This window comes from Pinus tabuliformis, chromosome 4_1 (genome assembly GCF_031772625.1).
Source record: "Pinus tabuliformis cultivar Carrire ecotype Pingquan chromosome 4_1, CPIR1, whole genome shotgun sequence".
Taxonomy (NCBI): Eukaryota; Viridiplantae; Streptophyta; class Pinopsida; order Pinales; family Pinaceae; genus Pinus; species Pinus tabuliformis.
The window spans coordinates 171138510-171210598 of NC_142303.1; the positions used below are offsets into that span (position 1 = coordinate 171138510).

Sequence of the window (72089 nt, forward strand, 5' to 3'; positions counted from 1 at the left end):
AGAGGAACTCTGTTCCAGGTTTAATTGGAACCCTCTCTGCAATTAAAAATCACAAAAGGAACAATTTATAATCTTTATGATGTTAGATCCGCATATAATGAACTTCTCTCAGACCAATCGAGCTAGAGTCGTTGGAACTTACCCGGTAATCCGCGTCGGGCGTGAGCAACCCCGGTAGCCATGGCCATTTCTCCATGCAAATCTGGCAAACTCGACTGCATCCATCCATCATTTATTCGGAACCCTATGACACCAGAAGGAAGATTGTTAGGGTTGGGCCAGGTATAGCCAGCATAAAAGAAAACATAAAAAAAACAGAGATAAGGACGAGTAAAAAGCGATAGGGAATTTACAGAACAACACCTGAAAAGCCCAGAAGCTGAGCCAACAAGCTCCGGCACTCGAACCCTGGTTGCGAACATGGATTCCCGCACAAGCTTACCACAGTAGAAAGCAGGTAGAGCGGAAACGAGCGCCAGAATGGAATGGGATGAATGAGCTACACCATCCAGATAAACGAGCACAAAACCCCAGAGTAACGTTTGACCCTTGGATTCCCCATCCGAGATCCTGACCGTCGATAGCTGGAGGAACCCGAGATGCACGTCTGCCAATGGTACCCTGTTCCCGCCACGCCTCCATGACAGAGCAGGGAATGAATATCAGGCCAGGTGGAAAGTGCAGGTGGATCTGGCTGTTGATGGAGTACCAGCGTACAGTGACGATGGTACCATAAACATAAATGTGAGGGACAGTTCAAATGACGGAGAGATAAATACATTGTCAGTCTCACTGCCGGGAAGATTTTTCTGACTGCCGACTCTGGCAGCTTATTAAACAAATTACCGTGTGTATATATATAACAATGCACCAATACATTAACACCTAGGATGAGGAACCTTATAGTAGGTTAATTCGGTAAAAAAATTTCTTATGTTAAGTTAAAGGGGATGTGACAATTGGTATCAGAGCCCAGTTACAAAATTGAGGCCTCTGGGAGTTGAAATTGAAAAAGAAATTGAAATTGAAAAAGAAATTGAAATTGAAATTGAAAGTTGAAATTGCAAATTGAATACAACAAACAGCTCATACAATTTATTTTTGTCCTTGTTTGAGTAATTCCAAAGAAAAAAGGAGTTAATGTGTTGATTTACTTTTCTCATGTTAAAGACAGGAAACCAAATTACCAACGACATGAGAAGAGGGGACAGTGCATCACGTAGGTATGCAATGGGTCAAGGGCCTGTACTTGGCCCTGAGAGTAATCCTGAGCTATGGGTACAGCTCGGGGAGGAGGCTCGTAACACAAATCAGGCTATTTTGGAGATAGTGCAGGAATTGAAAAACGAAATGGCCCAGTTACGTGAAGATAACGCACATCTAACTATGGAGCAAGAGAGGATTATAAAAAGCCTGTCCGACAGACAGAACCAACCGCCAGCTAATCCCAGTGCGGAGCAGCCAAGAATGTCGGAGGAGCAGAACCACCACACAGAACCTGAAGGGTCAGAAGAGAGGGAGGAACGATCTGATAATGCATCAGAACAACAGACTTCAAAGAGGCAACGAATAGAGTTGCAAGGGGAATTCCGGAAGATTAAACTGCCACACTTCGACGGGGAACAGGAGGAAGCAGTTGAGGCATGGTTGATAAATATGAACAAATACTTCCAGCTGTATGAATACGATCATAACCTGAAGGCACGATTGGCCATCTTCCAATTACAGGGAAAAGCGACCCTGTGGTGGGAAGAAGTCAAGATCGTAAAGGGAGTAAGCGAACAGACCATAACTTGGGAGAAATTTCAAAGGTACTTCAAAGAAAGATACCTGACCGAGCGTTTTTACGACGAAAAGGAAAGGGAATTCCATGACTTGCGGTTGGGGCAGCAGACCATGGACGAATTTATCACCCATTTTACTTCCTTGCTTCACTATGTGCCTTATATTTGAGAAGAAAAAGCTAAGGTACAAAGATTTGTTAGTAGTTTACCCCTATACATGCGGGAAAGGATTGAGTTTGACAATCCAAGGACAATGGACGAAGCTATTCGTAAAGCCAAGATTTGTTACTAGCAGGGTAAACATAAAGGAGAAGTTTCAGGCAAAAGATGGAATGAGAAAAGAGGTAATAAGTCAGCTAGAAATAGTAAAGGAAATCGCAGTGGTGGAAGAAAGGGAATTGGCAAGGGGTAGAACAGCAGAACTATTCAGAAAAATTCATACAAATCCAAGCCAACTAGTGAGTCCAGAGTCGACGAACAGCCTACAATATTGGACAGTGAAGGGGCAGCCAGACCCCCATTATAGTGTTGGGGTTGTGGAGGGCCTCACTATGTCAAAAATTGTCCGCAGCGAAAGGGAACTGAATAGTTATCCCAAATCCATGAAGCATCGACAGTTGGTGATGTAGGACGTAGCATACCAAGGATTAATGCAACCCTGGACGATCATCAGGTGGAGTACCAGCCGACCATGGTGGAATTTGAAGGTAAAATTTCAGACCTTACTGTAGCTGTTTTAATTGACCCTGGAGCCACATTAAGTTATATTAGTCCAAAGGTAGTAGAACATTGTAAACTGCAACCTGTTAAATTCAAGAATCCGTGGCTAGTACAACTGGCTACAGGGGCCAAGAGGCGAGTGCTGGCAAAAGTCAATAACTGCCCTTTAACAATAGCAGGGCAGCCAGTAATGGCAGATTTAAATGTGCTCCCCCTTGGTTCATATGATGTTCTGATCGGTATGGACTGGTTAGAAAAGCACTGGTCATTGGTTGACTGCAAAACAAAGATTATTTATTATAGGGATGAACTTGGAGCTAGGCAAGAGATGCAAGGAATTAAGCGGCCAGTGCAGGTTTGGCCAATAACTGCATCCCAGTTAGCAAAATGCATTAGGAAGGGGTGTCAGATTTACGCCATCCAAGTGGGCTATGCTGACTCGAAGGATAAAACAGCCACATTGGATAACATCCCTGTAATACAAGAGTTTGTGGATGTGTTTCCAGAAGAGATTCCCGGACTGCCGCCTAAGAGGGATATAGACTTTACCATCGAATTGATACCGGGGGCAGCACCGGTATCTCGAGCACCCTATAGAATGAGTGTACCTGAGTTGACAGAGTTAAAAATGCAGCTACAAGAACTATTAGACAAAAACTATATCCGCCCCAGTGTGTCTCCATGGGGAGCTCCAATGTTATTCGTTAAGAAAAAGGACGGGACCCTCCGCATGTGTATAGATTACCATCAGTTGAACAAAATGAGCATCAAAAACAAGTATCCTCTACCACGGATTGATGAACTTTTTGATCAAGTGAAGGGTGCAACAGTATTCTCCAAGATCGATTTGCGATCAGGTTACCACCAGATCAGGATTAAGGAGGAAGACAGCTAAAACAAATTTTAGAAAAAGGTGTGGGCATTATGAGTTTGTGGTGCTACCCTTTGGGTTAACTAACGCCCCTGCAACTTTCATGTGCTTAATGAACAACGTATTTCATCGATACTTGGACAGATTTGTGCTGATATTTATCGATGATATACTGATATACTCCCGTACCATGGAAGAGCACAAGGAGCACCTTAGATTGGTGCTACAAACCCTCTAAGAACACCAGTTATATGCTAAGTTCAGCAAGTGCGATTTCTTCAAGGAAGAAATACAGTATTTAGGGCATATAATCACAAAGGAAGGGATCGCAATGGACCCTGAAAAGATAAGGACCATAATGGAATGGCCCGTACCGAAAGATGTAGCAGACATCAAGTCCTTTATGGGGTTAGCCGGGTATTATAGACGCTTTGTAGAAGGCTTCTCAAGGGTAGCGTATCCTATCACCTCCCTCTAGAAAAAGGGAAGAGCATTCAAATGGACCCCGGAATGTCAAAGAAGTTTTGAATAGCTTAAGCATCTGCTCGCCACCGCACCCATTTTGAGCATAGTCGATCCTAATAAGGAATATGTGGTGTGCACTGACACAAGCAAGGAGGGTGTGGGAGGTGTGTTGATGCAAGAAGGGAAAGTAATAGCTTATGAGTCAAGGAAATTAAAAGAGCATGAGCAGAAATATTTTGCCTATGACTTAGAGCTGGTAGCTGTCATACACGCCTTGAAGATGTGGCGACACTACCTCATGGGGAGGAAATTTTTTATTACTGACAAACCACCACAGTCTGACCAATTATTTTAGCCAGCCCACTTTAAACACGAGACAAGCACGGTGGGTAGATTTCCTAAGTGGTTTTGACTTCAATATCAAGCACTTGAAGGGGAAAGAAAACTGGGTGGCTGACGCCTTAAGTCGGAAAGTACAATGTTTGTACGAAATTTCCTTCAGCGAATGGAAAAGTCCCTTCGAGGAAATGATAAAAAAGGCAGCAGAACAAGATGCTGAATACCAGCAAATAAAACAGCAAGTACAGCAGTCTACCAGCGAGAAGAATCAGCAAGGATATGAGGTAGATGATGCTGGAATGTTGTATTATAAAAAGAGGCTATATGTACCTAGTCAAAACAGTCTTAAAAATCTGATTTTGGATGAATTTCACATCATTCATTATGCGCGACACCTAGGATATCAGAAAATGATCACTGCACTTTGAAAAGAGTACTATTGGCCGGGAATGAAGAAGAATGTGGCTGAGTATCTAGCATGGTGCTTGGAGTGCCAACAAATTAAAGCAGAGCATCAACATCCAGCAGGGTTATTGCAAAAACTACCCATTCGGGAATAAAAGTGGGAAACCATTTCCATGGATTTTATAACAGGGCTACCTAAGACAAAGAAGAATAACGATTCTATTATGGTGGTGGTAGATAAGTTGAGTAAAGCAGCACATTTTATACCTGTACAATCCACCTACCAAGTTGTACAAATTGCCCATATCTTCATGCAGAATGTGTTTAAATTGCATGGACTCCTGAAGATGATAATTTCAAACCGTGACGTGAAATTCACGTCGGCCTTTTGGAAGACATTATTTGTAGAAATGGGGACACAGTTGATATCACCCCCAGACCGACGGACAAACAGAGCGGGTGAACCAGGTGGTAGAAGACATGTTAAGAGCATATGTAATGCAGTAACCGGTGTAGTGGGAGGAGTATTTGCACTTGGTTGAATTCACATACAACAACGGGTATCATACCTCGTTACAAATGAGCCCCTTTGAGGTCCTGTATGGGCAAAAATGCCGCACACCCTCAAGCTAGGGTGGACTTGAAGACAAATTAAGGTTAGGAATGGAAATGCTTAAGGAAATGGAGGATATGGTGAAAAGGGTACGCTCTAATATAAAAGATGCTCAGGATAGGCAAAAGAGCTTTGCTGATTGGAAGAGGAGGTTCAAAGAATACCAAGTTGGTGACCATGTTTATGTGAGGATCCAAGCCAGAAAAAGTACACTGCAGTGGAGCGGGTGTGCCAAGTTGGCACCCCGATATTGTGGACCATTCCAAGTCTTGGCAAGAATTGGGCCGGTGGCTTACCATCTCACCCTACCAAGTCACATTCGGGTCCACAATGTCTTCCATGTCTCTGTGTTAAAAAAATATGTTTATGACCCTAAACATGTGATCAGATGGCAAGATATACAGGTGAGGATTATTTTCCGTAGAGCAATCTAATAGTTTTCTTTAAAAGAAACTGATTTGGAATATTGCATGTTGCAGGTCGAACCGGAAGGAGAAGTCTTGGTCGAACCGCTGAGCATCCTCGACCGGAGAGAAGTACAGCTGCAGAAGCGAGCTATTACCCAAGTTAAAGTGCAATGGCAGCACTTTGGGCCTGATGAGGCCACTTGGGAAGATGAAGAGCTCATGAAAAAGACTTATCCAGAGCTGTTCTTGGTCAACGGACATCGGGACGATGTCCAATTTCAGGAGGGGGAGATGTAATGCCCCGGAAAAATGTAAATATTTAATTTTTACTATGGTAAAAGACAGAACTAAATATGACACTGTTATTTATTTGAATTTAATAATCTGGTTACTAATTGTTTTAAAAGAACATAAAGAAATGTTTCTTGGAATACGGACAACTTCTGAGGAGGAAGTTGTGTAAAAGAAATAGTTGTTGAGATGGCAACCCTAACTGCCTCCTCTAAATGAAAAGGCTTCTGAAGAAAAGGAAGTGGGGGGAGGCAAAAATTTGCCCTATAGTGACAGGCAGAGAAAGCTAAGTCTGGTGAGGACCAGATAGCCAAGCACAGTGTGCAAGTGTTCTTGCTGCGGATAGTGATCCTGCAAGACAACTAGGGGGGAGATTCTGGTCCTGAAGGACGAATCTCGTGGTTGGGTGGTTAAGAAACAACAGTGTACTAGGTGAATTTCTGTGGAGTCCTTACCGCTGGGAAGACCAGGTAAGTAAAGCAACTCTCCCGGAAAAGTTGTTGGTTAATCTTTCTGTGAACTGTTTGGGAATGAAGAATAGCACTACTATTATTTCTCTGTTTGGAAATGAAGAGTAGGGCTACTGTTATTTCTCTGTTATTAGTAGTGACAGTGCATTTTCTTCCTTATCTGTTAATACAAGATGAGATATTAGAGAAAGTGATTGTTAGAGAGGAAAACGAATTTAGTGGCAGGGGTGAAAGTCTGCAGTCTGAGCTCAATGAAACATGTGAATAAACAACATAGTAAAGGTTAACTGTTTACGAAACTGCATTTACAAACAACAAAAAATAGACCCATCTGAGGAAACCGAAAACCATAGTGTTAAACTGTTAACGCCTGAGATGTAGGCAGAACCTGGGGAATTTTAAGTTTCTATACGTAGTGTGTTCTAATAAAGGAAAGAAAGTGGAACGGCCATACTTGTGAAGGATGTATTAAACCCTGGAGACCAATGTGAGTTGGGCCGAGTTATCAAATCCTGGAGTCCCAAACAGGTTGTACATAATGAATAAACTTAAGACAAACCGCTCAAACTATAGATTCATCGTGGAGGTATATGCTATTCGAACGGCAGTGCTCCAGCAAGGGAGGTCGTGGTTTTGGAGCATTGCCACCATAGTGTAAGAAGAAACCCTGAGAGGGTTTGTTGAACAGTAAACATAATCAATCCACAGACAGACATAGGGTGACTGGTCGTAACCCTGAGTGACTCGTAGGAATCTTGCTATAAAAGAAAATATTCAGAAGATTCATATAACCAGCGACTTTCTAACGGAAAATTTATTAGCATATAGGCCATAGAAAACCTGTCGGTCTCAACATAGACATGTATAATAGAACTCTGCATTTTGGAAATAAACATGAGTGCGAAAATATAAACAGTTAAGCATCATGGAGCTATCGCTTAAACAATAAATTCGCCTGTTCATTATTTGAGGAAATTATACAAAATTTAGAAGTCAAGTTCCAAGAAACCAAACTGGAAATCATCGTGAACTCGGTTGTTGCCGAGAAGAACTTGTCAAGGAAAATACAGTCCAGACAGTTGTATTCATATAAACTGGAAACAAAAAGAGAATATAAATTCAGATATACATCAGGGCATTGTACAGGGGGCTCGACCCCGCTTAATTTATAATAAAATTACAAAAGCAGACTCCAGCAGATGATCACACCCTTACAATGGATTTTCAACCAAGGCAAATTACGCCTGGATATACTACAATATAGTCAAGCCTCAGGCCACGAGAGCCTGTGGCCTCAAACTTCTGAAAATAAGAAAAGCCGTAGAGGAACTCTGTTCCAGGTTTAACTGGAACCCTCTCTGCAGTTAAAAATCACAAAAGGAACAATTTATAATCTTTAGGATGTTAGACCCGCGTACAATGAACTTCTCTCAGACCAATCGAGCTAGAGTCGTTGGAACTTACCCGGTAATCCGCGCCGGACGTGAGCAACCCCGGTAGCCATGGCCATTTCTCCATGCAAATCTGGCAAACTCCGACTGCATCCATCCATCGTTTATTCGGAACCCTATGACACCAGAGGGAAGATTGTTAGGGTTGGGCCAGGTATAGCCAGCATAAAACAAAACGTTAAAAAAACAAAGATAAGGACGAGTAAAAATCCATAGGGCATTTACATAACAGCACCTCAAAAGCCCAAAAGCTGAGCCAGCAAGCCCCGACACTCGAACCCTGGTTGCAAACATGGATTCACGCACAAGTTGGGCGCGGTAGAAAGCAGGCAGAGCGGAAACGAGCGCTAGAATGGAATGGGATGAATGAGCTACACCATCCGGATAAACGAGCACAAAACCCCAGAGTGGCGCTTGACCCTTGGATTCCCCATCCGAGATCCTGACCGTCGATAACTAGAGGAACCCGAGATGCACGTCTGCCAATGGTACCCTATTCCCGCCACGCCTTCGTGACAGAGCAGGGAATGAATATCAGGCCAGGTGGATCTGGCTATTGATGGGTACCAGCGTACAGTGACGATGGTACCATAAACATAAATGTGAGGGACAGTTCAAATGACAGAGAGATAAATACATTGTCAGTCTCACTGCCGGGAAGATTTTTCTGACTACCGACTCTAGCAGCTTATTAAACAAATTACCGTGTGTATATATATAACAGTGCACCAATACATAACACCTAGGACGAGGAACCTTACAGTAGGTTAATCCGGTAAACAAATTTCATATGTTAAGTTAAAGAGGATGTGACAGATTTTAATGAAGGACAAATGGTTTGGGTGCATCTTTATGGGAGAATAAATGAAGCCTCTCTGGATCTCTGAGCAAATGGTTGCATTTGGGGTAAATGATAGATTTTAGTTTTACCAAAAATATGTGGTCCAAAAGTAACCATGTTGGCCTTTAGAGTAATAGACTTTACTAGTCATTTTTCCGTTTTAGGTGGGTTCATCCAAATGTAATGTTACGTGACAAGATCTCTTCATACTAGGTTGTAGAACACATAATTGTTAAAAAAAATTAATAATTATAATTATAATAAAATCTATTTAAATATGAAACAATTTGTTAACTTGATTTGAATATGTAAGAAGATTTAATTCCATCAAATTTTGATTTTTACTTCACTAATAGGATCTTTATTACACTTGATTTGAACAATTTGTTAACTTTTTTCTCATAGGAAAATCTAGGCAGATCAATCCCGTAGGGATTTTTTAAAGCCCCTAGGCTAGACTCTTAGGGCCTAACCTAACCTCAAGGGTGTCGAGGAGTAGGGCCCAACCTAACCTAACCTCAAGGGCATCTAGAAGAACTAACCCTGTCGAGGAGAAGAAGTACTTAACAACAGAAACTCGACCAATTGAGCTAACCTTTGGAGCAACAATTTGTTAACTTAATTTGAATATTTAAAAATATTTAATTTAATCAAATTTTAATCATAGTCTAATTTACAATTTACTAGTTAGATTTCTACTTTGTAACCCTTGAAGCAACAATTTGTTAACTTAATTTGAATATTTAAAAATACTTAATTTAATCAAATTTTGATCCTAATTCATAATTTAGGAGAAACCAATTTACTAGTTGGATTTCTACTTTGTTAGTCATTAAAAGGTACAATCCATTTTTATTTTTGAAATGGTTAATTTTGATGACTTATTTAAATATATAAATATATATTTATCTTATTTATTTGAAGTTGGATAATGAATTTTATTTATTTGAAGTTGGGTAGTGAATGATTATAAGTTAGATGGTTATGTTAATTGATTATTGTAAATCATTAAAACAAATAAAATTAAATATGTGAATGAAAGTGTTGTAAAATTAGTTTGTTAAGTCACATTATAATTATAATTTTAATATTTGAAAACTAGGGAAATAGATTATGTATAGAGAATGTAAGTGTGTAGCTATCCTAATGAGTGTAAAGTCATATAAATTTAAATGCAAAATTTAAAATTTAAATAATTAAATGAATCGTGCAAAAAGGAAATGGTTAGGCGATTGAGACACTAAAGATACCATTTATTAACTATGAAATAAAATTTTCATTGTGGCACTTTGTATGCTATGTCTAAGATGGTTGTGAGAAGTATAGCCAATTGAAACTCTTATCTATATTGTCATAATGAAAGAGTAGAGTGGTTAATTAATATATAATAGTCTGTTTTTTTTCATTTGGGGGATTTTATAGTTTTTACATCACTTATGATTTTATGATAATCACTCTTAAACCATAACTAAGTGTATATGATTTGTTTCGAAGAATATTAAATTTATTATTGTAATATTTTTTATAATTAAAATTATGTAAATAAAGATCAATTTAATATTTAATAATGTAAAAAAAAATTATAATTTTATTATTATTAATTATAAAAAAAATTAATAATTAAATTATAATTATATATATATATATATATATATATATATATATATATATATATATATATATAACAAACAAACAAACAGGGAACAAGATTCTTAATCATGGAGATTGGAGATTTAACTCTACTTTATCATGGAGATTCTTAATCCATAAATACAAATGTATTTTGTTACAATATTATGGCATATCAATACCACATGCTCAAAAAACCAAAATTCACTTCTTATAACACTTGTTCACACACATTTTTTTCTAATTAATCACTTTAATTAAGAAGACAAAAATGACATAATTATTTTATCAATAAATATCAACATTTGATTTGTGTATATTACTAATAATATTCTAGAATATACTATGGGAATTGAATATCTACCTTTCATCTAATAATTATTGATAAAAATTACTATAGGCCAATATCATGACCTATCAATACCAGATGCCCAAAAAACCATAACTCACTTCATATAATACTTGTTTACAAAACATTTTTTTTCTAATTGATCAATTTAATTAAAAAGACAAAAATGAAGTAATTACATTATAAATATCTCAACATTTGATTTGTGTATACTATTAAAACTATTCTAGAATATGCTATGCATGTAAACTACCTACCTTCTATCTAATAATTATTAATAATTAAAGTAAAATTTTGACAATTCTATTTTAAACTAAACATATTTATAAAATTAATTCTTTTATTAATATTTTATAATAAAAGTAATATTTTTTAAATTAAATTATTTTTTTATTAATCAAAATTCTAAATATGGTGAACACTTTATAATTATAATTTTATTTCTTTTAATTAATGGTTTTAAAATAGATGTAGAGCTTTTTTAAGTTAATTTTTTTTTTATAAATTTAAATTTGAAATAATTTTTATATTAATAATTAGTTTTTAATTTCAATGTCAGTGTTAAATTATTTTATGTTTTTAAAATTTGATTTTTAATTGAGTGTGGTTAAACTATTTTATTTTTGGTTGGAAAATATTAAATATATTTTCTTCGTATTGAAATTTTTTTAAAATAATAAAACATCTGGATTCACATATCAAAATTATAATTCCCACTAGTTCTTACCAAAATTCAAATAAATTTAATTGAAAAATAATATATCTAAAAATCCAGACACAAAATTAGTTAGAACACTGCTCAAGTATTTTTTTTTCAAAAGATGGTGAATCAGTAACTGGTAGTCTTAATCTATGGAAGACTCAGGATCAATCCTGGTAGTTGCCTCTATAACACCAGAGATACATCCAACTACCTACAAATCAGATATCTACTCTTTAGCTACCACCACAGCAGATCACTGTACTTCCTGAAATTTGAACTTAGCTCCCCGGCTTCGCCAATAGACCTACCAACAAACCGCACATCACTGTACCGCTAAAGTTAAAGTTATTGCGACATTTTGATGTTTCAGATGACAGTTGAGAAGCCAAACTCTATACAAATTCACTAGCAAAAAGAATAATATCATAAATTGCCCCTTTTACTGATTTGTGGAACAACTACTTTCACAGTCCAGCTTATTTCTATGACCATAACCACAATACATAGTCTTAAAAATTAACGCCACACCTGTTTCAGGAATTCTTCTATGGGAGAAGTATTTTATGGCCAAGCCCCACGGTCACATGGAAGGATGCCGGCTTCCCCTGCCTCCTATAAAATTATTGTTATCGCTGTTGAACGGTGTCGGACTTCAACGAATTTATCATGGTACACCAGACGACAATTAACCCATCAATTTTTTTTGCAGAGAGCGATTAGCAAAAGAGAGACGAAGCGAAAACAGCCTGTAAATTTTATTTCATTTTTACCTGGTCGAGAGAGGGATGAATTATATTGTTGAGCTTAGGAGAGCGCGCAGGGAATTCAGGCAACCGGTTTCCCTTATCATCGTAAATAATAAGACCCGAGAAGTCCGGGGGCTGGCAGCGCTCACCCATCAGAATGTTCCTCTGCCACAGGAACTCTCCTCCGCCTTCCTCTTCCATAGCGGCGCGGTCATATGCCTTCAGATCATCTTCCCTTTCTCTGCGGCCCCATTTCATAGAAATCAGCAGCTTTTTGCTGCTGTTGATAAGCCCCCGACCTGACAACTTGAGCGGAAACTTGAAACCGGCGAAACCACGGGCTGGAGAATGATCCTTGGAACTAGAGCTGGAAGTGGTAGTTTTGTCCACTCGAACCCACTTCGCCATGGGATTCGATCCCCTCACCTCAACAGACAGCGCAAATGGGTCTGTGAAATATCCGATGGATGTTGCCTCTTTGTCCTCCTTTGGAGATCCGAGCTGAAGAAGTATATCTATATATATTGTTAATGTGGCTTCTGGAATTTGCTGGTTAATGAAAATTATGTATAATGCTGCTGGGTGTATATTGTTTGCAAATGCACGTGATTCACAACAAACAATCGCAGGCCCCATGGCATTATAATTTGTATTTTATTTAAGTCGTTCGGTTTGTTCATAAACTTTACGTGAATATTTCTGTTTGCCCATACTTTTGATTATTTTAAGGATTTTTTTTTGGGGATAGTTAGCATTTAAAACAGAAAAGCAAGAAGATTGGCCATTGGTGTGGGCCCTAGTTTGTTTCAGGGTCGTGTTCCATCCAATGGTACCCTGCGTGAAGAGCTAGCGAACAACAATCATGACTATTGGGGCCACTAGGGTGTGGCCCTTGTTTGACACAAGTGTCATTATATTATTATGACGAGAGGGGAGTGACCATGTTTTTCACATTGTGTGTTTGAAACTTAATTTTTGAGATTAGGTTTGTGTTGGGGTGAATGGTTATTAGAGTCATTAGAGTCTAATAATCGATAAATGCAGTTGAACGTTACAAAATAAAGGATACTTTACATAATGTCTAGCATCATATACATTTGGGTTAATGATGATAATGCTTTTGATTAGCTTTGGAGAAAGGAGAGCATACATAGGGTTTTAAATATTACGATGTGTAGTGGAAGTTGAAGCCTCCAACTAGAGCAATTATGTGGGAATGGATTGCTTAATTAGAGGATTTCGTTGTATCCTCTCTTCTTGCACCACCACCAATTTCCTTTTCTACAACACAATGAATACACATAGGAATTGAAAATAGGAAACATGTAACTAAGAGAGTTATAATTATCACTATAGACTACCAAATAGATAATATGACAGACAAACAACAAAGTATACACAATTTCATCATCCATGATCCTTGACAAAATCTCAAGTGACTCCATAAATTTTTTTAATTGAGATGTTTTGTAGTCTCCATTGATTTTAGGCAAGGAGTATGGAGGATTGGGTGGTTTTGGGTGGTGCTGCTACTTTAGGACTACCTCTAGAGTTAGTTTTATTAGACAAAGAAACAATTGGGGAGGAAGAAATTGCAATGTCATTATTATGACTTAAACTACTATTATTGTTTTGGATGTCTCTTGGACTACATTCCCATCCATGTTCAGCAACACCATTCATAAATTTATGGTGAAGTTCTAAAGAAGCATTCTCGCACTTGCGAGTAGATTGAAGAACCTATGCTAACGGGCCACCTACTAGAATCTGCCATGTAATGGGTATCCAATTGTTGTGGCAATGCCTCTCCTCCGTATTCATTATGTTTCATACTCCAAAACACATATGAGTATCATCACCATCATCATCATGGTCTCTACACAGAGATAATTTTAGACGGGAAAGGGATAGCTTGCCACGACGGGTGCTTGAATTTGTTGCAAAAAAACTAAGGATGCCATTGGAACAAAAATGGAGAGTTTGGTGGTTAATGAGCTTCTATTTGATCGATATTCCTCAACATCTGACCATGGAAGTGTCGATGCATTATGTAATCGAGGTAAATCATCAAAAAAATGTCTTAGGGGTTGACCTTGTCCTTCACTCTCATGACCCAATTTTCCTAACTCTACAACGCTGAAGCCTGAGTTTCTGAATGAATGTTGTTTCCACATCTGTTGACTTACATCCGACATGAGACTGAAGTCTTGGCCCAAAAGTGTTCTTAATTGTGGGGAATTGTACTGCATAAACGAACCATTTTGTTCTTTCTTAACCTGTAAGACTTTAGATGTCATACTTGAACGCCAACCATTGTTGTTCATTGATGAAAGTATGGAATCCTAACCAAGCCCTCTTGTGCTTCGAGAAACATCAAAGAAAATATTTGTTGGTCAATGTCTCCCCCTTGCATCCCATTCATATATTGACACAAAGTGTTTGAAATGGAGCATGGTCGGTTTTTGTACACAATCTCACTTTATGGATTGCAAAAGAAAGTCCCAAAATGTAGCTTTACAACAAATATGATATGGTTATGAATACATTTAAGGATAACAATACGGTGTTATGTAATTTTCTAGAAGATCTAAGCACATTGGTTCTGATATGATAAGAAGCTTAAGTTGATATAGAGAAATGATTTCTTTCCTTGCAAGTATGAGAGTGCAATATAAGAAAAAGGACAAAATTACTTTCTTTGCAACAACAAATCATCTACTTTTCTTCACTAACTACAAAGTAGTCAAGGTTGGGATATATCATGTCAGAAATTCTAGTGAAATTAGAATTGAACTCCCATAAAACATATAAGATGACAAGAATGTCAATGTAGAGGGACTAAATAATGCAAATATTTAATTTAGATACATGATATAAATGCAAACCATATTTGTAGAATTCAACCCAAAACATCAATCTGTAGCATTCCACCAAGTTCTCTATAAAATGAAAATGATATAATTCCAAGAAAAAAATAATTTTCCAAATCCCCATAAGGAATGTTCATAGTAGGCTTTATTGAGGAGTGGATCTCTAGTTCATTACCTGTATTCTTTGTCAGAGCCCATTGAAAAAGCCAATCCACAAGCAATTTGAAGGAGGAGGTTAGAATTCATTCCAAGAGGATATTGTTGTTGCTAATGGTGATGATGGTGACTATTATCAAATGGTGACTATTAACGGTAAGTGGGGGATGAAGATTGCTAGTGTGAATGTTCGTTTTATGAGAAGTTGCCATACTGATAGAAGGGGATGCACCATTGGAAGTATTGGTGTTTTTGGTGGCTGGGGTGGTGATGGTGGGTGTCGGTCCTCCCAGCTGTGACTGAGAATTAGGAGTTGTAGTCAAGCCTTCCATAGGCTTTCGTGAACGATAATAGCCCTTGTGCATGTGTCGTTCGCAATACTTTTGGTATGGAACCATGTATTTGGAGCAATGCCATTTCTTGCCATCAATGTTTCAGCATCTTTCAGGCTCTGGGTTTATATTTCTAGAAAAACCCAACTCAAAGGGACTCCATGCCACTGCATTACACACACACACACATATATCAGTTTTTCAAATTTCAAAAATATGGTTTCATGAGTTTCAACATTCCAAGTTTGGTTCAGCCTTCAAATAATGTATGGTTTTTGTGGGATATATAAAATAGCCTTTGTCCTCCAACATCGCGACCGATACCAAGTTCTTATTCAGTCCAGGGACATACTTCACATCTATCAAGGTGATAGAAGCTCCATGCTCCCTCTGAAAAGCAACTGTGCCCACTCCTGAAACGCTATACCTTTCATCATCACCCATCTCTATGCGCATCTTGAGGTCTTTCTCCTCCAAGGTACTGAATAAACTTTTATCACCGGTCATGTGGAATGAGGCTCCGTTGTCAAGATACCAGACACAACCCATCATTGATGACACCATGCATGCGATGAGGGTAAAGTCCATTTCGAACTTAGAGGCCAATGCCTCACCTTCCGATCCTTTTGAGGATCCCTTCTCAGACTTCTTCAATGGACAATTAGTCTCATAATGTCCCATCTTGTTTTTTTTTTAAAGTATGATATGAATTCGATTTTCACCTACAACATCGAACTTCAAACTTCGAATTCTCTTCTTCGTATATTGTTCACAGCTCCGATAAACTTGGCTCTGATACCATGTAGAAATTCTGCAAATTCTCTACAAATCTCGCTCAGAGACCTATGTAGGAAATCTCATTGTAGATTAACGCGATAATGCAATATACCAAAGAAAAATACTATCATCTACTTCTACTATCAAACTTGCGGAAGCTTAAAGATGGAGCTGAACCAGAGCTGAACACATATAACCATAAGAAGAAGAATCAATTCACATGAAACGCGGAAAATACTCAAGGGAAAGCCACAACTAAAAACCCCACTATCTGTATTATCATACAAGGTGGAAATACATTAGAATTATATAAAGCCTTAGCTCTCACAGCTAGCCAGCTCTCAGTACAATCCTCCTGGATGCTCACAGGCAATCAAAGCTTCTCACAAGCCTTCTCCTCTGCCCTCCAAGCTCCTATTTCCTTGCGCAGTTACCTTGGGATGATCTCCTTCACCCAGTGTAACACCGCTCTCACACACTTCTCTAACACATTGTCAGAACTGCGCAATCCTCAAGGAACCTTACCTTGACTGCATGGATGAGTTTTCTTTATAGGAAAACACATGCAATTGATAGTAACTTGTCCTTGACATTTAGCTCAACTGGGTCTTTCTCGAAATAGTTATTTAATAGTGTTTAAGAAAAATTATAACTTTATTATTATTATTATTATATATATATATATAATAAACAAACAAACAGGGAACAAGATTCTTAATCATGGAGATTTAACTCTACTTTATCATGGAGATTCTTAATCCATAAATACAAATATATTTTGTTACAATATTATGGCATATCAATACCACATGCTCAAAAAACCAAAACTCACTTCTTATAACACTTGTTCACACACATTTTTTTCTAATTAATCACTTTAATTAAGAAGACAAAAATGACATAATTACTTTATCAATAAATATCAACATTTGATTTGTGTATATTACTAATAATATTCTAGAATATACTAAGGGAATTGAATATCTACCTTTCATCTAATAATTATTGATAAAAATTACTATAGGCAATTATCATGACCTATCAATACCAGATGCCCAAAAAACCATAACTCACTTCATATAATACTTGTTTACAAAACATTTTTTTCTAATTGATCAATTTAATTAAAAAGACAAAAATGACGTAATTACATTATAAATATCTCAGCATTTGATTTGTGTATACTATTAAAAATATTCTAGAATATGCTATGCATGTAAACTACCTACCTTCTATCTAATAATTATTAATAACTAAAGTAAAATTTTGACAATTCTATTTTAAACCAAACATATTTATAAAATTAATTCTTTTATTAATATTTTTATTTATTAATATTTTTATAATAAAAGTAATATTTTTTAAATTAAATTATTTTTTTATTAATCAAAATTCTAAACTATATTCATTATTGGGAACACTTTATAATTATATTTTTATTTCTTTTAATTAATGGTTTTAAAATAGATGTAGAGCTTTTTTAAGTTAATTTTTTTTTCATAAATTTAAAATTTGAAATAATTTTTATATTAATAATTAGTTTTTAATTTCAATGTCAGTGTCAAATTATTTTATGTTTTTAAAATTTGATTTTTAATTGAGTGTGGTTAAACTATTTTATTTTTGGTTGGAAAATATAAGTTTAAATATATTTTTTTTTGTTGTTGTTGAAAATTCTTTAAATGTAAAAAGAATTTAGTTTTTAAAAAAATAATAAAACATTTGGATTCACATATCAAAATTATAATTTCCACCCATTCTTACTAAAATTGAAATAAATTTAATTGGAAAATAATATATTTAAAAACCCAGACATAAAAGTAGTTAGAATATTGTTAAAGTATTTTTTTAGAATACTGTTAAAGTATTTTTTTTTTAAAAGATGGTGAATCCGTAACTGTCAATCCTAATCTATGGGAGATCCAGGATCAATTGCCAGTCCTAATCTATGGGAGACCCAGGATCAATCCTCATCGGATATACTAAGATCCTATGACTTTAGCGAGAACAAGACTTACGGGAAAGGGGAATCTACTCCTTTAGCTACCACCACAGCAGGTCACTGTTACTCCATGAGATTTGAACTTCGGTCTCCCAGACTTCACCCAAATAGACCTACCAACAAACCGCACATCACTATCCCACTAAAGTTATTGCAACATTTTGACATTTTAGATGACAGTTGAGAAGCCAAACTCTATACAAATTCACTAGCAAAATGAATAATATCATAAATTGCCCCTTTACTGATTTGTGGAACAACTACTTTCACACTCCAGCTTATTTCTATGACCATAACCACAATACATAGTCTTAAAAATTAACGCCACACCTGTTTCAGGAATTCTTCTATGGGAGAAGTATTTTGTTAAACACACATGGACAGTAAGAGAGATATGAAAGATAATCAGGAGAGTACGATTTTTATTAACAATTGATTTACATTTATAGTACAATATCTAACCGTTGGGTTCCACATCCCAAGGTCTCTTGGACTCCTTTTGTCCATTCGGCTTCCACACTAACCCATTGAGGATTAGGTGTCCAACATTCCCCCCCTTAATCCGAAGGGTTATGTATGAGTCCAAGAAGAGAGCTGTAATACAAAATGTGCAAAAATGCATGGCAGCACTAAGCTGAATGTGCTCTATGAAATGTTGGTATAAAGGGCGGTGGTTTAAGGATGACCACCAACACTGGAACGCTTAGTGCAATTCCCGGAACTCTTCCAAAACTGGCAAGAAGCTGAAGTCTTCTGCTAGAGGAAGTGATCCTATTGTTTTAAAGAGGGAAACCTTCAACCATGAAAGGGAAGTCTCACCCCGCATAAAAGGGAGAACTTCAACCTGAAAAGGGAAGTCTCAACCTGTGATGGTTTAAGGATGACCAACAACTCTGGAATGCTTAATGCAATTCCTAGAACTCTTCCAAAACTGGCAAGAAGCCGGAGTCTTCTGCTAGAGGAAGTGTTCTCAATTTTGTTCCTGGAATTCTTCCAAAACTGGCAAGAAGCTGAAGTCTTCTACTAGAGGAAGTGTCCCAGATTGCCAACTGAAGGCATGTTTATGGGCATCTTTGTTTCTAGCTACAACTCTGAAACTGGTATGGCAGGTTGTGGCTCAGGTTGTGACTTTGAAGCTTGTAGATGACCATCATTTCCCCCCCTGTCAGATACAAGGTGAGATGATGGAGAAAACTCAACTGCAAGATTGTTCAATACTCTGGAACAAGTTCTGACATGTGTTTGGAATATCTTCTTGGTTGTTGATGCCCATTGCCAAGAAGCGATCCATCCAAGATGAATATTTGTTCTTGCAGGACGTTTGTTTTTGAAGCATCTGTTTGAAGAATGACTAGTTTTATGACAGTGCTTACATGGATGAAGATCAAAACAGTGATCTTTCAGATGGCCAACTCGGTCACAGTGTTGGCATTTTACGATCTGTTGTTGTTGTTGCGGTGGAAGAGGAGTAGAATCTGGAACAGCTGGAGGTGAACTGTCATGAGGAGCAGGTGAACTGTCATGAATAAATCCAGCACTCTGAAATTGAATGGGCTTTGAGTAGTCTGGAATATGAAAGGACAAGTCCTTGTCATATCCAAGACCAGTTCTGTGCTTGTTGTGGACAAGCTGTTCCCAAGGTCTGATGATGGGCTTGGGAAGTGCAGACTGAGTTTCTGCATCTGCATTTACAACTGCTGCTTTATTTGAATGAACTGTAACATTATTAACTTGTTGTTGATGGGTGGTTGTCTCAATGTTCTGAACAAAAACAGGTTCAGAATGATGTCTATTTTGATGTAGCTCTTCTTGCTGTAGCTGTGATTCAAGCTGCAAAAAATCAATCTTTTCCTGTGCATTTTGTAGACAGACCTGAATATCTGTGAGAAAAACTTTGCTGACTTTTAATGTGTTATGAGTAGTAGACGACATTAGAGTTTTGAGGAACTCTAATACTTCATTGATTCTAGCCATTTTTTTTTCTTCAATGTCAGATTTACACCTTACAACTACTACTCAGTGCAGAAAAGTAATACCTACTCACAGTACACAACAATATCCTTTATACATGTGCAGCAAATGATCAGAGTTCAACCAGAAAGCACCGATTACAATCCATTACATGAAAATAAGATTTTACTCATGACTAGCATTATGTTCTGACAAAACAACCGACAAAACTTTTCTTCATAAAAGATTACAATCAACCCACCAAACTCTTTATGCAGCAGTTGAAGCAAGGAATTAATGCACTATAATGAATTTTAAATACAAAGCCACACTGGGGCAACAGCAACTGCAAACTTTCTTGAATCCTTCAAATACTCCTTCACTTTCTCGGCCAGTGGAAAAGAATAGTCAAGTTCAATAGCGACTATAACCATTCATGATAACATGTGGAACAACTACAATTGTGGGATTACAGATTCCCAGAGAAAGAATTGTACATAATCTCATAATCTTATGTGGAACAATGCAGATATATAAACTAAGTCAACATTGCAATTTCAAGGGTTTCATAATAGCACATGCATATGAACATGCATCTCGGCCTATGCTCAATCAGTATCTCAATGTCTGGAAAATTTCTACCACTGGCAATCTCAATTAACATGTGGAAGCTTACCTTTCAATTCCTGGCAAATTTTATCATTTGCATGCGGAAGCTTATCAAACACCTGTTCAGTTGATGAGCGTGAAGTGTATGATGGAGTAATATTGAAGACAACGTTCATTACACCAAAACAGTGTCAATGGTCCCTGCAGAACTTACATTTCTTGGGTACACACTTCAAAGAATTGCCAGGTGCCATTGGAAATCTCATGGATTTAGAATTTCTCGTTATAAAATGCCCTTTCCTGGAAATACTACCGTCTTTGTTGGGTAACCTTACGAACTTGAAGGAATTGATGCTCCGGCATTGCAAAGCTTATTAATCAGAGAGCAAATGTGTATATGTCAGGAGCAAAGCGTATTAATCAGGATACCAAACGACAACAATATTTGAACAGTTTCAAAATTTCTAAGTCTCCACACTTTTCTTTATGATTCTCAACAAGCTGAGATTATTTCCCCTCTTTACATTTCCAAAGGCAAATTCGAAACCTTGTATTTCATGTACCTACGACTATAGTGGTGCAACGCTTCATAATTTACATCAGACTGAATTTAATCCATTTTATTTGGATGGAGAAAACCCAGATTAGTTTGAAACGTGTTGGCATTCATATTTGATAAGGCTGGCAATCTTGTTCACCTTGGGTTTCCCACACATGGGCAGCGTTCAACATATGGGTGGACAAAACTATGTAATAAGTGTAAATGGCGGTAAAGATAAACAGTGGTAAATGGCAGTAGTGGTAATGGCGGTATTACGTATTACAACCCAGCAACATCATAAACAATGGTATTGTGTATTACAACCCAGCAACATCATAAACCAAACACTTTTTCCTCCAGCGCAGAGCGTATTCATACCAGATAGCTCGGTCTCACATTTGAGTAATCTTACCAACTGGAAATTGCATTCGTTCGCTGTTTCAGATCCGGAACAGCACCACGGTGATCAGCAAAAACGTTTTGCTTCAAATTCTGCGTCGACATGCAGCAAGGGAAGAGCAAATGCACCAGCAGCAAAACGAATCGAAACCCAGCAATGCCATCGGTTTCATCTTGTTCTTAATTCAGGCCATCGTCCAATGCTCAGATGCAGTTGGACAGTCAAAGCACGCAGAGCGCAGAAGACGCAGATAATGCAGTGTTTAGACAGTGGCAGCGACTGTGGAGGGGGCAAGTCGGAATATATGGAATATTGCAGACAGAGAGCGGAGTAGAGAGACTCCACAGGAGCAGCTAAAGGGTGGATGCGGCAACGGAATGTGGTAATTAGAGGATTGTCCAATGTTCTTCAGAAACGGGCGCCATTTCTGGCATCAAACACTCAAAGCTCATCAGAATCTCTGATAGAACCAGCCACGGGCACAAATGCCATGAATAGCCCTTATAATGCCAAGCGCTCAAGGCAACCTAAATGATAGGTCAGTATTCGCAGGAAAATAATGAGCCTGATAGGTCAGTATTCGCAGGAAAATAATGGCTCATTATAGTGACTCAAAATGGAGCAGGACCAGCAATCGCCTGCTCTGATACCATGTTAAACACACATGGACAGTAAGAGAGATATGAAAGATAATCAAGAGAGTACGATTTTTATTAACAATTGATTTACATTTATAGTACAATATCTGACCGTTGGGTTCCACATCCCAAGATCTCTTGGACTCCTTTTGTCCATTCGGCTTCCACACTAACCCATTGAGGATTAGGTGTCCAACATATTTTATGGCCAAGCCCCACGGTCACATGCAAGGATGCCGGCTTCCCCGGTCTCCTATAAAATTATTGTTATCGCTGTTAAACGGTGTCGGACTTCAACGAATTTATCACGGTACACCAGACGACAATTAACCCATCAATTTTTTTTACAGAGAGCGATTAACAAAAGAGAGACGAAGCGAAAAAGTTTCAAAAGCAAACAGCCTGTTAATTTTATTTCATTTTTACCTGGTCGAGAGAGGGATGAATTATATTGTTGAGCTTAGGGGAGCGCGCAGGGAATTCAGGCAGCCGGTTTCCCTTATCATCGTAAATAATAAGACCCGAGAATTCCGGGGGCTGGCAGCACTCACCCATCAGAATGCTCCTCTACCACAGGAACTCTCCTCCGCCTTCCTCTTCCATAGCGGCGCGGTCATATGCCTTCAGATCATCTTCCCTTTCTCTTCGGCCCCATTTCATAGAAATCAGCAGCTTTTTGCTGCTGTTGATAAGCCCCCGACTTGACAACTTGAGCGGAAACTTGAAACCGGCAAAACCACGGGCTGAAGAATGATCCTTGGAACTAGAGCTGGAAGTGGTAGTTTTGTCCACTCGAACCCATTTCGCCATGGGATTCGATCCCCTCACCTCAACAGACAGCGCAAATGGGTCTGTGAAATATCTGATGGATGTTGCCTCTTTGTCCTCCTTTGGAGATCCGAGCTGAAGAAGTATATATATATATATATATATATATATATATATATATATATATATATATATATATATATATATATATATATATATATATATATATATATATATATATATATATATATATATAGATTGTTAATGGCAGTTGTCTATAACGCGACTTTTTGAAAGCCTTTCTGGCGGGTTTTTCTGGTGAAAAGCCGGCAGTAATTTATTGGAATCGCAAGTTTGATAGCTAGTTTCTGCACAATCAAAGCGTCCCAGGGGTTTTTTAGGGTGCTGAATCCGAATATGTAGTTAAAAAACCATTTTAACTGCAAAAAATCATGATTTAATCTCAATTTCTTCCGCCGGATTCCGTCACCGGAATCTCCAAAAAGTCGCATTATAGACAACTCCTTGTTAATGTGGCTTCTGGAATTTGCTGGTTAATGAAAATTATGTATAATGCTGCTGGGTGTATATTGTTTGCAAATGCACGTGATTCACAACAAAAAAATCACAGGCCCCATGGGCATTATAATTTGTATTTTATTTAAGTCGTTCGGTTTGTTCATAAACTTTACGTGAAGATTTCTGTTTGCCCATACTTTTAATTATTTTAAGAATTTTTTTTTGGGGATTGTTAGCATTTAAAACAGAAAAGCAAGAAGATTGGCCATTGGTGTGGGCCCTAGTTTGTTTCAGGGTCGTGTTCCATCCAATGGTACCCTGCGTGAAGAGTTAGCTAACAACAATCATGACTATTGGGGCCACTAGGGTGTGGCCCTTGTTTGACACAAGTGTCATTATATTATTATGACGAGAAGGGAGTGACCATGTTTTTCACATTGTGTGTTTGAAACTTAATTTTCGAGATTAGGTTTGTGTTACGGTGAATGGTTATTAGAGTCATTAGAGTCTAATAACCGATAAATGCAGTTGAAAGTTACAAATAAAAAAATTGATAAAGTGGATACTTTACATAATGTCTAGCATCATATACATTTGGGTTAATGATGATAATGCTTTTGGTTAGCTTTGGAGAAAAGAGAGCGTACATGGGGTTTTAAATATTACGATAAATGTGTAGTGGAAGTTGAAGCCTCCAACTAGAGCAATCCTGTGGGAATGGATTGCTTAATTAGAGGATTTCGTTGTATCCTCTCTTCTTGCACCACCACCAACTTCTTTTTCTACAACACAATTAATACACATAGGAATTGAAAATAGGAAACATGCAACTAAGAGAGTTATAATTACCACTATAGACTACCAAATAGATACAATGACAGACAAACAACAAAGTATACACAATTTCATCATCCATGATCCTTGACAAAATCTCAAGTGACTCCATAATTTTTTTTAATTGAGATGTTTTGTGGTCTCCATTAATTTTAGGCAAGGAGTATGGAGGATTGGGTGGTTTTGGGTGGTGCTGCTACTTTAAGACTACCTCTAGAGTTAGTTTTATTAGACAGAGAAACGATTGGGGAGGAAGAAATTGCAATGTCATTATTATGACTTAAACTACTGTTATTGTTTTGGATGTCTCTTGGACTACATTCCCATCCATGTTCAGCAACACCATTCATAAATTTATGGTGAAGTTCTAAAGAAGCATTCTCACACTTGCGAGTAGATTGAAGAACCTATGCTAACGGGCCACCTACTAGAATCTGCCATGTAATGGGTATCCAATTGTTGTGGCGATGCCTCTCCTCCGTATTCATTATGTTTCATACTCCAAAACACATATGAGTATCATCACCATCATCATCATGGTCTCTACACAGAGATAATTTTAGAGGGGAAAGGGATAGCTTGCCACGAGGGGTGCTTGAATTTGTTGCAAAAAAAACTAAGGATGCCATTGGAACAAAAATGGAGATTTTGGTGGTTAATGAGCTTCTATTTGATCGATCTTCCTCAACATCTGACCATGGAAGTGTGGATGGATTATGTAATCGAGGTAAATCATCAAAAAATGTCTTAGGGGTTGACCTTGTCCTTCACTCTCATGACCCAATTTTCCTAACTCTACAACGCTGAAGCCTAAGTTTCTGAATGAATGTTGTTTCTACATCTGTTGACTTACATCTGACATGAGACTGAAGTCTTGGCCCAAAAGTGTTCTTAATTGTGGGGAATTGTACTGCATAAACGAACCATTTTTTTCTTTCTTAACCTGTAAGACTTTAGATGTCATACTTGAACGCCAACCATTGTTGTTCACTGATGAAAGTATGGAATCCTAACGAAGTCCTCTTGTGCTTCGAGAAACATCAAAGAAAATATTTTCTGGTCAATGTCTCCCCCTTGCATCCCATTCATATATTGACACAAAGTGTTTAAAATGGAGCATGGTCAGTTTTTGTACACAATCTCACTTTATGGATTGCAAAAGGAAGTCCCAAAATGTAGCTTTACAACAAATATGATATGGTTATGAATACATTTAAGGATAACAATATGGTGTTATGTAATTTTCTAGAAGATCTAAGCACATTGGTTTTGGTATGATAAGAAGCTTAAGTTGATATAGAGAAATGATTTCTTTCCTTGCAAGTATGAGAGTGCAATATAAGAAAAAGGACAAAATTACTTTCTTTGCAACAACAAATCATCTACTTTTCTTCACTAACTACAAAGTAGTCAAGGCTGGGATATATCATGTCAGAAATTCTAGTGAAATTAGAATTGAACTCCCATAAAACATATAAGATGACAAGAATGTCACTGTATAGGGACTAAATAATGCAAATATTTAATTTAGATACATGATATAAATGCAAACCATATTTGTAGAATTCAACCCAAAACATCAATATGTAGCATTCCACCAAATTCTCTATAAAATGAAAATGATATAATTCCAAGAAAAAAATAATTTTCCAAATCCCCATAAGGAATGTTCATAATAGGCTTCATTGAGGAGTGGATCTCTAGTTCATTACCTGTATTCTTTGTTAGACCCCATTGAAAAAGACAATCCACAAGCAATTTGAAGGAGTAGGTTAGAATTCATTCCAAGAGGATATTGTTGTTGCTAATGGTGATGATGGTGACTATTATCAAATGGTGACTATTAACGGTAAGTGGGGGATGAAGATTGCTAGTGTGAATGTTTGTTTTATGAGAAGTTGCCATACTGATAGAAGAAGGGGATGGACCATTGGAAGTATTGGTGTTTTTGGTGGTTGGGGTGGTGATGGTGGGTGTCGGTCCTCCCAGCTGTGATTGAGAATTAGGAGTTGTAGTCAAGCCTTCCATAGGCTTTCGTGAACGATAATAGCCCTTGTGCATGTGTCGTTCGCAATACTTTTGGTATGGAACCATGTATTTGGAGCAATGCCATTTCTTGCCATCAATGTTTTGGCATCTTTCAGGCTCTGGGTCTATATTTCTAGAAAAACCCAACTGAAATGGACTCCATGCCACTGCATTACACACACACACACATATATCAGTTTTTCAAATTTCAAAAATATGGTTTCATGAGTTTCAACATTCAAAGTTTGGTTCAGCCTTCAAAAATGTATGGTTTTTGTGGGATATATAAAATATTACTGCTAGGATGATAAGATCCAATGAAAAAAACAGACAAGGCAGCCACTCTCTGCCTTATGGGGAAAATGAGGTTTGGAGGCACAGGAACACTAGCCATCACGTATTTGAAAATCAAGGTCCTGGTTTTCCATCTCCTACCATTTTGACTATGTAAAAGGCAAGCATGTTCCTGCTATACTCCCATGCATTCCTCCCATGTGACTTGCACCATTTTCCCTTGACATGCCCAGAGGAAGCCCTGCAAATAAATACATAAAAAATGATGATTAATATATGATTATTTATGAAACTCTATTATAGATATAGTGCAAGAAATCAGTAACAGAGGAATAAACAATATTAAAATTTAACAAGGCTTATGGAACTAAGCAATGTGGTAAAACAAAAACCCAAGAGAAATCCATACTCACATTGGCCTAGGCAATAGTTTAGGAAGTGCAGAGAGAACCAATTCCAGCAGGCTTATCATAATCTCTATATTTGAGAAGGTGATCCAAGTGGATGTTGGTGGCCACCCACCTATCCCATTTGGACCCCCACAACTATCTCTTTCAGTTTTTTCAGTTTCCTAAATTGTAGCACAGTTTACTATTTTTAGCAGTTTTTTGGGTGCTGAACTTCCGGAGCCGTTTTGAGGCCCTAAACGACGGTTTTTGGGAAATCTGGGGGCAACATGGGTCCACATACAAATGTTGCCTTTCGCAAAGTGGTAGTGCTCGGATAGATCTTTCTAACGAGCTATTGTACGCGTCAAACGGAGATCATATGCCAAAGTTACAATCCCGGGAAATTGATGTACCAATTTACCCACACAAGGCCGACAATTTGGCACTTCATCTTCTAGGGTTAGGTTTTGGGATGTTAAGGGTTTTCCATTGTTTCTAAACAATAAATAGGCCTTCAAGCCTCATTGTAACACAGTTCAGAGGCATGTAGCCACCACATCTCTTCTCAGAGATAAGCTACCATCGCCCTAGCTGTTTATTTCCATTTTTTGTTTTTTAGCATATCTCAGTATTTTACATTAATGAAATGAAGTATTATTTCCACTGCATCATTCTGTTTATGGTTATCTTTGTATTTTTTGTGTTCCTGTTTAAATCTGGATCAGTGGTATCATAGTGGTCTACTTTTTCTTTGTTTTTCTTTGCATGTCTCCAACGAGGTCGGGATATAAGGAGTTAGGGCTTGAACTGGTCGAACCTTTGCAAGACCAGCCTCACAAATCCCGACGGCCTCCCATGGCGGATGAGAAGAAAGATGAGGGGGCAGGAGATCCTATCAAAATCTTGCTCGAAGAAGCCCTCGAGTGACAAAGGAACGCGATGATGGACAACTTTGCCCAGATCCTTCAGCGACTACCCAAATGTGATGCATCGGCTTCCAACAACTAGTCTGGAAATGCCACGCCCTTCAAGGTACAAGTTAATTTTGAAATCCCCATATTCGAGGGTCAGATAGACGCAGATGCTGTAGATAAATGGTTAAATCTGCTAGAGGGTTATTTTTCTATTCATGAATTTTTGAGTCAGGAAAAGATTGTTTTCGCTCTTCTTAAAGCAGCGCCCCACGTCAAGGACTGGTGGGAAACCTACTGCGAGCAAAAGAATGAAAGCACAGGCTCACTATTTTCAGCTGCACCCACTCGGGATTCATTCTGGATGCCATCAAGGAGCAGTACTACCCTATCAAAAGCTACGAGGAAAAATACATAAAGTGGACCACGCTGCGGCAAGGAAGGGACCAAGTTGGGTATCAAAGATTATGATCTGCATCTGGTACTCAAATATTGTGGCTGCCTACACAGATACATCCAAGAAGAGATGGAGTTCCTGAACATCTCCTCACTTGGCACGGCATACCGATGCGCTGTCAAAATCGAGCAAAAGTTCAAACAGAAGAAGCGAGACTTTGGATCTGCGAATCCGAAGACCAAAGGACAAATCCAAGGCGGGGTGACCAAAGACAACTCGTCGAAGCCGCAAGAAAAGAATAACACCATGAATCCAAAGAAGGATAAAGGAAAGTGGTGTGAGTTCCACAAGAGTCCCACTCATAACACAAGTGAGTGTCGGACCAAGCAGTCGCTGGTGGTCGAGTTGAAGACTTCCGAATCAGATGCATGTTCCAACCCTGAGTCAGAATCTGACAAGGGGAATGGCAAAGGGAAGCAGATCATTGATGCGGATCCCAGCGCCACTGTTGCCACCGCCAAGATCTAGAAGAATGAACCGGAAGATCCAGAGGAGGGGTGTTACCGGGAAAAGTATCTATTTAGAACTGCTCTATCCCACTAAGGTGTGACAGCTGCCTTAGAAACAAATAGAGAAAAACTACTATTGTATTTCCTTTATGAACTATAGACAGAGAGGAACAGAAAGAACCAACCTGTGTCTTGCGCTAATCCTTTGATCCAATGCCTCTCTTCTTTGACAGCTTCCAGTTACCTGCTCCCTTACTTGCCCAGCTTCACCAAGTACCTGTAAGATCACAGAAGAAGAAAACTATACAAAGACATGGATCTATATTCATAAACAACTTAGGATCAGATTTAAGTTAACCATACAAATGTAACAAGCATCAATGATACACAAGCATGGAGGAAAGACTCAAATAGTTTTTATTGATAAACAAGAAGATCTAGGAGGAGTTACAACCGATGATTCCTGACCCAGCATCAACCTCCCAGCAAAGAAGCCCCTCTTCACCTCCAACAAAGCATAAATCACCCAATACTCTGATATTTGTCTCAAAACCAACAACAATTCCTTACAATGTGCAAAATTCCAGCCCCTGGATCTCTGGGATGAGGGATCCATATATAGATGTATGCAAGGAGGATGAGTCAGCTTGTGATTTGATTAGTGTATTCTCTGTGTCAGTTCTTGCTTCCACTTGGAGACTGAAGGCCTCTTACTCATCCTTGGTCGAATTCAGTGAGGCAAGTGTCATAGGAGAAGATTCTGGAAGCTTCCATTGTCTCTCCACCTCGCGGAATGACACTGCCATTTGTCATTTCTCACCCAACACACCCTCATAGTGCATTTAGGTGTGTTGCAACGCACCCAGCTATTGTGTTTAGGTGCTATGCAATGCAACTAGCCAGTGGAGTAGCTGAAATGATCCTGTTTTGACTTATTCTGAGCAGTTTCTGGTGGAGAACTTCTGGGAGAAGCTGTAATTTGTTGACCTTGTTCCTTTAGGGGTTAGAACAACACTTTTAGGGACTTAGGAGCCCTTGGTTTATGGAAATTTCATGCTTGGATCTGCAAGGCACAAAAATGTCTATAACAGTTTCCCCTTAAAGTATGAGGCCGTTAATCGGGTGAAATGCTTTATTATGAGGATCTGAAGTTCTTTCAATGCTGGGAGGAGACCTGTAATAAGATACAATACAATACATTATCTTCATACTGTTTTTCATGATCTAGCTGAGGTGGGCATTCCCATGCTCAGCTTTATAAATTCATTTTCATGTACATAGGACAGACAATCGTCTGATTGTAGACTGATGATTCTGATAGAGCCATCATCCTTTTGGTAGGATAATTATCTGTGCTGCAATGCTGTACATTTTAATGTCTTTATTTCCCTGAATATATATCGCAGCCCAGATGGATGAAACTAGATCCGGGGTCTTCAATCTCGTCCGATCTTCACTCGAAGTACAAGTCGATCCATGTGAGAAATGTTTTGAAGTCGAACATGGAAAGACATCGCTTGATTACCAGTCAATGATGTAAACTGTTAACAAGCGCAAGAGGAATCACCGATAATGATAATGACCCTCAAGGTACTACAGTACAAGGACTTGGCATCGAACACCACGCAAAATCTTTCGGTCGAAGGCCATTGATGTAAACCTGTCGCCGGAAGTGAGAAACTTGCCATTAAGGCATGCAAGCTTCAAAGTACTGAATGGGGTGTTCTTAGACCAACTTCTTGGATAATGAGCTGATGTCGACAAGAAGTGATCCGTCACAGGAGGGCCTTAATGAATCCCACATCAATGACACGGAACGGAGCAAATAATTTTGATGGAGGTGAAAACGATCTGATGATATACGGTTCAGGGAGGCGGTCATGAAAGAATGGAGTATAATGTATGGTAGTGGGTGGGACACAGGTGACTTCTCTGGATGACTTCTCTTGAACATGTCGACGACACTGATGTGATGGATTGGTAGCATTAACCCCAAATGTGGATGGTATGGTGTGACCATGGCGATGTGACCGGTGAATGAAACAACCCAACCCGACTCAGACACGGAGTGGAAGTGTCATGTTTAAGAGCGACTTGCTACCAATAAAGATTCTTTGAGTTTTCTTCCCAATTTTTCCCAGTCATTGCTGACCAGTACCTCTTTATTTTTGTCAAGCTTGAGGAGGATAACCTATGCTTGTTCTATAATTTTCCCTTCGGGCAAACCCATGTTTATGTTTTAACGAGCCTAGCGATAGTGAAACTTGTTCTCGTCTAAAGACAAGTTTGTCGCTATTAATCCTTTTAACGAGTTTAACGACAAGGATAACAAGGTCCTTTTCATGTTTAGAGAGTCTGAAAAAGTACGTAAAGGTAACTCCAAAATTCCTTTTTCATCATCTAATCCCTTAAGTCCGAAAAAGTATAAAACAATACAAAAGGGATGAATTTTCGATAGTTTTAACGAGCCGAACAAAACAAGCGCTCGATCTTTTTGTGCAATAATCCCTCAGGTCCAAAAAGATTAAAATCTAGAGGAGGGATAGCACTTCCTGTCCCTTTAACGAGCTGGAAGGCCAAGGACTCGGCAATCTTTTCATATTTTACGAGTCAGTTGAAAAGAGCTTAAAGAAGACTCGTCTTTTGAGGAACGAGTGATATAACGGGTAGCAGCTGATTCCAGGTAAGGTTTGGAATTTTCCAATCACGGCAGTGTCACAAGGATGGCTAGTGAAATCACTCTTTGCAGCTGTTCCTCAAATTGGGTAAACAATCAAATGGAGGTGAATGATCGGCCAATGTAAAAGTGGAGGTGACAGTGCAAACGCGACCAAGGCTTTAATGGCTGAAGTACTACATTCACGGTGGTTATTTACCGGGGAATAGTTCATTTTTTAACGGGCTTAAACGCGGGTGGAAACATTTGCTTGGTGCGGGTTTATTTTTTAACGAGCTTGAACCTTGCGGTAACACTGCTCGATATAAGTTTGCATGCCCCCAGCATAATAATGCAAATCGAGGTGCATGCCCCCCAAGCTTCATTGCATTCAACTCGGTGGTTGGAATGAAGGTTTACCTTTGAGATTTGGAAAGGGGATTTGTTTCATTTTTTAATGAGGTTGACACAGTAAAAGAACTATCCTCACGACTCCTTGTTTCATTTTTTAACGAGGTCGACACGAGATAAGAACCGTCCTCAGAATCCAAATCCATTAGATATAGAAGATTTCATATTCCACTGTGGCCACTTCTGCCAAATTACTCGGAGGCGGTAGGGCAAAAGTACCCATTAAGGCAGGGTCTTTTAGGAGACCTACTTCGATATTTTGGAGCGAATGATTGCTTCCATGGATCATTGGAATGCTTCCCGTAACTTGTGAACTGTTGGGGAGGAATGTTTGTTGGTCGACGATTGTAATTCCTCCTTGGAAGGGAAATGCAATCTTCCTGAAGTAGGTCGACACAACTGCGGCCATGGCATATATCCAGGGCCTTCCCAATAGGATGTTGTAATCGAGGTTTCCGTCGATTACTTCAACATCAATTTCTACTGTTTTACCCCCCAGTTCAATTTGCAAGTTACTTAAAATCCTGTATGGAGTGTATGATCGTCCATCAAATCCTTTTAACATTGTTGACGATCGCGACAAGGGTGGTGAGCCTAAATTTTTCCAGCAACGCATCGACATAATACATGTGGATGCCCCCTCATCAATAATTGTTCGATGAACAGTTTTGTTGAGGGCTTTCACTTGAATAAAGAAAGCTTGTTGAGCTGGTAATTAAGGGTCATATCCTTTATGATCAAAGGCCACAAGATTGGAATCCATTGGGTCAATCCCACCTATTGCTGATAATAAAGCTTGCTCTTGGGAGAGGCAATTTCGCAGTACCGCAAGTGTCGACATAGCGGACGACGATTGGGCCAGGTCCTCTATTATATTATAATTCTGTGCTATTTTTGCACGAGGATTAAATGTCAATTTGTGTACTACTCCCTTTGGTGACTTTATCATTTGTTCAGGAATGATGGGTGGCACAACTTCGGTCAAAGTTGTTGTCGAACTACTAGGTTGTTCATTAGCCTTGTTATTCGACAGCTGTGGATTCCCGTAATCTTTATTCCTTGTCAAAGCATCATTTTCCTGCTTTGATATAGACAACATAAGCACTTGGGATCGGGAAGCATTTTGATTAGCAACCAGTTTGGTTCCCGGGTTTGGAAACGGATCAGTCAATACTGCTGAGGTTTTTGAACTCTTAAAGAGTTTCTTAACTTCAGCTATATGTGGACAATCTCTCGTCCGATGATCCTCATCGCATATATGACACCCTGCAGGGCGTTTCCTTTTCCCATAAGGGTTTGCAGAAGGTTTTTCAGGAGATGACTCATCATGTTTCTTCTTCTTCCCTTTCTTTTTCTTCTTGCCCCCTGGTTGCTTCAGTCGTTTGCCCTTGTTGGTCGACATGACATTTACCTCCGAGGCAAGAAGTTCCTCTTTTTCATTTTGACCAGAAATCTTACAGGCCTTTTTATATGTAACCTTTGTCGATTTCATGTCTGTTGCGCCAATCACGCCATCGCCGGCATGAGAGTCATTGTTTGATTTAGGAGGGGGAGGGACTGAGAATTCTGGTCTAGGAGCGTCAGGTATTTTATCGTAGTGCGTGCCAGACTGAGTGTAAATCAAGTCCAAATATTGCACGAGCGATAACCTGCTCTTCGGTGATGACTCCTCCTTTTGCCACATCTTTCGTGATGGAAGGCAATAATGACTTAATAAACCATTCAGCTAAAAGCTGATCAGGAACATACGTTTTTACCATTCTACAACGACGTCGCCACTCATGTATATGATCGGATATGTGAGTGGCCGTTGTTTGCTTGAAATTGGTAAGGAGTTCTATTCCCGTTTCGTACCTTATCAGTAATTGAAAATGGGTTAAAAAGGTTGTGGCTAGGTTACTGAAGTTGTCAAACAAAGCTCTGGGTAATTCAATATACCATTTTTCTTCCGGACCAGTTAACGTCCTCTGGAAAAGGCGAAGCCTAATCGAATCATCGTTTAGGGTGTTTGATGAACACCACAGATGAAATGTCATCACATGATTCGACGGGTCTTCACCCGAATTTCCATTAAATTTAGGAATATCTGACGGAAGTTTATGCGAAATCGTTGGCCACCAAGGGGCATAAGCAATTGGATCATTCGTCAGCCGGTTTAGATCTGGTAATTCTAGAGTTGCTACAAAGGGAAACTGTTGATTCAGGTTAGGCGACGCATACCCAGGATAAGATGGAATCACCTGAGCAGTGGGTCTTTGCATACCAGCATAATGTATTTGATGCTGGCAACTTTGACAAGGTTGATGGGCATAACCATTATAATATGGTTGTTGATAACCGCTTTGGAAATGCGATTGCCCATTACTTACAAAGACTTGTTGCTCAGGTCCTTGATATGATTGCTGGAATGGGGGTTGTTGAGTTTGAACCAGCTCTGGTTGTTGGACCATTTGCTGTTGACCAATACTGGATGATTGACCAAGATGAGGAGTCATAGTACTTGTTTGAGCCTGAGTCGCTCCAGATAAGGAGGCACTAACCTGAGGTTGTGATTGAGTCGTTGAGACAAGAGGCTGTTGTATTGCAACCTGAGAAACTTGGGGTTGACATACAACAGGTAGCGCTTGTACTTGCGACGTAGTCACCATAGCAGGTATAGTGGGAATATTCGACACATGGTGGACTGGTTGCATTGAATATACAACCCTTGGTTGATGAGGCAGTATTGGTACCCAACCGCTGGATGTAATTCCAGTTTGACCTAAACTTTGTTGTAAACTCCCATATGGTTGTTCTCTGGGAGGGAACAATGAAAAGGCATATTGCCCTCCATATGGTGGAAATCTAGTACTTAAATGGTAGATTGGCCTTTGAAGACACATTGGATCAATTTGCTGAGTTTCAACATAAGAAATAGCAGATGATAATCCGGATGAAGAAATAGGAACTGACCATGTCGTTGAAACAGTCCCTGATTGGACTCCGGCTTGTTGTTGATAACTTGCCGGGACAGATGGTATACCATCGAACATCGTTGGAGTAGCAGCAGGAGGCTCTGCCACTGCTACGTCGGATGACACAGTCCTGGATGTCGACGATTGTTCAGACATATCTAGTCTATCCAAAAGATTTTCTAGCGATTCTACAAGAACTTTGCGATGAAGGGAGACTAACTTCTAAGACCAACGAGGGAACAGTGACGTTATTCCGATTAAAATAAATTTTAGACGCTTTGACACAACTTTTTTTTTCAATTTTAAGAGTCGAGAAAAAACGAAAGATGACTCTAGTCTCCTTCGATTTTTAATGAGCCTGAAGTGACAAGTGCTCAGATGGACCTTTTCCGTTAAGGAGTCTGAAAAGGAATGAAAGGGACTGCTCTGGAAGTCTAGGTAGAGGGAGTACCAAACCAATCGCAAAACTGCAGAATACTTTTTACGGTACGACAGTCAATCTTCTCGAATGCTGTGTTCAGTGCATTGCGATCGATAGGGCGGCAGACACGACTTCCTATGGATAAAGGATTTAAGCCTATAGGGGTCTCCCAAAATCTACTCGACGGTACGTGGGAGCACAAGTCCATATTGGCACTTATCGTCTCAAAGTGGAGGAATCACCCAACCATCAGTGAGGACAACAGTTACCAGGCTTTACGACGCCGGAATACGTCTCTAGCCTAGACCTCTAAATGTTGTGCGTTAAGTTCCAAAGCGTTGTTAGATTCATTGAATTTATTTTAAGTTGATCTTGCTTATGAAGTTTGCCTTTTGGGTTCACCACGAGATGTAGATGTAATTCCTAAAATGCAATCTAAAGATGATAAACAAACTTTTATCTCTTTTGTGCAATGAAAATCCTAGCTACTAGAGGAAAAGAAAGACACAATCTTTTCACAAAGAGCAAAGAGCACACTGTAAATGCACTTTCCTAAATCAAGCCAAACAACTGTCTATATGCAAATGCACATGTGCATGTATTTGTTTTTGACTTTCTTAGTATTGATGCTAAAAAGAAAGTTGATGTACAAATCTGAATTTGCTTTCAAGCGACAAACACAAACAAGCTTTTTTTTAGAAATCAAAAGATAAAGACGATTACGACACTTTAATATTTTGAAATAAATACTCGTTTTTGACACTAGAAAGTCACAAATTCAGACCAAAGGCAATAGTAAAAGTATAATCGACCATCAACAACAATAAAACTTTCTCCTATGATCGAAATCGACACTTGCGACAGATCTAAATCAAAGGACGACAGTAAGACTATTTTACTTTTGCAATGGAAAACTGTAAACGACTCAACAAACACACAAAAACACCTACAGTTCTTTCGTACAAAGGAGGCAGAATAATAGTAAGGAAAAGGGGTTTTAAACAGACATATACTGATCACGGGCAGCAAAATTCAGAGACAAAACTGGAAAGAATGAAGCACAAGAACCTCAGCTGCACAGGGCTAGTCTGATCAGCGCACATGTAACACAGAGAAACTGGATTGCAGCGCAGGTTGCCCTTTCGGGAAGTGCGCTGAAATGCAGGAACTCTTAACAGTACCTGCGCTGGGCCAGAAAAGAGAATCTGTCCGGGTTCTGGGTCACGGTTTGCAGTTCAGTCTTTGGTTTTTGGCCGAGTAAAAGCAATTAGTAATGCACAATCAGGGATAGATCTAAGGAGGGTCTAAGAGCTATCACAAGGGCAATCAGATAGTCTGTGAACCAGCTGTTCAAATCATAAACAGATCCAGTGAATGGATTGAAGCAGCAGATGTCTACTTTGCATTTGTTATGGCAAATGTAGTTCAAATGCTACTTATAAGTTTATGAAACAAACAACAAAGAGATACACAAACAAACTAATTAGACATTCTTCCCTAGCGGAGTCGCCATTTTGTTACCGGGAAAAGTGTCTATTTAGAACTGCTCTATCCCACTAAGGTGTGACAGCTGCCTTAGAAACAAACAGAGAAAAACTACTATTGTATTTCCTTTATGAACTATAGACAGAGAGGAATAGAAAGAACCAACCTGTGTCTTGCGCTAATCCTTTGATCCAATCCCTCTCTTCTTTGACAGCTTCCAGCTACCTGCTCCCTTACTTGCCCAACTTCACCAAGTACCTGTAAGATCACAAAAGAAGAAAACTATACAAAGACATGGATCTATATTCATAGACAACTTAGGATCAGATTTAAGTTAACCATACAAATGTAACAAGCATCAATGATACACAAGCATGGAGGAAAGACTCAAATAGTTTTTATTGATAAACAAGAAGATCCAGGAGGAGTTACAACCGATGATTCCTGACCCAGCATCAACCTCCCAGCAAAGAAGCCCCTCTTCACCTCCAACAAAGCATAAATCACCCAATACTCTGATATTTGTCTCAAAACCAACAACAATTCCTTACAATGTGCAAAATTCCAGCCCCTGGATCTCTGGGATGAGGGATCCATATATAGATGTATGCAAGGAGGATGAGTCAGCTTGTAATTTGATTAGTGTCTTCTCTCTGTCAGTTCTTGCTTCCACTTGGAGACTGAAGGCCTCTTACTCATCCTTGGTCGAATTCAGTGAGGAAAGTGTCATAGGAGAAGATTCTGGAAGCTTCCATTGTCTCTCCACCTCGCGGAATGACACTGCCATTTGTCATTTCTCGCCCAACGCACCCTCATAGTGCATTTAGGTGCATCGCAACGCACCCAACTAGTGTGTTTAGGTGCTATGCAACGCAGCTAGCCAGTGGAGCAGCTGAAATGATCCTGTTTTGACTTATTCTGAGCAGTTTCTGGTGGAGAACTTCTGGAGAAGCTGTAATTTGTTGACCTTGTTCCTTGAGGGGTTAGAACAACACTTTTAGGGACTTAGGAGCCCTTGGTTTATGGACATTTCATGCTTGGATCTGCAAGGCACAAAAATGTCTATAACAAGGGGGAACGTCTTTTCCACTCATAGATGTGGGTGAAGGGTTCACCGCTGCAATTCATTGTCGATAGTGGAAACCAAAAGAACCTCATTTCAGTAGAGGTCGTGAAGTGGTTGGTCCTATCGATTATACCACACCCGCAGTCGTACAGTATTAGGTGGCTTCATGAAGGACGAGATCTCAAAGTTCGCCAACAGTGTTGCCTTCCCTATAGCATCAAGCCCTTCACAGACGAGGTATTGTGTGATGTTACACCTTTGGATGTTTGCGATGTACTATTAGGCCAGCCATACTTGTGGAGGCGACATGCTATGTATGAGTCAAGGCCTCACGCTATCATTATTTCTTTGGATAATTCATTATACAGGATACCGGAGGTAGCTCCACCTACCGCCACCTCTTTGATCACTACCAAGAAGGGCGGCAAGCTCATCTCCTAGACTAGGAAATTCATTTTCTATCTAGTTCACTCCCAAAGTAAGGGGAAGATCATTGCTACATCCATGACCCCCGCAAAGGGTTCCTCCACATAGCAGCAACAACAAACGGATACGGTCATGACAGAACACGGGAAAAAATTCTCCTCACCCATAAGGGTACCACACAAGTTTCAGGTGGGTGACAAAGTTTGGTTACATCTGCAGAGAGAACACCTTACCAGAACCCATCAAAAACTCAGACCACTCCGACATGGTCCTTACACCAGTACCAAGGCTATGAGCAACAATGATTTGAAGCACAACATTCCTCCATTCCTTCGCTTGCACTGAGTTTTCAATATGGTCCATTGTTGACCATGCTTCCCACCATTTCTGGACACATCAGAGATTGTAGAACAGCTCACCAAAGACCCAACTCAACAGAAGTTTCCTCATCTCATGGAGGAACTCAACGCAATTGGGACCATTGCTTCCTGGGGGAGGAATGATCCAAGTGGATGTTGATGGCCACCCCCCTATCCCATTTGGACCCCCACAGCTTTCTCTTTCAGTTTTTTCAATTTCCTAAATTGTATCACAGTTTACTATTTTTAGCAGTTTTTTGGGTCCTGAACTTCTGGAGTTGTTTTGAGGCCTACGACGTTTTTTTGGAAAATCTAGGGGCAACATGGGTCCATGGACTGATGTTTCTCTTCCCAAAGTGGTAGTGCTCGGATAGATCTTTCTAATGAGCTATTGTACGCGTCAAATGGAGATCGTATGCCAAAGTTACGACCCCGGGAAATTGATATACCAATTTACCCACACGGGGCCCACAATTTGGAGTTTCATCTTCTAGGGTTAGGTTTTGGGATGTTAAGGGTTTTCCATTGTTTCTCAAGATTAAATAGGCATTCGATCTTCATTGTAACATAGCTCAGAGGCATGTAGCCACCACATCTCTTATCAGAGATAAGCTACCATCGCCCTAGCTGTTTATTTCCATTTTCTGTTTGTAAGCATATCTCAGTATTTTACATTAATGAAGTGAAGTATTATTTCCGCTGGATGTTTGTGTTTATGGTTATCTCTGTAATTTGTTGTGCTCCTGTTTAAATCCGGATCACAACAACAAATCCATAGTGATACTAGCAATGACCCAAAGAAGAGAAACAAAAATCACTTCTTGGCATCAAGGTTTGTCCTTGATCTAGTTTTGAGTGCAACTATGCTCTGTATTCTAGATGACTACTATGCCTTTGTACACCATGATGAAATTCTTAATGCAAGTTCCTCTGCAGCCTTCTTTGTTCATTGTCCTTTAGTGAGCATGTGATGATGTTATGATTATTGGCTCCAAGGCTTGAATGTATGGTTGTCTCATGCAAATACCTCCTATGTTTAAATAGCTTTAAGGCCTTGAGTTACTAAGTGTAGCACAGAAATGACTACTAGTTGATAATGTCAATCAATAGACCCATTGTTTCTTAGTTAGAAATATAACATTGATGATAGACCTTGAAAAGAATGATTTATAAGCACAGTGAATGAGGTTGTTTTTAGAATCATAGATCTTTATGTAATTAGAGTAATATGGAGTAGGCTGATAGGCCTTTGAACTTCCATTCATAGTGTACTCAGTTGTATTATATTTGCATATTCTTCACCAACTTCGACATTTTCAGCATTATTTTTCATCTAAGCATTCTAGGGAGTTACACATGAACCCCATCATTATGATTGCAAGCTTACACCTTAGTACTATAAATAATTTGTGTTGTTGTTAACAAATACTTATTTGTTGCATGATGGGTCTTCACTAGAGCCATCACAAACTTTTTCAATGTCATATCTTATACTACCCACTTCAAGATTGTAAAGTCACACCTCTCATGGGATATGTTGGTATGTTTATTGAGGAAGATAAGCGTAATTGGCTTTAGAAAAATTGTATCGCTATGACAAATATTTAAAAAATTTAGATAATCTATAATATAAGACCAAAAAGTATTAATGCATGTTATATCTTGTAAAATTGAAAGGATATGGAATTCCTTCCAGCCTTAAAGAGAAAATTGCCATCCATTTTCCATTTTCCTATAACACTTCCTCCCACCCACTTGATTTTTCTAGGGTTGTGGGAGGTGTTACCTATTTGTTTTGACCCAACCTTCAAGGTTTTTTATGGTGGGGTAGCACAACCTCATTTTTTAAGGTTTGTTGAACTTAAAACTAATACCACCATTTCGTTTAGCTCATCAAGAGCTTTTCAATGATATAAAATTTACCTAAATTTGAGTTATGAATCAAATGTTATGCCCATTAAAAGTTTTAGATAAATGCTCATTAGAAGTTTTGAATCAAAATTTATTCCCATTAGAATTTTTAGAGCCCTTTGAAAAATTGGTGCTTGAATTTGTAGGGCCAAATAATCCTCCATCAAAATAGAAAGCGTACATTTTGGTATGTACTGACTATGTCACTAAGTAGGTGGATGCTAAAGCTTTTCCTAAGGCAACCAAGTAGGTAATGGTTTATTTTCTGTATGAAGAAATTTTTTCTTGTTTTGGCATTCCACAAGAGATTGTTACATATCAAGGAACTCAATTTACTCATAATCTCATCTAATCCATTATTGAGAAGTTCAGAGGCAAGCACTAGGTGTCCACCCCATATCATCCACAAGAAAAATGAAAAGTATAGGTCATCGACAAGGTTTTAGAAACTATCTTGACCAAGATAGTACAACAACATCATAAGGATTAGGCCAAGAACCTTATGGAGGCCTTGTGGGATTACTGAATCAAACTTGGAAAAATGCCACTAGAATTACTCCTTAAAAGCTCATGTATAGGAAGCAGGTTGTCCATCCTATCGAGATCAAAATCAAGACATTAAGGACAACCTTACAAGCAAGGATTGACCTTTCAGAGGCACAGCAACACCGATTAGATTAACTCTATGAACTTGATGAAAATCATCGAGATCTCATACAAAAGATGATTGTGGTCCAACAATAATGAGAAAGATGACATGAAAAATTCATTAAGAATAAGTTCAAAGAAGGAGACTAGGCTCTCTTGTTCTATTCTAGATACAAGGAATTCGAAGGGAAATTTTATACTTGATGGTTAGGACCATATGAGATTGACACTGTATTTGATAATGGATCCATGAGGTTTCGTACTATTGACGAAGCATGTACACCATTAATGGCTAATGGACATCGATTGAGTTTATATCAAAAGCCTTAATCTAAATAAGAGTTTATCCACTGGGGCTTCACTCAATGAACCTTTGACATATCATGTGCATTCATGGCATACTAAAAAATACCCTTAATTTGACTACATATTGGAAAATACCTCTAAAAATCACATTATTTAACCCCCTACCAATATGAACCCAATACACTTTCCCAATTTAAAAAATCATTACTTTCATTATATATTGTAGGTATCCATTTTTTCGTTGACATTTTTTATACCCCTTTATATTTTTCATTAAATTTGAGCTCCATTTTTTATACCTACCAATATAAAAACCCTTTACCCCATTATATACTCAATATATTATTTAATTTTTTCCTCAATATATATCACCCCAATATGAATGCATGTGATATGGTATTTCTCCCCTAGTGAAGCCCATGTAAATTTATCAAGGGGTTAACAAAGTAATCACACATAGAATTCATTAAACGGGTGGATGTCCCCCCTGATTCGAACTTAAATGGGAACACAACAACTTACAAACATGATCATAAATACAAAGATGCATCATAAAAACACTTCATTTCATTAATAGAAAAATACTAAATTATGCTTACAAATAGAATGGAAATAAGATAGCTCAGGCAATGGTAGCTCATCTCTGAGAAGAGATGTTTCAGCTACATGCCTCTCAACTGTCACTGTTACAATGAGGCTCAAAGGCTTATTTATTATTGAGAAACAATGGAAAACCATAAACATCCAAAAACCTAACCCTTGGAGATTAAGCGCCAAAACTGTGGGCCCGTCTTGGGTAAATTGGTACATCAACTTCCCGAGATCATAACTTTTGCATATGATCTCCGTTTGGCTATCATAATACCTCATTTCGAAGATCTCAAAGAGAAGGTTGAAAAAATACAACACATTATTTGATGATGTTTTTGATCTCTCCGTTTCCCCTAAAAACATTGTTTAGGGCCTCAAAACAACTCTAGAAGTTCAGGACCCGAAAAACTGCCAAAAATAGTAAATTGTGCTATAATTAAGGAAATCGAAAAACTGAAAGAGACGTTGTTGGGGGTCCAAGTCGAATAGGCGGGTGGCCACCAATATCCACCTGGATCACCACCCCACTCGCGGCCCCCCTGTGCGCCCCATCCCCCCCCCCCCTTCAATGACCTCTTTATTTTTAGTTTGTTAAATTTAAAAAAATATATATATATATATCTAGCAGTGAAAAACTGGTTTCCATGCAATACCAAAACTTAGTGATGTTAGAAAACTAGGTATTGACTAATATCATTAAGGATGAAAAAGAATTCCAGTTGTGAAAACCATTCGAAGCACAACTAGATGAGCTTGTGCTAGAAAATCGAGATTTTGATTATCAAAGTTTAAAAAAAGAGCATATCTACTTTTTTCTTTTTTAGCATGATCTTTATAACAGCTTATGATATAGACATGTTTGGATATGATTTCACATGAATGATTATAATTCCAATAACATCTCTAAGGCTATCGTTTGGAACCATGCCATATGAGGTGAACAAAAGAATGAGAGAACTATATATAAAATGTTCTCTACCAGGAGCCAAGTGTTGTTTGAGCATATCTTTAGTTTCTTGTAACTTAGAAATCAGAGAACCCACAGTAAAAACCATTTTTCTGTCAACGTTTCAAATCCCAACAAGGATCCATCATCAGGACTAGTCCTGATGATGGATCCCTGTTGGGATTTGAAACGTTGACGGAAAAATGATTTTTACTGTGGGTTCTCCGATTTCTAAGTTATAAGATATTAACTACAGAGGTATTAAATCTTTAGTTTCTTTTCTAAAAAAAATTAGAAGCTAATAACATGTTAATATTATCATAAGCTTCGCTAATTTATTAACCTCTCGTTCCATTGAACCCATATATTCTACTCACCCTATGTGTCTTTGCTATTTTTCATATTCCCTCCTTACCTTCTACATCTTACCTTTTTATTAACCTAATCCTTATCTCACCTTGATCAGGCCTATGCATGGCTTACAAACCTATTAATATGTGTCTACTTTATTATGCCATTGTTTTACATGCTATTCTTAATCAATAAATAAACAACTTCCACCTAACAAAATGATGTCACATGACCATTTTGTAGCCCATGCTACATTTTGTATCTTAAGGAAATGCTTTGCAACACCCCCCCCTTCACATGGTTGGAAATAAGTTTGGGCTGAAAAATATCATGGAATGAGCAGAGAAGGTGTCAAATCATAGCCATTTAGTTAGGAAATAAGCTCGAGTTATTAATAGAAGGTGATTATTCTTAAGCCTCACCAACCCATAGGCATATTACTGATCTGAAATTAAAAACTTGAAGGTTTCTTGAAAAATTTTGCAAGCTAGTTTAGGTCTTGTGGGCAATGAATCAATTTGCAAAAGCGCATAAACTTAGTGTTTTTAGTTAATTTTTGCAGAGATGAATAGAGAAAAATTTCAAATATGCAACATTGCATAAACAACAATTTGATGACAGAGTTCACCCCTCCTTGGCTACATCTCTGGGTCCAACTTCCAATGTTGGCCCTTTCCATTATATGTTCCAAATGTAAATTACATCAACATACAATGCTAAAATCACCAAAATAATGTTTCCATTGTGTTACAGGTCTATTTGGGCACATCACTCCCACCATTCAGATCAATACAATTAGGGCTCATCAAACCCTAATTCAGTTGCTACATACCCTAAACAAGTCATCAAATTGAATGCTTTCATCCATGGAAGTTTCCTAGATTGAAACCCTGCTGAAATGCCTCCTTGGGACACTAACGCAGCCTTGGTCAGGGGTAACTACGTTGCAGAGTAGGTAGGCCCATTCAGGCCTACACTGCAGTGCACTTAGGCCCTATTTGACTTGCACTAGGCGAGAATGAGCGAAATTGACATTGGATTTTGGGAATATTCTCTGGTTCTAGAGCATTTTAGAAGGATACCTAGCTCTTATCTCATCCTATGAGGTCGACTTTGGATAGGCTATGGATCAATTAAACCTCTATCCTCTCATCCCTTTATCCATGGAAATTAAATCTTTTGGAAAGCCATTCAATGCCCAATTTATGACATAACCACCTGCATTTCCCTATAAATTGACCACTCATAATAGTGATAAGGAGGCTGGAATTTGAAGATTTTAGAGAAATAATGTTGGTTTGAGATTTGAGTTCATGTCAAGTAATGTTATGCTGCTGGATTGGTGTGCTTTTGGTGTGACAAGGGTTGGATTGAAGCTAGATGAGTGACACGGGATCGAACTGCATTGGATGTAACTCTTCCTTCTAGATTAATAAAGTTGCTTGTTCCTTTTCTCATATTCTTGTTCATATCTATGATGAATATGTGTTTCAATGTTGTCAATTCCATTGGTTTATAGTAGATAGATAATGTATGCTTTGATCGTTGTCATTTTCTGTTTCTGTTGACAAGTACCAATTGAGCGGATTTAGTTCAAGTGGGAGCGATGGGAGAAATTCAAAGGAGATCAAGGAAGTGAAAGATCACAAGTAAGTTCCTTCATTTCATCTATCTATTATAGGAAAAGATTAAACCACTTTCTTTCTGTTGTTCTAAGTGTAGCTACCCACTTAGGGAAAATGTGTTTATCTGTAGATACAAATTCCATATAACAAATTAGCGACCATACTGGGGAATGACTGTCATTCCGGGTAGTTTATCCTCATCATATTACATCCTAGTAGAATTTACTTGACTTCATTGATCTCTTTTTAGTCATTTTGAAGTGTTTTTTGGTCAAAAAGTGTGCTTGAATGTATCCTGATTGGACTCTCTAGCACCAACGCAATGTTGGTCTTCACATAATGCACTACAGAGCAGCCTTAGCTTAGAGATAGTGCACTAGAGTGCACTATCTACTACTCTGGGCTACACTGATCCTTGTTAAGCTAAAAAACCCACATTTGGCTTGGTTTTTTCCAAATTTGCTTCCGATGTTGTTTGCTGAAAGATCAATGTTTTCTATGGTTCAGAAATCAATTTGTATTTCTTCTCCTAGCCCTACTTTGGCCTTGATTATTTAGTGTTTCTTAATTGATTTCTTTACCATTGTCAATTCTTTGTCAAAGTTAGCTTACATTGGTTAGTCTTTTCTGAAAAAGAAGTGTTGTAAAGTCTTCATTTCTTTGAAAAGGAAATTGTCGTAAAGTCTTTGTTTCTTGTGAAAAGTGTTGATTGATTGTTTGTGCATTTAGTTTCCTTTTGTTCATCTAAACATTAAAGGAAATGAAAAGAAAAACATGCATTATGCATTTAGAATTTTATGTGTGGTTGTAGGAATAGTATAGGGAAAGTTGCATTAGATGTGCTCTATGATCTTTGTTTAAATATTTTGATTGCTCTATCCCTTTTAGTTACGGTTTTCATTGTTCAAATCAAATGAAAAGAATGTTTCTCATCGTAGTTGCATTCTAGGAGCTTCAGAAACATCACGTGGTGAACGTAAAAGGAAAACTTTTAAAAAATATCAACTAAAATTTATCTCAATTAACCTAATGGAGCATTGTAACTTAATGCATAACATTTAGAGGTCTAGGCTCGAGATGTGTTATGACATCGTTAAACATAGCCGCTGTCGCTAATTATCTGTGATACATTTCGAGTGTGATACCTCATTCCACGTACGTAAGTATATCGTAGCTCGTCCACGTACCTTCGGGTATATAGGGTGGTGTTATAGTATGAAAAGTATAAAGGAATGTTCTCACTGTGTGGTTTCACATTAGACAACACTAATAGGATTGGGCCTCCACGTACTTTGGGGTTTATATGGGAGGACTACATTAGGTTGTTATCCATCCTTAGTTAACCGAGTTGGTGGCCTTGTACACTGTGATACACCGAACACAACATTCGGGAAGATTTCCTGAACGTACGTTAAGTCCTTCGTTTACTAAGGCAGTATATTGCAATTCATAGTTGCTTGGTAATCCTTTTGCCTAGATTACCCTCTTTTTGTAATAAAATCAATTAGCAATCGTGGAGGAACATCAACCTTTACTCCTTTTCTCACGGAGGACAGCGAGTAAACTGCCTTTCCCCCTTGAAGCTACACCTAGTCGGTAAAAGCGATCTCATTTAACTAAGTCTAGTACATCACAAAATTCTGGTTCTTCATCTAATTTACTAGAGTCACCTGTACTGGTAAGTACTGTGACCTCAGTTACTCCGGAAATTACTGGTTCATTTGTTACTAAAGTGGAACCTTTACAATTACCCGAGGACACTAAAAGTGAACTTAGTGAAATGATAACTGAATTTGTCCAACAAGAAGTTGATTCTCAAACCAAAGTTGTTCAACAAGAAATTACTTCTGAACTTGAATCTGTTCAACTGGAAATTAATTTTGAACTAGAAGTTGTTCAAGAAACTCATTCTAAACCCGTTGTTATTTTACCAGAACACTTAGATCTTGAAGTTGAACAATCAGAGGTTGCTCCCGTACCAGAAGATGATCAAACAATTTATCCTCAGACATCTGTAATTGTAGAGACTTCCCCTTTACCGCAGAGTCAAACACCGGAAATTTATTATGGACCTGATGGTGAAATCCTTCCACCTGGTTTGATTTCTATTGAAGAGGAATTTGAAGAAGAAACATCGAGAACTCCAACTTGTTTTGGACCAGGGCTTTATCTTTATCCTTATTCTCCTCAGTTTATTGCTCCTTTTGATCCTGTTTACTTTCAAATTCCTGTAGATTCATTAGGACATTTATTGGGTCATTTGACTATGGCTGAAACAACATCCTAGACTGTATCATCTGTTATAGATGTGACAACATCTACTGTTGCTACTTCTTCGATGTTTACCACAACACCCGATTCACATCTATATGGTGTTTCGTCCATCCCATCAGGTTACCAATCGTTATCAGGAACTCACTCCAGTGTTGCTTCTAGTCCATGGTCTTCACCCATGTCATCCACAGGAAATTTACTTGGTTCTTCACTTACAGATACTGAATAGTTTGATCCATCTAGTCAATATCAAGCTGGTCTATTTCACCCTGCTCAAGGAATCATCCCCTATCTAGACTTCTTCCCATATCTATATTCCCTTCCCCCAGGAACATATGAGAAACTGTTTTTTTTAATTGTTTCTCTTAACTTGTTTCAAAAAAACTTTTGTAAAAATACCTTAACTCCTAATTTATCCATTAGTTAGGTAACAAAGGAAAATATCCAGGCCTTCCAGTGTCATTCATTTATCACTTTAACAGTATAAAGTAAGAAAATTAATGCAATAAAAGGTAAAATGAAACTTAGTAACCACAGTAATTGTTTATGTAGCTTGGGGTGTTACATCTCCCCCCCCATAAGAGGAACATCATCCCTAGTGTTCTTTTTAATTTAAGAAAATAATGTCAGATAGGCTTCCCACATGAATCCCTCTTCTTCCCAGTTGGCCTCATACAGGCCAAAGTGATTCCACTGCACTTTAAACTCGATGATGGCTCACTTCTCCAAGGTGGTTTCTCTCCGATCGAGAATATGAAAAGGTTACTGCCATAAATTCTCCTTCCCGTTTGACTTGCACATAAACAATCCACAATCACCACTTCCTCAAAATATTTTGTCAAAAGTTATGTATTATACATAACTAATTACCTAAATATTTTTTGAGCTAATTATATGTTTAGGATTATACACATATTTGTTTAGCAATGAAACATGGAAAACATTGTGGACTCGGATATGGCTTGGTAATGTGATCTTGTACGCTACAGGTCGAATCCGTTCCAAGATTTGGAAGGGTCCATAGTACCGGGGTGCTAACTTGGCACAACCCCTCCATTGTAAGGAACTTTTCTGGGGCTTTAGTCTTAGGTATACATGATCCCCTATTTGAAATTCTCGGTATGTCCTCTTTTTATCTGTGTACATCTTCTGCCTGTCTTGGGCTGCCTTTAGATTTTTTCGGACCTTCTTAACCATCTCTTCCATTTCTGCAAGCATGTCAGGACCCAAAGCCATTTTATTGACTGGGCTATTCCAATCTATGGGAACCGTGCACCTTCTCCCATATAACACCTCGAAGGGGCTCATGCCTAGTCACTCATGACGTCGATTATTTTAAGCAAATTCCACTAGGTGGAGATAGCCCTCCCACTTATGTGGTTGTTTCATCACAAACATATGTAACATGTCCTCCAGCACTTGATTCACTTGTTCGGTTTGTCCGTCCATTTGAGGAAGGTAAGCTGTACCAAATTGGATCTGGGTACCTAATCCGGAAAAGAGGGTTTTCCAGAATGCAGATGTAAATTTTACATCCCTATCAAAAATTAGCACCCTGGGTATTCTATGCAAGCGAAAAACTTCGCTCATAAATATGTTTGCAATTTCCACAGTTTCGTAAGTGGATTTCACAAGTATAAAGTGAGCAGTTTTGATCAATTTTTCCACCACCACCATAATTGAGTCGTGCTGCTTTTTGGTATGAGGTAAGCCGGTGATGAAGTCCAGAGATATTGTCTCCCATTTCCACTCGGGATGGGCAATGGTTGCAACAAACCAGTGAGATGTTGATGTTCCGCCTTTACCAACTGACATTCCAAACATTTGGACAAGTACTTAGTGACATAGTTCTTTAACTTGGCCCAAAAATAACCCTTCTTGATGGCTGAAAAAAACTTTTGGTACCCTGGGTGGCCAACACATGGTTTTCTGTGGAACTCATCCAATATCAATTGTTTAACAGAATTTTGGTTAGGAACATATATTATGTTTTTGAAGGTGAGGAGTTGATCTGAATTTATTTCAAAATTTGATATTTCCCTTTTCAACTGAGCTTCCCTTGCCTGTTGCCAAAGAAAAGTGTATTATGGGTCCTTGATGGATGCTTGCTTTATGATTTTTGGGATATTTGAGCATACCTGACTGATTTGGACCTCATAAATACAATGTAATTTCCTGCTCAATGCATCGGCCATTTAATTCTCCTTACCTTTTAGATGTTTCATTTTGAAATCGAAGTCACTCAAAAATGTTGTACATCTGGCCTGTTGAGCATTTAAGCTAGACTTGTTAAAGAAATTGGTAAGGATGTTATGATCTATTAATAGCATAAATTTCTTCCCCAATAGGTAGTGTCACCACATTTTAAGTGCATGCACTACTGCTGTTAATACAAGGTCATAATCAGAATATCACTGCTCATAATCCTTCAATTTCTATGATTCATAAGCAATAACTTTTCCTTCTTGTGTCAGCACTCCGCCAACACCTTCTTTATTAGCATCGGTGCAAACCATGAAAGACTTTTCTGGATCTACTACCTTTAACATGGGTGTCATGGTAAGTAGGTTTTTTAGCCTTTCAAAGCTTTGTTGACATTCAACTGTCCATCAGAAAATACGTCCCTTTTTCTTCAATAAAGTCATTGGAAAAGCAATTTTTTTAAATCTTTTGATGAACCGACGATAGTACCTGGCTAAACCTAGGAATGACCTGATATCTGCAACATTCTTTGGAACGGTCCATTCCATAATGGTTTTTATCTTTTCTGGGTCCATTGCTATTGCATCTACTGATATAACATGACCCAAGTACTGAATCTAACTTTTGAAAAAGTCACACTTGTTATATTTAGCATATAACTAATTTTCCACAGAGTTTGCAATACTATCCTCAGATGTTGTTCATGCTCCTCCTAATTCTTGGAGTATATTAAAATGTCATCAATAAAAATCAGTACAAATTTATCAAGATAGGGCTGGAAAATACCATGCATCAAACTCATAAACGCGGCTGGGGCATTTGTAAGGCCAAACGACAACACCACGAACTCATAATGACCATAACGAATTCGGAATGTAGTTTTGCAAATGTCTTCCTATTTTATCCTTATTTGGTGGTAGCCAGACCTTAAATCGATCTTTGAGAATACTTTGGCTCCTTGCACCCGATCAAATAGATCGTCAATATGTGGCAAGGGATATTTATTCTTGATGGTCAGTTTATTTAAGTGACGATAATCGATGCATAATCTCAGAGTTTCATATTTCTTCCATACGAACAATACAGGGGCTCCCCAAGGGGACACGCTGGGGCAGATGTACTTCTTGTCCAAGAGTTCTTGAAGTTGCATTTTAAGTTCTATTAACTTAAGTATGCTCATGCGATAAGGGGCCCTTGATACAAGGGCTACACCTGAATTAGTTTGATGGTGAAATCAATATCATGATTGGGAGGTAATCCAGGAATGGATTCAGGAAATACATCAGCAAATTCTTGAATAATAGGAATATTTTCCAAGGAGTTCATTTTATTTTTAGAATTTGTAAATCCCACCTGGACAAAATATATCTGATAGCCTTTCCTATTACATTTTCTATCTGACTAGCAGTGATGGTATGTAACTTAGTATTTGTCTTGATTCCTTGAAGTTCTTTCCTTTGACCTGACTCAGTGATAAAACTGATAGTTTTCTGCTTGCAATCAACTAGGGACCAACATTTTTCCAACCAATCCATCCCTATTAAAATGTCATATGAACCCAAAGGGAGTATATTAAGGTCAACATAAATGGGTTGGCCTGAAATTGTTATGGGACAACATTTTTTCTTTGCAATTACCCTTCTTTTTGCCCCGGTGGCTAGCTGTACTAACCATGGCTTTGGAAACTTACAACTCTGCAATTGAAAATTTTCTACCAACCTTAGGAATAACATAACTTAGCCTAGCACCAGGATCAAACAAAATAGAGATAGGTTGCTTAGCAATCATACCTTCACATTCAATCATGGTGGGTTGGTATTCTGCTTGATGGTCATCCAGAGCAGCATTAATTCTGGGCATGCTCCTCGCCACTTCACCAACCATGGAAGCTTCTTGCATGTTTGATAGTTGTTCCATCCTTGCTTTATGTGGGCAGTTTTTGTAATAGTGGGGTTCTCCGGATCCCCAACATTGCAGAGGCTGTTTTGTTTGCTGATCGTTAAAAAATTTATTAACTCCTTCTAACTATTTATTTTCATAATATGAAGCTTTGGGTTGGTTTCTAGTTGGAAATCTAATGAGAGGTTTTTGATGTAACTTTCTGCAATTAGTAAATTTTGTTTGTTTGTTTGGGATCACATTCCTACCCTTAATATTCAATCCCCCCTTAGGTCCCTCATTCTTCTGTCTCATTTGTTGGTAGCAGATGCAGGCTTTTCGCACTGCATCATCCATGGTTCTTAGGTAATCAAACTCGAGCTTCTCCTTCATGGAATTGGGAAAGCTAGTGATGAAACATTGAATTTTGGTCTTTTCTTCTTGCATATAAGGCACATAACGCAGTAAGGAGGTGAATCATTTCACATATTCATCCATGGTTAAGGTTCACAATATTAACTCGTGAAATTCCTTTGATTTTTCATCATAATAATGTTCAATTAGATACTTATCCTTGAAATTCTGTCCATGTAACCTGTTCTTCATTGATTTTCCTCACCATTTTGATTTCTTCCCACCAAAGGGTAGCCTTACTTCATAACTAATAATCTTCCAAAAGTGCCTTCAATTTATTAGTGTAATCATAAATCTGAAAATATTTGTTCATGTCAATTAACCAAGCTTCTGCTGCCTCTTCAGATTCCCCTTCAAAGAGGGATGGTTTAGTCTTTTTAAACTCTCCTTGTAGCTAAGATTTTATTCTTTTTGTCTTGCGCTAGTCAGAGACGTTGTCTGAACGCCCTTCTTTGTCTTCCCCATGTTTTTCAGCTGACTCGCCATTCTCTTCTCCATGCTGAGCTGTTGGGGTTTTCTCTCTATCTTCAGCACTAGGGTCTGGATCTCGTTGGTTCTATCGATTGTATAGACTTCTAAGGATTATTTCTTGTTCTAGTCGTAGTCATTCATTGTCTGTTCTTAAATTTGTCATCTCACACGCAAATGTTGAACGGTTTCGAGTATAACAACATTGGCTTAACGAGATTCCTCTCCTAGATGTATCCAAATATCAGGATTGGCATTCACATACGTTGTCTCTGGTGGGTCTAGTGGTCCTGGGTTGCTATGCATTTTGACCCCTTTTCATTCTGACATAGGTCTCTGTGTTCAAAGGCACACTCACTTAGTCATTTTGATTAATGTCACATTTATTCATATATATGTGATTCCCCAAAGAGTATCAGTGTACGAACCTGAAATCTGATACCATACGTAACACCACATAACATTTTACATTCTACGGAAACAACAGATATATATATATATATATATATATATATATATATATATATATATATATATATATATATATATATATATATATATATATATATATATATATATATAGATATATATATATATATACATACATATATATATATATATATATACATATATATACATATACATATATATACATACATACATAAAATTACAAATATCAGTTTATTATGTATGAGTTTGACAACTGTTATGTTTTTTTTTTTCTCGGTAAAAACTAATTCTATTAAGAAAAATATGGTACAATATGATATTGTTAACACCCAGGTTGTTCCCTATGACTCCCAAGGGAATACGGCCGGGGTAACCACTAACCAATCTTTGGATCACAGTTTCTAGCCAAACTGCAATCAGAGAGGGCTCTCTCTTTATGATTTATCTCTATTTTTTATAGTGTTTTTAGGCTAGCTATTATGCTCAGGTTTTTGGTTTATGTTTTGGTTGAAGGACTTCTTTCAGTGCTTAAGGTGTAGTGTTCAGACAGTAGTATATCATTGGGCAATGGAGTCTAGAGCTGTGAAATGTTTTGAAATGCTAGAGTGGTAATGTTTAGACTGCAGGGCCTATTGAGTATCTCAAACAAACAAAATTTAAACTTAAGTGGTGATGTATGGTCAGCCAACAGAAGGCAATTAAGAATTCTCCATTAAGCTGGTGATGTGAAAGTGAAACATGATGCTCAGGAGCAAACTTGAATTCCTAAAACAAAGGTCACTGTGAAAGATATATTCTGAAAGTGCAGCAATTAAGAATTACACTTATCAAGATTATAGCTGAAGAAAACATTTGTTAACAACACAGATTGAACTCAGGGTATTGCATGAATAAGTCCTGAAGGTTATTCTTTTTCTTTGTTGCTAAACACTTAGAAATTAGAAACATATATGGATTGTAAAAGATTGAAACACATAACAAAGAGAGTTACAGAAACTTATTGTATTGTGAAGTACACAGGAATCCTGCAGTTTTCAACAGACACCAAAACGCATTCAACACTTCAGAACTCTGAGAAATTCCATCACTTTCTTTATTAAACTCTGAAAGGATTACAGCATAAGAACTTCTTCAAGAGAAATCAACAACAACCCTTGCAAGCTTGTGCGAAGGGCAAATATATACAATCGGTTGTACAAAATATCTGAGTGCTAAGTTATCTCAGAAATGAATTTCTTCACCAACTTTTCAAGATATTTAGATCAGAAAGTTATTACATCATTGAATACAAAGTAAATGCATCTTTATGCTTGTCAGAAGATATTTTGGCCTTTGGAGGCCACTGATTCGGTTGGAGTGATCTGCATTAATGCTGAGAAATGCGCTTTTGGAGCTGCTCTGCTGTAGCTTCTCGGCCTGGACACCTGTAGCTTCCTACCTTGCTTTGTTGGCCGAAATTTCTGCTGAGTTGGCTCAGCTTTTATCTTTAATGCATGCTGATTCTTTTTAAACTGTCCTGTGTATGACAGTTTGCATTTTCCAGGAATTTTTTTTTTTTTTTGAATGGCTTCCTGTTTATAAGATCATCTGTATGGCCTTAGTCCACCATTCTAGTGTAGGTAGTTGATGCCTGAGAATTGCATCCATAGTCTCCTCTGCCTCTGTATATTTGTAAAAATTTGGAGGCACCTCAAACAGGTGTTTGATTTCATTCATTATAAAAAATAAACTTTCTACTCTATTGTAGAGAGTCTGTCCTGTGGATGGCCCTGTTTCTTCTGAGGTGCTGGGCTTCTCATTGATCTGACTTGTGGCAAATGCATTAACCCTTTTGGCATATTGCTCATGAGTGAACAGTCTCCCTGCGCTGTTCAGTAAGCCAGGGAGCCCTCTGTTTTCTAATACCTGAAACTTCTCCAAAAACTTGTTTACCTCAGTCTGCATGTCCTGGGTTCTTCTCTCTAATGTCTGCACCAAATTTCTCAGTGTAAGAACCCTCTTGATTAACTGAATGTGCTCAGTTCTATTTGAAATTCCCATGGCAGCCAACTGAGTACTTGTTCTATTGTTAAGCACATTAATCATCCTGGTGGCTATTTCAGGCATATTACTTAGAGCAGCTCTTGATCTCTGAATTTCAGCCTGTGCTTTTGGAATGAGCTCTAACTTCTCATGTATTGTTTCAATATACTGCCATTGGTCATTTATAGATTGGCCAATGTTAGCCCACAGCACTATTTTAAGCTCAGCCACAACCTTGTCTAGTTTGAGCTCATTCTCTAGTTCTTTGATCCTGTCTTTGAGGGCTTTTATCTCCCTACCATTTTCTGCCACTGTCTGCTTGGACTTGTCATATCTTTCATTGACTTTGGCTAGTTTCTCCCTGGCCTCATTCAATTCTGTCATTTGTGCTTCCAAGGCCTGGATCTCATTCCTCAGCTTTTGCATATCCAAGCTAGGGGCCTGCTCAGTTGTTGGAGGTGCAGAAGTAGATGGTGCTGCTTTTTCAGTCTGTTGAGGAGGAGGAACAGTAGTTGGAGCAGTTTCCTCCAGGTTTATTACTTCAGGAGGAGGCTGGGAGGTCTGACCTTCTTCTCTTTGTTTCAAGGCTGCCTGTAATGCTGCCTGTGCAGCCTCTGATTCTCCTAGCTTTTCTTGTGTCTGGATAAGCTGCTTGTAGAGAGACACCAGCAAAGCTGTGGCATCTTTATCATGCCTTTGTTGAGCTACTTCATCTGTTTGAGGGTGAATTGTGGCTGGGAGTTTGATCTTTCTCCTCAAAGCTGTCATATCTGCATCCCTCAATTTTAATATTTCTTGTATGCCCTTGATATCTTTGGGATCATGCCCAATCTCAATAATTATATCTTCTAAGGACCTTATTCTATTGTCCTTTGCTTGAGAGGATGCCCTTTCCAACTCAAGTTGGGCAGCTGTATTATTAAGGCTATTTTCTAGCCTGTAGTTGTCCAATGTTTTGTCTGCCAAGGAAGCATAGACCATCTCACCAGTTTGTTTGTGTAACTCAATTTTATCCATTGGGTGGATGTCCTTGGCTAGGACCTCAAGATTGGTCCTCAAGTAATCTGAAGGGGACTGTGGCTGCAATGTAGTTGGTATGAGGTGACTCATGATCATCTTGCCCTCCTGGACATCATACGCAGACATTAGTCGCTGCTGGTTGGTGGGAGCCATTTTCAACAAATGGTTATACAGCTGTATCTTTATGGGCTCATTCCTTTTCTTTATTTCAATGAACTGCTGCTTAATGCTCAGTTCACCCTCTCTCTGCTGGCTAGAGGAACTGACTTCTCCTCCCACAGTTCTGTTCTGTTCCTCTTGGAAGGAACTTGCAGATGCTTCCCTGCTAGGTGGGTCCATGCCCAGAGATTGCCCTGTTGGCATTTCCTCTTCAGAGAAAGGGTTCAATCTCTATCTTTTCTCACCATGACTTTCTGATGTGGTCAAGGGAGTCTCTCTGTCCCTTTTTCTGCTAGTATCCTCCTTTTGTGGAGTTTGGAGGATTGATGCATCAACTGATGTTTCTTGCCTAGGAGGCACCGTATTTTGTGCCTGCTGTTCTGTGAAACTTGGGGCCTCAACTGCCCCTTCTTGATGTGTGGGCTGCTCTATGTCATGCTGCCCTTCTTTTTGCTGTGATCCCTGTTGTTGCTGTTGCTCTTCCTGCTGCTGCACTGTTTCTTGCTGTTCCATCTCTTTATCTGTTTGGTCTTGAGTCATGGGAGGTGGTTGCTCTTGTTCCACCTGCTTTCCTTTGCCTTTGCTGCCTGTCTGTTGAGTGTCCATGGCAGCTTGCTGATGTGTTGTTGAAGAGGAGGCAGCTGCTCCAATTTGCCTTTGATATGATAAGGAAACCTGTCCACAAGTTTCCAAGTCAGCCTCCTTTTGCATATTCCTAGCCTCTCTCTCTAGTATCTGCTCTCTAGAGATTGGCTCTTCTAAAGTGCCTTCTTTCCAGCCTAAAGAATTTGCATACTTTTCAATATGAGGCAGCCTAACATGTGAATAGTTACCCAATTTGTGTTTTATCCTCCTGAGGGAAATAAAATGATTACGGTCATAAGGTGACCATTTGAAACTGGTTTGCAATTTGAAACCCTCTAAGATCATGTCTGCCTCCTTCCATCCCTCCTCTCTTTTGTTGTACAAAAAAGGGCCTAGCTGGCTCCTTACCTTCAGTTGTACCTTCTTGTTTTTGCTTTGGAAATGGAAGTAGTCAGTATATCCAAACTGCCTGAAGTATTCTAGGGCAAACAGTCTCATAGGGACATATCTTGGCAGCCTGTAAGGGTCCAATTCACAGCCATATACTCTGATCACTGTGTGGTGTTGGTAAAAATACCAATCACCAATGCTGTAGGATTTGGAGAGATGGAGAATTCTCTGCATGTCATCGGTTAACCTTGGAGGAGGGACACCATACAGCAATGTCATAGCTGGGTGAATGAACAGGTCTATAAACTCACAGTATGTGTATGGTGATTGAGAAACATCATGGAAAACTGAAGTCCAATACACAACTGACCTTGGATTTCCCTGGGCATTAAGTTTCTTAAGTGAGATGGAGAAACTGTCTGGCTGATAAAACAAGAACAGGTGGTAGATGTATGAGGTGTATCTGAACACCCTTTCCCTTGGTAGATTCATCACCTATTCATGGATCTTTTCTGCAATATAGGTGGCATAGTCATAGTGTACAGCTGGAGGCTTTCCAGGAGAAAACATGGACAACATTGCCATTATAGTGCCATCAACATCCTCAATTCCCTTGTATCCTAGGGCATAGCTGATCAAATCCACTAGCATTCTGCCCAGGTCATTCAGGTAGTGATATCCAATAGGGGGAGTCCTTATAGTTTCAGAGCTTGGCTGTAGAAATAACTGGTTAATTTTGGTAATCTGGGCACTTGAGAGATTATTTCCCTTCTTTATTAAATCCAACATGGAAAGAGGGGATAATGGCCTTGCAGTATGGAAATGCAGCATCTCATTTATGGCTTCTGGGGTGATGAAGAACAAAACTGAGCCTGTAGGACTGAGGACAGCTCTCTAGCAAGGATCATAGCATTCCTGGCATTTGTGGATCAAGTCTGGAAGGGCATTGACTTGAGGGAGGTTGTAGATGGGTAAATTTGAGTCCCAAATCCCTAAAATATCAGCTCCACCAAGGTGTTGAGCTTTTAATTCATTTAGCATATGGATATTGAACTTAGAACTCATGGGAAACCAATCTAACATCTGATAATCTACATCTCCCAGGGCTTTCCATGTTATCTCCTTTTGAGGGGCATTCAGAGGCTGAACATTCAGGGCTATTGGTGTTTCCATGGCTACTGAAGCTTTTGAACTGTAGGTGAACCGGTTTCAATCGAGCAGAACAACAAAGAGGAATGTTTTCTTGCAATGGAAGTGAATTGTAAGAAACAGAAGGCAAATTGAATAAACAACAGTTGAAATACTGTCTAAAGGATTGATAAAACAGTGGCAGGACTGACCAGGAGTATTTTCTGTGGTGAATCTGGTCAATTGAAATTTCTAGTTCACGACTGCGCGAACTAGCTGTGAATTCAGCTTAATTTGTCAAATGAGGCTCTGCAGGAGGTTTATGACTTCACTGGTTAAAAATGGGTGCAAGTCACTGTGTATTTAATGGTGAAAACAGTGTTTTACAGTCTCTTAACAGTTTGCTTGAGGAAATACGGATAAAACCAGGCTCATGGAATGATTTTGAGGAATACCTGGTAATTTCGCCAGTAAGAGTTGCAAATGCAGGTGCAATGGAGGCGTCGGCGGTCTTGGAATCAGCTTTAGCAGGTTGGCGCTGGTTTTAACGTGAGCAGCATGCAGAAATAGATAGAGTTTCTTTTGCCAAAAGTGGAAAAAACATGACATTTTGTCCTAAATATGGATTTTTCGCAATATTGGCGCGTTTTTGGGATGACGTCAGCATGACATCATCGGGTGGGGTCGGAGTCGGATGACATCAGCATGACGTCACTGGGTGATGTGGCAGGCTGCGATTGGTCCACGGGGATAGTGAGGTGGCGGCCATATCAGCGCGGGGGCGGACGAAGGAGTTGATGCGACGGCGAGGTGGCAGTGACGTGGATCTGACATGGGGATGACGCAAGTCTGGCAAAACAGGTGGTAAGCGGAACAATGGTGATGGTTTTCTCGGACTGCTTACAATACGGCAACGGTTTTGTCAGAGGCCGACCCGAGAAGCTGTGAGGGCGACGCGTGGCAGAGGCCTGACGTCACCCTCTGACAGTTTCTCGGGTGCTAAACGTCGGACCTCGGGCCCAACCCGATATTCATAATAGCCGTCCGATCAAAAGTGCCCGATCGGACGGTTGACGGGTTGATGATTTGATCGGATGATACGGAGGCGGGGGAAGGATTAAAATAACATATTTTTTGGAGTTTGCGCCCGGCGGAAAGACTTAGGGATATGGTGTTTTATAATGTTTTTCAATGTATTTTGTCGGAATGAAATAATGCGGGCGGAGACTTTGGATAAACGGAAAAAAGTGGGTTTTTGTATTATTTCATAATACAAAGCGGGTTATGGGTGAAACAAGGTCTTTTATAAGGTTTTCTTTAGCAAATGAAGGTTTTAATGGGCCAAATGAATTCAGAAGGGGGGAGGGGGTTTAGACTTAGGTTCATCAAAGTGACCAGATGCCATTTTGACCCCTGATAGAGAACATATGGCTATAATGCCAAGGGGAGGGATATTTATACAATGTTAGGGATTTGTACACCATGGTGTTATAGTACTAGGGGGAAGGGTAACATAGGGGAATTATATAATAGAGTTAGGGTTAATATGGATGAAAGGAGTGGATGAGGGGAGATAATACTAAGTTTATTTGAAAATAACTTAGCTTAGGGAGTAGATCAAAATGAAAAGAGTTTTAGACAAGAAATGTGGCTTCTAATAGAACTAAGAACCACCACAAAACAACCAATTTTTGCATGAATCTCAACTGATGATGGGATGTTAGTTATGGATGGGAAGAGGGGAAGAAGGGAGGTTAGACATGCTTCTTTGCTTTGCTGCCAGCTGATAGAGAAGAAGGACTTCTCAGTCTATTGACTTTGTTTTGTGAAATAGGTTAGCACACCTTCAATTGTAAGGAATGACACTTCTGCAACCCCATCTACCTACCCATCTACTTGCCTAGCATTTTTTATTTCTTCTTGGAGGGTGCACTTAGGCTTGCAGACCCTTATTTGCCTTTTCTTTCTTTGGCCTTTTTCTTTTGTTTTTCTATCTACTTCTACCCTTATTTCTTCCAAGGTCCCAGATTAAGCTGTTGGGAGCCTTTCTCCTCTACCTAAACTACTTGTCTGCCAAGATTAAACAGTTTGGACAGACTTCTTTCTCTATTCTACAACTGAAAATTTAAAACATGGCATGATCCAGATTAGGCTGTTGGACCATCCATCAAAAATTGAGTCCACATCAAGCTATAAGCACAGATTGTAATTCTCTTGGAAATATGTGATCTTTGCATCATCAAAGCAGAGCATATTTGGACCTTTTCATTGCCAATCATGAAATATGAAACCTATTGGTATAGGTAGCTAACAGTGGCTCCACATGGGGATGGTTTTTCATTTGAAAGACCAAGAACAGCAGGTCAGATCGCCTTGGCCCTTGACTGCTTTTATCAAAACTTTGAAGTTTGCTGCTTGGAAATGCCAAAATTGTGTACTTCCCTTCTTGGTAGACCTCTGATCCTATTTACCTTTTGCTGATAGTTAATAAACTTGAAAAACTGCATTTTTACATCCTTACAGAGAGTAATATATACACTTGAATATGTACAATGGAAACATCAGGCTGCACTTATGGGTGATAGTCAAAATAGTGCTTCAGCATCCTGCCATTCATAGGACCTTCATCCAAATCAGTTTCATTAAGACTTTTAAGGAAATAAGTGTTGTTTCCTTGTACTGCTTGGATAGCAAATGGTCCTCTCCAAAGGGAGTCAAATTTTCCATGTTTTCCCTTATCCTCTCTTCTTGAATCCCACTTGAGGACTTTGTCACCAATGTTGAAATCTTCTGCCTTAGTTCTTCTGTCAAAGGCTTTCTTTAATTTTTCTTGTAGAACCTGAACTCTGCTGAAAACTTGGTCTCTAGTTTGCTGTAAACATATGATTTGATTGATCCTTCTTTGCATATCATTTGGTTCAGCTTGGCTTTCTTGAAGAAGCTTCATGACAGGCACTCCTAGTGATGAGGGAAATTTGGCTTCCAATCCATAAACCAACTCATATGGGCTGGTCCCAATTGATCTTTTGGTTGTTAGTCTATCTGCCCATAAGGCATTGACCAGCTTCTTATGCCAATTCTTCTTGTTTCCTTCCAACACCTTCTTTATGATGTTTACTAGGCTTTTGTTTGATGATTCAGCCAGGCCATTTCCTTGGGGATAGTATGCAGTAGAATGGCCCAAGGTAATGTGAAATTTATGGCAGAAATTCACCATTTTCTTGGATCTGAAAGTAGCAGCATTGTCTGTTATTATTTTGTCAGGACAACCAAATCTAGCCAATATGTTGTTCTCCAAAAACTGAATGATTGTTGAATCATTTGCTTGTCTGCATGGAGCAGCTTCAATCCACTTGGTGAAGTAGTCTATGGCTGTTAAGATCCATCTATGTTGGCCTGAAGATGAGGGATGAATTTCCCCAATGAAATCCAAGCCCCATTGTTGAAAAGGTCTCTCTGTTGCAATAGGCCTCAAGGGAAGTGGCAGCAACTGTCTCTTTCCCTCAAATACTTGACATTTATGACATGAGGTTGTGAATTTCTTGACATCAGAGAACATGGTGGGCCAGTAGTAACCAGCCCTTAGTATTTTATCCACAGTGGACTTCCAGTACAAGTGTCCACCACAGTCACCTGCATGAAATTCTTTTATGATGTTGTCAGTTTCATTCTCAATTAGGCAGTTTAGCAATATCCCTTCATGGCTTTTCCAAAATAAATTTCCATCCATAACACAGAATTTAGAAGCTTTCATTTTTAAGAACCTACATTTAGTTATGGACAATCCTGGGGGAGCACACAGGTTTTGCAATACATAACATATATCAGAGTACCAATGGGATTGTTCAAAGGCTACATTGATCTTTGGAGTCGCCAGCTCCGGTTCACTGTCCAGCTGGTTGATGTCTAAGGCTTGGAAATTTGCTTCTGTCATTAGTTTGGCCAACCCTTGCCCTTTTATTAGTTTTGTAGGTTTTATCTCAATATCAAATTCCAAAATGTTGGCAATCCACTTTCCTCTTCTACCCTCTAAATTTTCTTGGGTGAGAATGTCTTTAACAATAGGACTTGGTACATAGGCTATAACATGTGAATAAAGGATGTAAATCCTAAAGTCTTTGATAGCTTTGACCAAAGCATAAGCTTGTTTTTCCATGATTTGATATTTTAAAGGTGCATCTCTAAGAGCTCTGCTAAAGAAAGCAATTGGCTTCTCATTTCCTTGGTCATCTTTCTGTAACAAAACAGCAGCAATAGTATGCTGGGAGGCAAAAGAGAAAATGATAAATTCTCTGTCAAATTGAGGATTGGTCAAGACCGGGGTTTGGGTAAGGGCCAGCTTTATACCTTCAAAGGCTTGATTGGCTTCAACAGTCCATTTTACTTTTGAATCTTTCTTTAGCATGTTATTTAATAATCTAATTAGTTCAGCTAAGTTTGGGATAAACCTTCTCAAGAAATTGATTTTTCCCAAAAATCCTTGCAATTCTTTGATATTTCTTGGGTGGGGCATTTTTAAGATAGCTTGTATCCTGTCTGGATGAATCCTAATGCCATCTTTAGAAATGATGTGTCCTAGTAGCTTACCTTCCTCTAAACCAAATAGAGACTTCTTGGGATTCAAGGAAATTCCATATTTCCTGCATGTTAGGAAGATCTGTCTCAAATGTTTTATATGTTCTTGGTCAGATTTTGAAAAAGGTGTGAGGTCATCTAAGTAAATGACTAAAAAGTCATGAATCTCCTTGGCAAAAGCAATATCCATTGCTCTTTGAAATGTTGCCCCTGCATTTTTCAATCCAAAAGGCATTTTTACATATTTGAAAGTTCCCCATGGGGTTGTGAATGCTGTTTTGTTTTGATCATCAGGGTGCACCAGGATTTGATTGAAGCCTGAGAATCCATCCAGTAATGAGATCCTTGAGGCCCCTACCACTCTTTGGAGAATTTGATCCATCTTGGGTAAGGGATAGTTGTCTTTGAGGGATACTTGGTTCAAATTTCTTAGATCCACACACAGCCTTATTTCACCAGTTTTCTTTCTTGTAGGGACTAAGTTTGAGATCCACTCAGAGAATCTAATTGGTGCTATGATGCCTGCCTTGAACATTTTCTGTACCTCTTGTTCCATTGCTGGGAGAAGCATAGGATTGATTCTCCTCAATTTCTGTTTAAAGGGTTTTTGATCAGGCTTGAGAGGGATAGTATGCTGGATAACAGAGGTGTCATAGGACTTTAGGTCCTCATAACTCCATGCAAAAACATCCTGGAACTCTTTAAAGAGGTCAATGTATTTAGGCTTTTGATCAGGAGGTAGAGATGCAGATAATTTTATTATTTTGGGTTTGTCAATGGTACCAATGTTGCATTCTTCAATGGCTGCATTTAAGGGCTGCATTTTTGGTTTTTTGGGAATATCATTTGAATCAAAGATGTCCTCTAGTGGAGTTAGGCCTGTTGGTAGAAAATTGTCTTTCAGCTCTATGATGTCAGTTTCAGCATTGGCCACTTCTTCACAACTGATTGGTTGAATTTGCTGAATGTTTTCCTTGCTGAAAATAGTTGGATTTAGCATTTGTTTTGCTGTTCTAGGTGATATTGGGTGAGTAATCTGTTGAAACTGTATTTGTGATGGACTTGCTCTTTCAAGTATTTGTGATTGACTTGCTGTATCAAGTATTTGTGATTGACTTGCTGTATCAAGTATTTGTGATTGACTTGCTGTATCAGTGTCAATATTTAATCCTGCAAACTCTTGTTGCAGCGTTAAAAAATTGTTTATTTGCATATCATCCTCAAATACTTGCCAGTCTTTAACATTGTTTGGAATGGAGGGTCTGTGTTTTATCTCAGCTGTGAAGCAATTGTTAGGTTCTAATGGTAATTTGCAAGTACTAGCAAATGTGGCCAAACTATGAGCATGCAGATTATGGGTTCTAGGAATTTTGGTGATTTGGAATTCAGAGAAAAAGTTTAGTACTTCAGCAACAGCAGACCTATAAGACCTTAGTCTTTTGTCATTGGTGACAAAATTTCCCTTCACTTGTTAGATAACTAAATCTGAATCACCCATGATTGAAACCCTGGCAGCTTGCAAGAACTTTACTAACTTGAGGCCTAGTAAAAGAGCTTCATATTCTGCCATGTTATTAGTACATCTGAAGTTTAATCTATAGGCTCTGCCTTCTGCATGACTGTTTTCTTTATTGTGTACCCAAACTCCAGCTCCTGCCCCTAATTTGTTGACTGAGCCATCAAATTCAAGGAACCATAGAATATTTTGTTGTGAAGGAGATTTAATGATCTGTTCATGGGCTGGCGCTGTAAGTTGAAGATCTGGTTTTTCATCTAGCTTGTCTTCTAGGACAGTCTCATCATTTGATTGGATATTCTTGACAACTAGGGCAGCAGCAGTATCTAGCGTTTGATTGACTGTTGTTTCATGGGTGGTAATTCTTTCATTGGAGTCTTCCTCCTGTATGAGTATCTTGGCTTCAACCTCATCTTTTGAGGGAGTTGTGTTGTCATTGAAGAGAATGTATGAGTCTATGTCTGAATGGACAGCATATATGGGAAAGTTTTGAGGCTTTTCTTCACTGCTGACCATGTATTTCATGAGTGTTTCTCTGTACAGTCTTTTTGGTTTCCCAAAAACAGAGATGGTGGCATATGACATGTCTAATTGTAGGGAACCTTGGAGTTTAGCTCCCCATGATCTTGATAACAGCATCCCATACTTAGGTGGGATATAAGCAACTACAACATCCATTAGAATGGTTTTGTTTGGGTATTGAACCAGAGACACACATAAATCTTTTATGAGGCCTAAACACTTGACTTGGCTGGAGTCAAAGGAAAACAGGTCCTTGTATGGTCTTGTTATATCTAGATTCAATCTCTCCATGACTGCCTTTGGCATGAGATTGTGAGAGGCACCTGAGTCAAACATTGCATTATGTAATATTTTATCATGAATATGTAAGCTGACATAAAAAGGTAATACCCCTGTGACTACTGTTTTTCCATCCACTTCTAGGCCAAACAGTAGTTCTGGGGTGTCATCCAACACATTGACATTATCTTTGTTGCTAGTGAGTTGAAGGGACTTCTTGATCTGTTGTTTATAGATATCATGTTTGGCTAGTTCTGAGAGAGGAATTGCTATCTTTAGTTTGCCAATTTCAGTTTCTAGGTCAAAGGGTTTTTCAGATTGGGTCTTAAGGTTATGGATAACAGTCCTTTCCTTGTTCATTAAATCTTCTTCTTGATTTTTATCTTGACTTTGGGACTTGTCTCTTTTACTCATCTCTTGAGGAGTAACACTTAAATTAGGTTGAGAGGATGAAGTGGCGATAGGCTTCTGTTTTAAGGACAGTGGTTCAGTGATCTCTTCAATAATTACTTCTTCTGCAGGTGAATTTGTTTTGTCATTAGGCTCTGTGACTATGACTCTTTTAGGCTGCTAATTATCCTTTATCTTTTCAGGCTGATTTACATTCACAGTTCTGCTCCTTAGCTTGTATTGTTTATGGACTTCATAGACAGCAGTGTCATAGCCTTGTTTAAAGTCAAAGGATTCACCTGATTTAGTTTGGAACAGTTTGATTTCATCATCCTCATGATCTTCTTGTGTTAAGAAAACTTGACTTTCACCATCTAGACCCATTAAATTAATCTCAGGATCTTCATTGGGCTCAGTTGATGTGGAAGTTTCTGCATAATTTTCTTGGAAAGGGGGTCTTATGTCTTGATCAGCACTGGGCTTGCCAATGCCTGGGTTTTGAGTTCTCCTAAAATTTGGATTCCTAGGAGGGTTGTTTTGTGGTGCTTCCCATGATGATTTTCTCTCAACCGATTCCACTCTATCACCCAATCTTTTCATTCCAGTGAGTATTGCATCCAGCTTTTGATCAAAAGCAGAGGGTTCTTCTTTGAAGGCTGTTCTCTTTTCCAACCTTGCTCTATTTCTTTTGGCAATCAGGTTAGCTTCCACTGTGACAGCAACCCTTTGGGCCTCTGCAAGGGTTTGAGGGTCTCTTTCCTTTAACTGATAGGCCATGTCAGGGTCAAAACCATCAGGGAATTTGTACAAAGCTAAATCAGGAGGGGGTCTTAAATTTTGTGGGATTGCGTTATAAACATTGTTGAATCTTGCACAATACTCCAAAACAGTCTCTTGGGGACCTCTTTTGATAGTTTCATATTCCCCAAGTATATGTAGAGGATCCTTCTTCTTTTCCCATCTGCTAGTAAAGGCTTGATAGAGCTCATCAGGAGTTGTGATGGAATTTGCATTCAGGGATCTAAACCAAGTTCTTACATCCCCAGTTAGGCTTTGAACAAACATCCTCATTCTCACACTGTCATCATCTATTTCATAGGTCTCAAAATGGTCTTGCATCCTTTTGGCATGCTGGACAGCTGTCAAAGGGCCATTGGAGTCAAAATATGAGATTTTGGTTTGGTAATCTTGGGGTAGAGCTGCAGCATTAGCTGGTATTTGCAAGGGTGCATATCTGTTAGCCATATTCACAGGGTTTGAGGGATTTACAGGAGCAACTGGGATAAAAGGAAAGGTGTGTACCACAGGTGTAACAGGTGTGGCAGCACCTGGAGTGTTGTTCAAGGGGATATGTGCAGTGGGTGGAGATGTGAAAGGAGGGCTTTGAGATGTGGATGGTGAACTGGGGGAGACAGGGGTAGAGCGAAATAGAACTTTGATAGGGGTAGGAATTAGTTCAGGGTGGGCTATCTCAGGACTCAAATCACTAGGATTTTCCTGCTTTTGTTGCTTCCTAATTATTCTAGGGATTATATTAGGATTCTCAAAAACTGCTGGATTTGGGTCAGGGTTAGACCTAGTGTGCCTGGTTTCCTTTTTAGGAGCCAGCTTCTGAATTTGTTTTTTGGTATTTTCTAAGATTTTTTAGGATTGTTTAAGGGACTGTTTAAGCCTTTTAGAACCACTGTCTATGGACAGACAACGGTTTGAAAAGTTTGCTTACTCCCCAGTGGAGTCGCCAATTATGTTAACACCCAGGTTGTTCCCTATGACTCCCAAGGGAATACGGCCGGGGTAACCACTAACCAATCTTTGGATCACAGTTTCTAGCCAAACTGCAATCAGAGAGGGCTCTCTCTTTATGATTTGTCTCTATTTTTTATAGTGTTTTTAGGCTAGCTATTATGCTCAGGTTTTTGGTTTATGTTTTGGTTGAAGGACTTCTTTCAGTGCTTAAGGTGTAGTGTTCAGACAGTAGTATATCATTGGGCAATGGAGTCTAGAGCTGTGAAATGTTTTGAAATGCTAGAGTGGTAATGTTTAGACTGCAGGGCCTATTGAGTATCTCAAACAAACAAAATTTAAACTTAAGTGGTGATGTATGGTCAGCCAACAGAAGGCAATTAAGAATTCTCCATTAAGCTGGTGATGTGAAAGTGAAACATGATGCTCAGGAGCAAACTTGAATTCCTGAAACAAAGGTCACTATGAAAGATATATTCTGAAAGTGCAGCAATTAAGAATTACACTTATAAAGATTATAGCTGAAGAAAACATTTGTTAACAACACAGATTGAACTCAGGGTATTGCATGAATAAGTCCTAAAGGTTATTCTTTTTCTTTGTTGCTAAACACTTAGAAATTAGAAACATATATGGATTGTAAAAGATTGAAACACATAACAAAGAGAGTTACAGAAACTTATTGTATTGTGAAGTACACAGGAATCCTGCAGTTTTCAACAGACACCAAAACGCATTCAACACTTCAGAACTCTGAGAAATTCCATCACTTTCTTTATTAAACTCTGAAAGGATTACAGCATAAGAACTTCTTCAAGAGAAATCAACAACAACCCTTGCAAGCTTGTGCGAAGGGCAAATATATACAATCGGTTGTACAAAATATCTGAGTGCTAAGTTATCTCAGAAATGAATATCTTCACAACCTTTTCAAGATATTTAGATTAGAAAGTTATTACATCATTGAATACAAAGTAAATGCATCTTTATGCTTGTCAGAAGATATTTTGGCCTTTGGAGGCCACTGAGTCGGTTGGAGTGATCTGCATTAATGCTGAGAAATGCGCTTTTGGAGCTGCTCTGCTGTAGCTTCTCGGCCTGGACACCTGTAGCTTCCTACCTTGCTTTGTTGGCCGAAATTTCTACTGAGTTGGCTCAGCTTTTATCTTTAATGCATGCTGATTCTTTTTAAACTGTCCTGTGTATGACAGTTTGCATTTTCCAGGAAATTTTTTTTTTTTTTGAATGGCTTCCTGTTTATAAGATCATCTGTATGGCCTTAGTCCACCATTCTAGTGTAGGTAGTTGATGCCTGAGAATTGCATCCATAGTCTCCTCTGCCTCTGTATATTTGTAAAAATTTGGAGGCACCTCAAACAGGTGTTTGATTTCATTCATTATAAAAAATAAACTTTCTACTCTATTGTAGAGAGTCTGTCCTGTGGCTGGCCCTGTTTCTTCTGAGGTGCTGGGCTTCTCATTGATCTGACTTGTGGAAAATGCATTAACCCTTTTTTCATATTGCTCATGAGTGAACAGTCTCCCTGCGTTGTTCAGTAAGCCAGGGAGCCCTATGTTTTCTAATACCTGAAACTTCTCCAAAAACTTGTTTACCTCAGTCTGCATGTCCTGGGTTCTTCTCTCTAATGTCTGCACCAAATTTCTCAGTGTAAGAACCCTCTTGATTAACTGAATGTGCTCAGTTCTGTTTGAAATTCCCATGGCAGCCAACTGAGTACTTGTTCTATTGTTAAGCACATTAATCATCCTGGTGGCTATTTCAGGCATATTACTTAGAGCAGCTCTTGATCTCTGAATTTCAGCCTGTGCTTTTGGAATGAGCTCTAACTGCTCATGTATTGTTTCAATATACTGCCATTGGTCATTTATAGATTGGCCAATGTTAGCCCACAACACTATTTTAAGCTCAGCCACAACCTTGTCTAGTTTGAGCTCATTCTCTAGCTCTTTGATCCTGTCTTTGAGGGCTTTTATCTCCCTGCCCTTTTCTGCCACTGTCTGCTTGGACTTGTCATATCTTTCATTGACTTTGGCTAGTTTCTCCCTGGCCTCATTCAATTCTGTCATTTGTGCTTCCAAGGCCTGGATCTCATTCCTCAGCTTTTGCATATCCAAGCTAGGGGCCTGCTCAGTTGTTGGAGGTGCAGAAGTAGATGGTGCTGCTTTTTCAGTCTGTTGAGGAGGAGGAACAGTAGTTGGAGCAGTTTCCTCCAGGTTTATTACTTCAGGAGGAGGCTGGGAGGTCTGACCTTCTTCTCTTTGTTTCAAGGCTGCCTGTAATGCTGCCTGTGCAGCCTCTGATTCTCCTAGCTTTTCTTGTGTCTGGATAAGCTGCTTGTAGAGAGACACCAGCAAAGCTGTGGCATCTTTATCATGCCTTTGTTGAGCTACTTCATCTGTTTGAGGGTGAATTGTGGCTGGGAGTTTGATCTTTCTCCTCAAAGCTGCCATATCTGCATCCCTCAATTTTAATATTTCTTGTATGCCCTTGATATCTTTGGGATCATGCCCAATCTCAATAATTATATCTTCTAAGGACCTTATTATATTGTCCTTTGCTTGAGAGGATGCCCTTTCCAACTCAAGTTGGGCAGCTGTATTATTAAGGCTATTTTCTAGCCTGTAGTTGTCCAATGTTTTGTCTGCCAAGGAAGCATAGACCATCTCACCAGTTTGTTTGTGTAACTCAATTTTATCCATTGGGTGGATGTCCTTGGCTAGGACCTCAAGATTGGTCCTCAAGTAATCTGAAGGGGACTGTGGCTGCAATGTAGTTGGTATGAGGTGACTCATGATCATCTTGCCCTCCTGGACATCATATGCAGACATTAGTCGCTGCTGGTTGGTGGGAGCCATTTTCAACAAATGGTTATACAGTTGTATCTTTATGGGCTCATTCCTTTTCTTTATTTCAATGAACTGCTGCTTAATGCTCAGTTCACCCTCTCTCTGCTGGCTAGAGGAACTGACTTCTCCTCCCACAGTTCTGTTCTGTTCCTCTTGGAAGGAACTTGCAGATGCTTCCCTGCTAGGTGGGTCCATGCCCAGAGATTGCCCTGTTGGCATTTCCTCTTCAGAGAAAGGGTTCAATCTCTGTCTTTTCTCACCATGACTTTCTGATGTGGTCAAGGGAGTCTCTCTGTCCCTTTTTCTGCTAGTATCCTCCTTTTGTTGAGTTTGGAGGATTGATGCATCAACTGATGTTTCTTGCCTAGGAGGTACCGTATTTTGTGTCTGCTGTTCTGTGAAACTTGGGGCCTCAACTGCCCCTTCTTGATGTGTGGGCTGCTCTATGTCATGCTGCCCTTCTTTTTGCTGTGATCCATGTTGTTGCTGTTGCTCTTCCTGCTGCTGCACTGTTTCTTGCTGTTCCATCTCTTTATCTGTTTGGTCTTGAGTCATGGGAGGTGGTTGCTCTTATTCCACCTGCTTTCCTTTGCCCTTGCTGCCTGTCTGTTGAGTGTCCATGGCAGCTTGCTGATGTGTTGTTGAAGAGGAGGCAGCTGCTCCAATTTGCCTTTGATATGATAAGGAAACCTATCCACAAGTTTCCAAGTCAGCCTCCTTTTGCATATTCCTAGCCTCTCTCTCTAGTATCTGCTCTCTAGAGATTGGCTCTTCTAAAGTGCCTTCTTTCCAGCCTAAAGAATTTGCATACTTTTCAATATGAGGCAGCCTAACATGTGAATAGTTACCCAATTTGTGTTTTATCCTCCTGAGGGAAATAAAATGATTACAGTCATAAGGTGACCATTTGAAACTGGTTTGCAATTTGAAACCCTCTAAGATCATGTCTGCCTCCTTCCATCCCTCCTCTCTTTTGTTGTACAAAATAGGGCCTAGCTGGCTCCTTACCTTCAGTTGTACCTTCTTGTTTTTGCTTTGGAAATGGAAGTAGTCAGTATATCCAAACTGCCTGAAGTATTCTAGGGAAAATAGTCTCATAGGTACATATCTTGGCAGCCTGTAAGGGTCCAATTCACAGCCATATACTCTGATCACTGTGTGGTGTTGGTAAAAATACCAATCACCAATGCTGTAGGATTTGGAGAGATGGAGAATTCTCTGCATGTCATCGGTTAACCTTGGAGGAGGGACACCATACAGCAATGTCATAGCTGGGTGAATGAACAGGTCTATAAACTCACAGTATGTGTATGGTGATTGAGAAACATCATGGAAAACTGAAGTCCAATACACAACTGACCTTGGATTTCCCTAGGCATTAAGTTTCTTAAGTGAGATGGAGAAACTGTCTGGCTGATAAAACAAGAACAGGTGGTAGATGTATGAGGTGTATCTGAACACCCTTTCCCTTGGTAGATTCATCACCTGTTCATGGATCTTTTCTGCAATATAGGTGGCATAGTCATAGTGTACAGCTGGAGGCTTTCCAGGAGAAAACATGGACAGCATTGCCATTATAGTGCCATCAACATCCTCAATTCCCTTGTATCCCAGGACATAGCTGATCAAATCCACTAGCATTCTGCCCAGGTCATTCAGGTAGTGATATCCAATAGGGGGAGTCCTTATAGTTTCAGAGCTTGGCTGTAGAAATAACTGGTTAATTTTGGTAATCTGGGCACTTGAGAGATTATTTCCCTTCTTTATTAAATCCAACATGGAAAGAGGGGATAATGGCCTTGCAGTATGGAAATGCAGCATCTCATTTATGGCTTCTGGGGTGATGAAGAACAAAACTGAGCCTGTAGGACTGAGGACAGCTCTCTGGCAAGGATCATAGCATTCCTGGCATTTGTGGATCAAGTCTGGAAGGGCATTGACTTGAGGGAGGTTGTAGATGGGTAAATTTGAGTCCCAAATCCCTAAAATATCAGCTCCACCAAGGTGTTGAGCTTTTAATTCATTTAGCATATGGATATTGA

At 38.9% G+C, this 72089-nt stretch overlaps 1 protein-coding gene and 2 pseudogenes across 1 annotated transcript; all 3 read right to left on the bottom strand.

The window, feature by feature from the left end:
- Positions 1-11835: 11835 nt before the first annotated feature.
- Positions 11836-12579, bottom strand: LOC149174723 (uncharacterized). Its single transcript, XM_089422664.1, has 2 exons — positions 12109-12579; positions 11836-11988 (listed from the first exon to the last, which is right to left on the bottom strand). The coding sequence occupies exons 1-2, from the start codon at positions 12490-12492 to the stop codon at positions 11965-11967; spliced, it is 408 nt and encodes a 135-aa protein (XP_089278790.1). The 5' UTR covers positions 12493-12579; the 3' UTR covers positions 11836-11964.
- A 730-nt stretch (positions 12580-13309) lies between these two features.
- On the bottom strand, positions 13310-20956 carry LOC149174724 (growth-regulating factor 5-like; annotated as a pseudogene).
- A 3416-nt stretch (positions 20957-24372) lies between these two features.
- Positions 24373-51557, bottom strand: LOC149174725 (growth-regulating factor 5-like; annotated as a pseudogene).
- Positions 51558-72089: the final 20532 nt, after the last annotated feature.

What these genes read in the sequence shown, in the direction of transcription:
- LOC149174723 (XM_089422664.1), bottom strand. Translation starts at nt 12,492, where the DNA reads ATGGCGAAGTGGGTTCGAGTGGACAAAACTACCACTTCCAGCTCTAGT. An exon ending in TTCATCCCTCTCTCGACCAG is followed by an intron (nt 11,989 to 12,108) that starts GTAAAAATGAAA and finishes AATTCGTTGAAG; the next exon opens with TCCGACACCGTTCAACAGCG.